Source organism: Rattus rattus, chromosome 2 (assembly GCF_011064425.1).
Source record: "Rattus rattus isolate New Zealand chromosome 2, Rrattus_CSIRO_v1, whole genome shotgun sequence".
Lineage (NCBI taxonomy): Eukaryota > Metazoa > Chordata > Mammalia > Rodentia > Muridae > Rattus > Rattus rattus.
In genome coordinates this window covers 216210589-216280104 of record NC_046155.1, presented here as the reverse complement: position 1 = coordinate 216280104, position 69516 = coordinate 216210589, and the positions used below count along the sequence as shown (strand labels likewise).

Below are 69516 nucleotides of genomic sequence, written 5' to 3'. Positions count from 1 at the left end.
AGCACTCTGTGGCCTTTCAGGGTTTCTACTTCAACAATTCAATGATGGACGTGGGAACCTAGGTTTCTTAGTTCCGAGATGAGGCTGCTGCTGGTGGCCCCAGGACCAAGGAAGAGAGTTTATTCTCTTTCTCCTGTGGGATAAAGAGGAGGGAAGCAGCTTGGTACAGCACCCTACAGCAGGAACACATTGCATTCAGAATACTGCACGGCTGAAGAGAACTCACCAGTCTCTCTGTCTTAAAATGACAGGCTCGAGGACTGCTGTTTCTAATAATGTTGGCGGGGAGAGGGGGGAGGTGGTCACCTGTCACCTGTCACAGGACAAAATACTGTGGTTAGAAGCAACAGCAGCCGCTTCTCCCGAATTCAACCATGTTCTTTTGAAGACCAAGTTTAAAAAAAAAAAAAAAATCAAAATTCCTTTAAATAGGACCAAGGAAACTGTTTACCTTTTCTGAAACAAGCAATGTATAAGAGAGATATTTCAAGGGAAGCACAGAGTACAAAAGTCACTTGAGATGACCTGGGGTTACCCAGTGAGACCCTGTCCAAAAAAAATTTGTGAAATAACGAATAATCATTGCTCTCAAATCGACAGTTTCTCGGTATAGTCTTGACAGCTAAAACTGTTTCGAGTTATAGGGAAGGGTGGCAGGTGGCCAGTGTTCAGGATGCAGGCAGTGTGGAGATGCCGTACTTCACCAGAATCTACAGCCTGGGACTCAGATGGGGCCATGATCAGGTTTGGACTCTGGCTACCTGCCCATGGACCACATCCCTGACCATGGAACTGCCAAAGACCAAAGAGGGGACATATTTTCCTACTTCCCAGAGACCTCCGAGCCACAGACAGCCTAAATGGCCTCTGTCTTGACAGCTGGAGGACTTCCTGGTGTGGATTTTTTTCTGCTACCCTTGCCTTGAAAGCTTAATGGGTGGACGTTTGCCCGTGTAAACCGGGGAGGGGAGCAAAGGATACTTAAGTGTTTCATGTGGTGCTGTGTGTAGGGGACCTTATGACATAGCTGCTGTCACTCCTCCTCCTTCCTCCCCTCCCCCACTCCGTCTTCTTCACGGAAGACTTCCTGTGGACCTTAAGGGACATCTTTACCTTGTGGATGCAAGGATGCTGGGAAGGTTTAATAAGCGACCCCTGCAGGACTCCCAGCCGATTTACCAACTAGTGCCTGACATTCCAGTTTAAACCATGTTTTTAGCCCAAGCCATGTTGACATAAAAAAAAAAAAGTAATTGTGAATTGTAGGATGATGCCATTATGCAGCAAGGGAAAAGTCTAGGAAGGGGAGGAATCAAGATGAGATGATGGAGGAAGATGATTCCAAGCCAGGAGGTCTAGGTCAATTTTATCTTGTCTAGGTGGGCGGTTCCTATCTTTATTAATTGGCAGTGAATTCATTCTGTATTGTGGATTGAGAATTTAACATGTAAGTCTAATTGCTAACTTACAAGTTTCTGGAACTTTGATTTACCGGGCTAAAGAGGACAGTGTGTGAAAGAAATGGCTGAGAGAGAGGCAGTTGGAGCATGCGGTGCGGATCTGGTTCTGTTGCCCATGTGGAGAGCAGGGCCTGCAGAACAGGGGGTGTGTGTGTGTGTGTGTGTGTGTGTGTGTGTGTGTGTGTGTGTGTGTGTGTGTGTGTGTGTTGTGTGTGTAGGAGTGGTAACTACCACCAGGGACAGTGCAGAGAGGGCGGCTAAAGGGGCAGCCTGGAGAGGGTGGTTTGTGGACCGCTTGGTAAAGTAGCAGCCGGAGTGAGTGGATCTGGCTTGTAGGAACTGATAGAAAATGCTCCTTTTTAATTTTTACCACAACAGTGGATTATTTTGCTGTTAGCATATTATTTTTTAATAACACCCTGTAATTACGTATGTCATGATAGTCTATGGGGGTGAAGAACACTATGGATTTAATTAACTAATCCATTTCTCTCATCTTGAATCTCTGGGAACATAAGTTGACTTTGTCAGTTTGGGCTGCTAGAAAAACGTCTATATGGGGGTTGGGGATTTAGCTCAGTGGTAGAGCCCTGGGTTCAGTCCCCAGCTCCGAAAAAAAGAAAAGAAAAGAAAAAAAAAAAAACCTATATGCTGCATTCCTTTCAAACAGAAGGCACTCATTGCTCAGTTCTGGAGCCCGGACGCCTGAGAATGGGGTTCCAATGTGGTTCCCTTCTGATTTGTAAACTGCTACTTTCTCGTGCCCCACATACGAAAAGAAGTCACTAGCTCTCTGGACCATCCTGCTAAAGACATGAGTTCTACTCACGAGGGTGCCTCTCTCAAGAGCAAATCACTATCCTGAAGTAGCAACTGGGAATATTACATTACCAAGGGAAATTCCACAGACCTTTGTGGGAGACACAAGTCTTTAGTCGACTGCAGTAATCTTGTCTTGTTTTTCTGCTGTCTTGTGTTCTTTAGTACCTGCAGTATGACGCCTGTTACACAGCAAACATCGTAGGACCCAGAAGTCCCGCCTATATACTCTCTGCCCAGCAATTGGTCCCTGGCCTTCTTTATTGACAAATCAAGGACCAATTGGGGAACAGCGCTTCTCCTTTCAAACCCCCAACAACAACACCTCTCGGGCCTAGCATTTATATACCCCCTCAAAAGTCCTTTGAATTCCGGATGTCGCACAATCACAGAAACTATCTGCAGCTGACAAAATCATGCCTCTGCTAGAGCTCAAGGCAATTCAGCGTTAGGTGCTGTGGACGATTGAGGCAGCCCCATATTCCACACCTGGGATTAATATGAGAACGGACTCCCACAATCTTTCTGTGTGTTTTTTAAAAATAAACCAAAATTCTTACTGCAGGATATTTTGCAGAGACTTTTTAACTCTGTCCCTGGACTCCATGAGATGAAGGATCACAAGATGGCTTAGGGGACAAATCACTATGTGAAGAAAATGTTTACCAAACTAAGACAAGCACCTTGGAATGACTGAGAGGAAAGGGTTTTATTCCCCATGGATAATATATATGTTTGTCTATTCGTTTCAGCAGACTTCCCCAATATTGTGTATATTTACCAACTGATTCGTGTCTTATTCCTATTGTCTTATCTTTGTGAGTCGTCTCCTCCCCTCGTGTCTGTGTGTACATGTATGTTGGTACAGGGTCTTGCTATGGAACTCAAGTCGGCCTTTTACCTATCCTCCTGCCTCAGCTTTCTTAGTGCTGGAATCGCAGACATGAATCACCAAACTTGGCTTTAACATATACTTTAAAGTAAAATTCCAACTTAAATGTTTTGTTAAGATCCAGTGGTTGTGTAGCTGGCATTAAGAAACATGTTATGCCACCAGTGGGTAATGAGCTGGTCTTAATTTATACCAAAGACAATGGGAACTAAATTATGTTTCTCCCAGTGACTTTTACTTTTTGCTTCCAATTTTTCAGAGTATGTTGCCAACTGGTTCCCTGTAAGTAAATCATAAATGACCAAAATTAACTATTTGTGTGGTGTTCGTTTCAGGACAAATTTTAGGCACGTAAATGGACGTTTCCAGAAACGAGCATCCCGTCTTGTGCGCAACACAGCGATGCATGTGCCACTGCCAGGATCTCTTCTTGAATGACACAGAATGTGGCACGCCGAGGGAGCTGTCAAAATGGGGGCACTTGTCAGAACAGCCACGACTCCTTCTCAGTCTTGAGGTACGGTCATGGGAGCCATCCACAGTGGCAGCCGCTCCTCTCCAGCTTCCCCAAGCAGCTTAGAGACCGAGCCTCAGCAAAGCTGCCTGCAGCCAGGAAGGTCTTTCCATTCTAACCCATGGTCACAATGCAGAGAAGAGGGGCTGGAAAAACCCCCCACCAATCACTGAACAGGAAAACCCACCAATCCCTGAGGTCTCCAAGCTCAGACGTGAAAAGTTACCAATCCTCACTCTGAAAAGTTCAGCCTCCTAAGAAATCCTACATAAGTCCCGCCCTTTGTCTGGTTCGCTGTTGTCCACTCAGAGAAGCAGGAGCAGTCACCCCGGTTCATCTCTCTCCCTCCTGGATCTGTCTCTCCAATAAATCTCTTTTATGAGCCTTGCTGCCTGGCGTGACTTTCTCATTGGAAGAAGCCAAGAAGCAAAGAAGGGGCAGGGCTGAGGCTCCTGAGCTCCCGGGCTCAGCTGGGGATTCCCTCCCTGGGAGCTGCACCGCCTCTGCTGAGGAGGCTTCTCAGAGCTGTGTGGTTCCAGAGTCCACAGGATTCTTTTCCATCGGAGCAAAGTTACACATTCTTTCGTGTATTAAGAGAACAGTGGCCCAAGGCTGGTGGAAGAATTCAGTTGTCTGGGTGTGCGCCTAACACATACAAAACCCTGGGATCAATCCCTAACACTAAAGTTTTTTTTTTTTTTAAAACAAAAAAAGTTTGAAAAATTAAAAAAAATTTCTATAATAGAATTAAAATATTGATTAGCCAGATACCAATACAACAAGTTTTATTATTGAGTTGTTTTTTTTTGAAACAGTCTCACTGTGTAGCTCTGACTGTCCTGGAGCTCACTAGGCAGACCAGGCTGGCTTCAAATTCAGAGATCACTCTGCCTCTGTCTCCTGAGTGCTGGGATTGTGGATTTACAATTAGCTGTTTAATCCCACTTTTGGTCCTGAAAATGTTTTCTCATCAACAGAACACCTAAGCATTACATTTCCCTGGTGGTCATATATGTAACAAAACGATGTTGAGAAATGGCTTGCACATTATTATGGTTTTTGGTTTGTTTGTTTGGTGTTTTGAGGTAGGATTTCTCTGGTTATCCCTGGCTGGCCTTGAACTCACAGAGCTCTGCCTGCCTCTGCCTCTTGAATACTGGGACTAAAGGCATGTGATACCACTACCCAGCTATGTTTGCCTTTTATGTTCAGTAGTTTCCACTTTTAACTGTTTCCAAGGTACAGACTGAGTTCATAATTTTCTGATCATTCTATGTTAAGATAATTTTTCCACCTTTTATATTTATTCCCATGGTTTGTGGAATTTTTCTTTGCTTGTTTTTAGTCTTTTATTTCTTCTTTAAGTAATACTTACCAAAGGGCTAGGAATTAATTGGGAAGGTCTCTACATTTTAGCTTACATTGAAAGTTTGTCTTAAATCAAGAAAAACAGAAATTGAAGCAAACTCACGATTTGTTTGTATCTCTGGCTAACCTGCTATTTGCTTTTTTTTTTTTTTCGGGCTGGGGACCAAACCCAGGGCCTTTAAGCTTCCTAGGCAAGCGCTCTAACCACTGAGCTAAATCCCCAACCCCGCTATTTGTTCTTTAGGCCAGGCTGGCCTTGAGTTCACAGGAATGCCCCTGCCTCATCCTCCTGAGAGCTGAGATTATTGGAATGTACCTCCATGCTCAGAGATGTTTGTTACATGTTTGAGACCTTACCATGCACCTTTCGCGTACACCCTTCTGCAAACGTGTGTTTCCCACCACTGAGACCTAGATCTGGGAGCTGGTTCTCTCTTCTCAGCATAAGATACTGTAATGAGCGGTTTGTGTAAACTTTATACTTCCTTCTACTTGCCTCCTTACCCAGTGCTGCTTGCTCAGGCATTGCTGCCTTTCTCCTGCCCTTGGTTCTGGGACTTAACTCATCCTTGCAAGCTAAATTTTAAGTTTCAAAAGCAGAAGTGCTTTGCTCTGTTTCTAACCCTCTTGTGGTCGATATTCTTGGTTGTCAACTTGATTACATCTGGACTCTAATTAAAAAATGGAGGGCACACCACTGAGGGACTTTTGCTTAGTTTGAAGTAGGAAGGTCCACCTCTAACCCAAACCTTGAGGTGGGACTACACATGCTTTTAAACTGGGCCAGACCTTCTGTAGGAAGCCTTGATAAGGACTTGAAGAGGGAAGCTTTTGCTCTGTGCCTGCTTTCTTTTGCCTTGCTGGCAAGCCCACTCCTTTCCTGGCATTAGAGCCTACTTCTTCTGGATTCTAGCATCTGCCAAAGACCAGCTGGGACATCAAGCCTCGTGGACTGGATTCTGGATTTTGGGACTTTCTGTTCATAGCCAGCCATTGCTGAACTAGGTAGACCACAGCCTGTAAGCCTAATAAATTCTAATAAATCCCCTTAATATATATATTAATTATATATTAGTTAATATATAACTTATATATTAATAAAGTAATATATAATAAAAGTACTGTTGCTGTAGAGAACCCTAATACACTTCTAACACCCAGATTACAGGTTTCAGTAAATCACTGGTTCTTATTTATGCTAACCCCTACAGATTTTGTCTCTAAGTGTGTAGAGACTGACACATGTCCATCTCTGTGCTGGAGAGTGAATCTAGGGCCTTGAACATGTTAGGCATGTGCTCTACCACTGAGTCCTATTCATAGCCTGGTGACCTTCTAAAATAATAGGGTTATTCTTATAAGGTCAATCTTGAGGTGTATCATATTCTAAGAAAAATCATTAGGGTTTGTTAACATCCATGGTCTCTTCATGGACTAGGTTGAAATTTTTTTCTGAGACAGGGTCTCATGAACTCTGGTTATTTACAAACTTGTTGTGTAGCTGATGAGCAGACACTATAAACAATAATTCACTAACTTATTAGTCATAAAACATTACTGCAGCATTCTTTTGTAATTAGTAAGGTTGGCAACTTTATGATCAATATATTTTTCAAGAAATATAGTTCTTCTTGAAAAATTTTCTATTTTTAGGAAATGCCCAAATTTCTATTTGGACCTTTCTACCTATGATGGCTTTTCAAGTTTTGAAAAATCAACCAACAAAATGAATGTCTGTTAAACAAGAACCTTAAAGCTTGGTTTAAAAAAATGTTTATCAAACAAATCTAGTTCAATTTTTATTTCTTTAAGAAGTTATTCACTTATTGTTTACATAAGTGTTATGAAGTGGTTCAATGCTCCAACTCCCTGTTGAGTTCAGAGGACATCCTTTCAGAATCTGTTCTCTTTCTGCTGTGGAGTTTTTGCCAGAGAAGACTGCTTGGACCCCAGTTTAGGATAATGGAAATCTTTACAAGCTGGTTGGGAGTTTCAGATCCCAGTGTGTAGTCCTCGGCCTTTCCCAGGGTGAGCTTTCAAGTACAGAAACCAGGTTCTGGGTTGACATACTTCATTTAACAAAAGCAGTTAACTAGAACTGAACTACAGAATCCAAAACTCAAGCTTAGCACACATACACTTTCCCAGAACTATAGAGCTTGATGAATTAGTTCTTGGTTTTCATTTTGGCAGATAGTACTGCCTATGTGCTGAGTTTTACATCCTGAATGGTACTTCCATCATGAAGTCAGTAGTCTTGGGCCCTGTTACACTTCTGTAACATAATGAACTTCTGTTCATATAGGGATTGAACTCAGGTTGTATCAGGCTTAGCACCAAGTTCCTTTACTGAATGAGTTCCTTCAGAACCCCAACTTGTCTGTTAGACATCCATTTACTTAGTTGCTTGTTCCAATGTCTTCCTTCTTTGGTAGCCCATTGATTTATTTGAGGTCATAGTTAGGATTGGAAGGCGTACTTCTGTGGTTGAGCAATTATGTAGCATATACCAGGCAGGTCTGGGGTTCAATCCCCAGTCCAGGGGATTCATGCCTTAGATGAAAAGGTCACTTTTCAACACATACTAGAATTGCACATGACTTAGTAGCTGCAAAATGATTAATTTTGGTGTCTTGAATAGATTAAGAGGTATTGGCACCTGCTGTCTCATTAATGTAGAGTTGCGATGCCTTTTTGTTTCATTTAAATACAGTTCACCTACTTGACAAATATTTTCTGAGCTCCCACCTAATGCTTTAGACCTACCAGGGTCCAGTGTACTCCACAGATCGTAGCTTTTACCTTTAGAGTGGGGCTGGGTGCAGAGCAGATAGCCCAATTAAAATACAATAAAAAACTAGAATTCATTGGAAAGTCAGATACTTCCACTGTGTGGTGATCTGGATTGTGAGGGCAGACCGCCCTGAACAGGGTTAAAGATCAGAATCAAACTCTAATGCTGAACTTAACTGACAGGCTGCAAATGGCAACTCTGAAGTCCCTCAAGGAATTTAACGTTGTCCCATAACATCAAACCGTAATAACGGTTCTACTAAGTAGTCCCGCTTTGATAAAAACAGCTTGAAGGTCTGCAATTTGCTTCAAATCAATCCTGGCTTGCTTATTTATGATTCTGGTAGGTCCAGTTAGGGTGTGAGGTTTCCGGATAGGTGCCAACCTTGAGAAAGCCCCAGGGGCCAGGCTTCAGCGTCCGGGAAGCTAGGAGCTATCCCATGACGCAATCGCCCAGACGACAAGTCTCAGGACGGGCCAGGAGGCCGAGTTAACAGGAAGCGACTCGGGACTCGGCCGAATAGGTACAGGGAGTTTAGCCCTTTAACAGTCGGGCAAGGCGTCGGAGGAACGCGGCGCTTCCGGGCGGACGCAGTTGCGTCGTTGGTTTTCCGGCCGGTTTCCTCAGTGAGAGTGCTCCTGACGTGCCGCCGTCTCTGAATGACCCCGGCTCGTTAAGTGCAGTTCACAAGAAGGGCGACACTTTAAATTCCTTGGGACAAGAGTCTCTTTAGGACAAGGCCGAGAAGTCAGCACCTAAGAGCGGCCCTTCGAGGCCCTTCGGCTCCCGGCCGGGCCCTGGCCCCTACCCCTGCCGGCTACATCTTCTCGCGAGATCAGCCACGCGACTTCCCAGAAAGCCTTGGGCTACAGCTCAACAGCGGTTCTAGAGCCGCGCCTGGGCGGGACGGTGGGAGGGGCCTGCCTAGATATTTAGCGGCACTGAAGGCCACGCCCCAAGTCGGAAGTGACGGAGCCGAGCTAGCGCGACGAGGCCACCTCTATGGTCTTCCTCTCCTTCTGGAGTCGGGAAATGGCCGCTGTGTAGTTACAGCGGAGGTAAATCCCGAGAATCGTGCTTCGGCGTGTCAGGTAGGCCTTGCGCTGCATTCCAGTCACTCAAAAGAAAAAAAAAGTCGAGGAGACAGGACCGTTGGGTGTTGAGAACTCTCGTGCGTGGTGACGGGTCGGCGGCGAGAAAGGAGACTCGCCCCCCCCACCCCCCCACCTCCGAGCCGTTACTTGTGCGTTTTCCTCGTCACCTCCTCGGGTTTGGAAGGCGCCGCGGGCCGCAGGGGTGGGGGATGGGGAGCTGGCGCGAAGAGCGGGCCTGGCTGCGAATCTGGCTCGGGTTCCGGAGACCGTGAGGCCTTCGCGTGCGCTTGTGCATGCGCGAACCTCTCTCCAACCCTTCCCCCCACCGCTTCAGACGGGACTCCTGCGCGCGCCCGCTGTTGGGCTCTGCGCACGCGTGCTTTTTTCCTTTCTTTCCCTGCCCATGGCAACGCCGCCGCGTGTGTTGGCTTCGGAGCCGGCTTGTCGTTGGCCTTGGGGGAGGTGTCTTCCTTCCTGGCCTAACCTTGGGGGCTTGGACCTGCGGCAGTGTTAAGCGAGAGGATCAACCACGTAGTGCGTGGGAGTTACGCTGCCTTCCTCGCCTCTGTCGGTTTAGGCCCGGTTTAATCAGATGGAGGCTTTTGATCTGTTGCTTATAGCCGACCTGCCAGCACCTGGGTGTTGGCGCCAAAGTTTTTCGTTTTGGCTCCCTATCAGCTCACTCTGTCCTAGACGATCAGTCGGTGCGTAGTTACTGTTTCTAGCGGGCTTTTGGTCTTAACGAGTGCGTCTGAGAAGGGCCCTTTCTCAGTAATCCGAGCGCTGACATACCATTTTTAGTAAGAGTTGGCACTCCTTAGAAATTCAGGATATTGGCAGCGGTGACTGGTGGGATCGGAAGAAAAGTTGAGGTTATAGTTCTGTCACCCAGCGCTGGCCTCGAGTAGTGGGATAATAGTTTTTCGTCACTACTTCGGACCCCTCTGCGTTTTAAGGATTTGTTTTCTTGGTCTGGGGAGTGACCAGAATATTGGACTTCTGTATCCCAGACGAGCTTCTTGGGCCCTAGTGGCTTCGGGTTCTCCATTTATTTACGTGTTTGGGTTATAGATGTGCAAATTCATGCCTAACAATTTTTAGGTTTAATAGTCAAAGTCGAGGAGTAGTACTTTCTACGTTTTTTTATTTTAGTTTTTCAACTAGAATTGAAAAGGAAAAAAGACAGAAACTGAAAGTGAATATACCTAAAACTGATGAAAACTGTTAGTCACTTCACAGATATCCTGTTGCTACAGCACATATATATTTTTCTTACATTAAAAGGGAAACGTAGAACAAAATGTCTTGTCCTCACTGTGAGCTTGCATTCTAGATTAGCCCTAACTGGAATAGTTGGTAGTTAGGCAATAAAGGACTTTTAAAGATTTACCAGTTTATCTGCATTTTTGAGTGTGATTCTAACCAAATTCAGGGTAGTATGATGGGAAGTGCCTCTCTAAAGCAGGTCTTGGTAAAGAACAGGTTTCCAGGGTTGAAGTAACAGGCTCCAGCCACCACCCCAGTTTATGTGGTGCTGAGAATCAAACCTGGGGCTCTGTGCTTGGTGGAAAGCTGGCAGCCGAGCTCTGCTCTGGTGTTGACTTTTGTCCTAGAAGACAAGTTAGTTTTAGTACTTGAAAGCCGATCTGGAAAAAGCACTGCTCAGTGACTAGGCTAGTTAGTATCTAGTTGAATTGGTTTAAAAACTTAATGTGGGGAGCAAACTAAGCTGCATAAAATTATCTTTGATGTAAAAGAAGTGGAGAAAGCATTGTTTTCCAGTTGTTTATACATCTTTGATTGGTAATTCTCAGGAACTGTGTTTGAAATCATTGATGGAACACTATCCACTATCTGAAATCTGCTGTGTAGTTTTCATGATTGGTTAATGAGAAAATCTAGAAGACCAGTGTATCTATCTCTGGGTAATAATTGTAATGGTTAATAAGAGATTCTAGAAGATCAGTGTATCTCTGGGTAGTAATTTTAAGTAATTGTGGTTTGAAGCATTATTGGTATCTAGCATCTTAATATTAAAAGTAACTGAGTATTTCGGTTATAGGCATTTAATATTTTTGACTTAAGATTGAAATTCAGTCAGACCATGAACTTCATAAGTAATAGTACTAACCTGAACTTGTTTAATGTTTTAGGGCTTTTTTTTTTTTTTTTAAGATTTATTTTATTTATGTGAGTACACCGGTGCTGTCTTCAGACACACCAAAAGAGGGCATGGGATCCCATAACAGATGGTTGTGAGCCACCGTGTGGTTGCTGGGAGTTGAGTTCAGGTTCTCTGGAAGAGCACCCAGTGTCCTTAACTGCAGAGCCATCTCTCCAGCTCATTTTAGGGCTTTCTAACACCAATTTTGCTTAATTTATCATTTCTCTATTTTTGTAGGGGGAGCCCTAAAAGGTGAAAAATTTAAGGCTGCGTAAGCCAGGGAGTGGCACAGCTTGGTTTAGAATGTGCTGTGGTTCTTAGTTCATTTTTAAAAAGAAGAAAGAAAGAAGAGAAAAACAGGGTGATAAGTAGATGGAGCAAACTAAATGTGTCACTAATCTGTTTTGCTTTTAACTAAGGAAGGTTTTTGGTACAAAAGTAAAGTAGCCAGGTATATTGGCTGAACCTCTAATCTCAGCACTCAGAGGCAGACAGGAGGGTCTCTGTGAGTTTGAAGCCAGCCTGTCTGTCCACAGAGTGAGTTCCAGGATAGCCAGGGGTACTAAATAGAGAATCCCTGTTTCAAAAAAACCAAATAAACAGGCAGCTAAGTAATTGATTCCCATATTCTGCTCATTTATTTACAGAATTTTGTGTTTTGTATTTTGTTTTTTGTTCCTCCTGCAATACATTTTAAATCAAACTTGTGGAACATTTTATTCAACATTACTGGAATGATTTTTTTTTTCTTTTTCTTTTTTTCGGAGCTGGGGACCGAACCCAGGGCCTTGCGTTTGCTAGGCAAGCGCTCTACCACTGAGCTAAATCCCCAACCCCTACTGGAATGATTTTTATAGAAAACTTGTTAATGTTGTAGTGAAAACGTAGGTGTAAGCTTAAATAGACAAGTTTTTGAAACAAATTTATAGATAGCCTTTAGAAAACCTGTAACAAACAAGGCTAAACAAATTATAACTAATGTCAGAGCACTTACCATGTTCCAGCTTAGCCTTTTCTATTTATTATCTACCATAAACTTGTAAATACCTTATTTTAGACCTTTAGAAATTAAAGACTGAAAGAGATTAACATACCTAAAGTTGAGTTGTCATTTAATGATTGAGCCTAATTGAGTATTAGCAGTCTACTTTTCTATTTTAAAAGATGTGATGGTAGTAATTTGCTTTAAATTTCGGTCCTAATGTTGCTGAATAAAGACTTGGCTTAATTATGTTAGAAATCTACTTTGAACAACTTCATGTTAGAGGGGTGTTTGTTTTTAATTTTGTTGTTTTGAGACAGGTCTAATTGATTAGCCCTAACTAACTTAGAACCCACTATATATAGACTGAGGTGGCCTTGAACTTGTTGAAATGCTCTAGTCTTTGCCTTCTGAGTCCTGGGACAAGAGACTGGATTTATAGATGTGATGCAATGTCTTTAAAATTTGTTTTCTTTTTAATTTTTTGAGGTACTCCAGGCTGGTCCTTTCTCCTGCCTCCCAAATGCCTGTGTCACCAAGCTTGAAGGACATTTTCTTTAATCACTTGTTTTCTAGCTACTCTTACACATTACTCCAAAAAAAAGTTTCTAAGATATTTCTGGATTCGTTGGTTCATTTATTTGGCTTTTTGAGACAGGGTTTCTCTATGTAGCCCTGGTTGTCCTGGACTCACTCTGTACACCTGGCTGGCTTCCAACTCAGAGATCTGCCTGCCTCTGCCGCCCAAGTGGCGGGATTAAAAAAAAAAGGCGTGCACCAACACCACCCAGCCCAGCCTGGATTTTAATTTTAAAGACAAAACATGGCTTATTTTGTTCTGAGTTCCGTACTGTGATGAATCAGATAAAGATTCTCTCTTTACAGCTGGAGTCTTTTGTTTGTTTTGATTTTTCTAGACTGGGTTTCTCTGTGTAGCGCCTGCTGTCCTGGAACTCACTCTCTAGACCAGGCTGGCCTTTAACCCAGAGGTCCTCCTGCCAATGCCTTCCGTGTGCTGGGATTAAAAGTGGGAGCCCCCACTGCCTGGCTTTAATTAGAGTTTTCTAGTGGGTTGAAATAGAGGGAAAGTTTGGCATTTTATACTTTAATATTTGAGTTCTAGCCATGTCAGGCACGTGTGAGTGTAGTGCACAAAGCACTGACGTTTGTCTGGAGAGTTCAGTCAATTCTGGATCACACTTTATAGTCTGTGACTGTGTGCCCCAGAAATCACAAACATCTTTCTGTTTGCCCCCAACAAGTCCATCTCCCAGATGCTGTTAGAGTTTGGGGTTTCCACTTCCATATTCCTTATTTTTGCACCAAATCCCACTTGAGGTTTTGGTTTCATAACTATAAATTCCCAGATGAAGGGCAGTAACTATTTAAGGAATATTGACATATTTAGTTTTAACTATTTCTTCTTTGTATTTCCAAAATAGCATTTTAAAATTTGATCATTACACAGATTCGGGTATTTTTAGTTTATGAATACTTTGAGTGCTAGCCTCTTAATGTCAGCTATGTATTTTTAAGTTTAATTTCTGTTCTGATGGTTTTTGATCTTTGCATATAACTGATAATCTCTATTATTTGCAACTTTGTAACCTTTTCAATGTTGATAACTGCATAACATTAATTTATTTAATAGTAATGGCCAGTTAACTTAGGAGTATTAATCCCCTATAGACTTGTGTCATTGCTGCCTGTTTCTTAGATGGTTAACCAGATACCTTTGTAAGACTTTTTGTTACTGTGGTTGCAGTTGAAGGAATTCTTAAAAATTGGTTTTAGATAAAAGGACGTTGTTAAAAAATGAGCAGAATATTAAGCTGTTGTAAATGTTACAAAATATAGCATTATGAATATTGACTACAGGTTAGATTGACATTTGTTCTGTAAAGGTCAGGTGACTGCAGGTATCAGTTACATGGTACTCTGCTGTGTTGTGACTAGAATGTTTTTGTTTTGTTTTTTCTATGTTGACATTTGCATGGAATCTCTTGTAGCCTAGGAATTCCGAACTCACTGTATAACTGAGGATGAACTTAAACTGATTGTCTGCCTTCTTGACCCAATTAGTGGATTATAGGTGTTATCGTTGGCTTAATTATTTTATTTTATGTTTGTCTGTATGTAGGTCTGTACAGGTCCTGCTTGTTGCTTTTGGAGGTCAGAAGAGGGTGTCAGAGACCTTAGAGCTGGAGATAGAGCCAGGGGACGTGATTGACCATTGGGTTCTGGGAATTGAGCAGTCCTGGGGAGAATAGACTACCCAGTGAGCCATATTTCTGGCCTCTTTTATCACATAGGCTGTCACTACATCATTGCTTAGGCTAAACTCAAAACCACCAACCTCCTGTTTGGCTAGGATTGTTTGCCACTGTGCTCACCTTGTTAAATTGTTACGATCAAATGTTTCTGATTTCCCAAGGCAGGCAAGGTACATGCTTATAATTTCAGTACTGGAGAGGTCAAAGTGGAAGAAGTCAGTTTGGGCCACATAATTTATTGGTACACCCAATATTTGTATTATAACCAGTGCATACTGGTTTACCATAAACTCAAAACTCTTTTTATTTAATTTTTGCTAGGAATTTGAATTTAGAGTTTAATTTCCTATAACATTCTCTACAAGAAGAATCTTGGCAGTATCTTAAAGACATCACTGACTTCTGGATCCTGTATAAAGCCCAAGGTAAAAGCCATTTATGTTCTCTAGGTTTTACTTTTGACTAAATTGAGAAGATTGACTTCAACCTAAATCAGATGAAGTAAGTAAGAGTGTTGTTGTAAACTGACCTTGAAGGTGTAGCCCAAGAAGTAGGGTGCATGCCTAATATGCAGGAGGCCCTAGGTTTCAACCTCTAGTGCTAATAAAGTTGCCTAGAACATTTCTCCTTTTTCTTTTTCTTTTTCTTTTTCTTTTGGTGGGGAGTGTGTTGGTTATCTTCTGTAAACTCAGATTTTGAGTTTTAAGAAAAAAATTTTTTTTCATTTCTCCATTGTATATTACCTTTTTTTTCCCCACTTGTATAAATAAGATTCAGGACACAAAATGCCATTTAGAAACAAAACAACCACAGCTGCCATCCTTTGAGACAAGGTCTTGCTGTGTAGCCCTAATGGATACCTGGTACTGGGATCACTCTCCTCCTCATTGTGCCCAGGTCAATCACTTACTTAACTTACTGTGTTCTAGAACTTACAATGTAGACCAGGCTAGTCTTGAACTCACGGGGATCCACCTGCTTCTGTGTTCCAAGTATTGGGTTAAAGGCCCGTGCCTTCATTCTTGGCTTAACTTTTTATCTTCCTAGTACTACTTTATAATAACCTCAAACTCTAAATAAATATCTTCAAAATTATTTAATGAGATTAAAATTTAAATATGTGAGAAACACAGGCCTTTACAAAATTAATAAATTGAGTCTTAGAGACATGATTATTTATTTTGACTAATAGGTTAGAAATTTGGAAAGTTAAACAGTTGGCACTTGACTAACATTGAACTGAGGCTGGCCAAATGGTTTAGCATTAAAACACTTGCTGTGCAAGTCTTAGAACCTCATTCACTTTCCTGAGCTGGAGGAGGAGAGCCAACTGGAGAGCTTTATAAAGTCTGATTTTTTTTTTCTTTCACATGTAGACTGCCACTAAACACACATATAACATTAAAAAATAAATTGGGCTGGAGAAATGGCTCAGCAGTTAAAAGTAATTACTGCTCTTCCAGACAGAGGACATGGGGTTGGAGTTCCAGCATCCACACTGCAGCTCACAACTCCCTATCCAGGCATGCATGTGGCCACATATGCAGGCAGATCATCCATTACATAAAATAAAAATTTCAATAAATGAACTGAATTTTCAGTTTTCCCTATACATGCTAAGCAATTCGGTGCTTAGTTCTTGTTTCCTGTTAGCAATGAGCCTCCTACCTAATGCTTGCTGAGCAAGTGTCCTACTGCAGAGCTGCCGTGTCACTAACCTCTATCTCCTTCTCTCTCTTCTACATACTAGGTTTTAAGTGGCCCAGGCTGCTCTTGAGCTCATGTTAGCCTGTATAGGTTTTGAACCTGAGATACTTCTGAGTAAGAGTGCTGGTCACCATCTGGGATAGCTATGTGGATGACTTAAAAAAATTTTAGCAGTTTGAAAAAATTTGTAGACCATAAGAAATAATAATTCTAGTTAAAATTTATGAATGTAGCACACTGGTTCATTTGCTATAGAAAAATAAAAGCATACAGAGATGATGCATTAAATAGTGGCTTCACTAACTTTGGTACATACTATAATTCACAATTACTTTCTGTTATTATAAGCGCATATGTAGTGAGTGGCCACTTAACAGTTAATGCTGATATCTTCATGTGAGCAGTTTTCATTAATAATTTTTGTACTGTATTTTTTTTTCAGCATACAACATAGCTATAATGTGCCAGTTTTGTTATCAGTAAGGCTTTGGTCAGCACTAAGCTATAGTATTTAAGTTTTGGAACAATCAGAGGTTGGTTGTACATAAATTTGTACATGTGTTGGTTATTGTTCATGCTACCTATTGTTAATGGTAACTTACATGGTGAAATAAGATTTTTTTATTTTGTGCCTTCCCCCTGCCCCCTATTATTTTTCTTCTGGATCTCTGAAAAATTAAAAGTGACATTTGGTATGTACATGCAGTGATTTACCATATTTAGATTTTTTCAGGAGAAGCACATTTTATAAATCAGTACCGTTATTACTATCAGCATGTAGTGAGGTCTAATTAGATAAGCATTTAGAAAAGTTAAGTTAGAATTTTCTTGTAATTCTGATATTTCTTCTGATCTCTTTAATCCCTTTATCTTTTCTTGCTCTTTTTTACCAACAAGATACAGGGTGAACTTGGCATTGCCCTGCAAGTTCCTGCTGCTAAGAGGCTTTTAATCACTTTTATTCTATAGGAGACTATATAGTGCACATCGAGAATTTTGTACATGAAAAACAGTTTAGTGCCTTAAGTCTATAAAGCACTGTGATGACAGCTTGGTGAGGTTTCTTTTTAAATTTATTTTTAAGTATTGTGCCAGTTTTTTTTTTTTTTTAAATGGTACGTGTGTAGGTGTTTGGTGGTGCATGTTTGTTGGATCCTGTTACAGGACTTCTAAATTGTTGTTAGCTGCCAGGTGGGTGTTGGAAATGAACCCCAGCCCACTAGAAGAACAACTAGTGCCTTTTGCTCTTTTTTTTTTTTTTTAATTGAAAATTTTCTTATAGTATATTTTGTATATTTTTATACAGCATATTATGCTTTTCTTTCTTAATTTCTTTCAGTTCCTTTCCACTTTTCTAACTTACATATTTTCTTGCTTTTTAAAGCAAACAAAACCAAACAAGAAACACAAAACACTCCCACAAAAACACAAATCAAAATAAGTAAGCAAAAGACTATTAAAACAAAAAAGTAGTCAAACAATGCAAAATGTGACAAAAAGTCTACACTGTATCTACAGAAATACCACTGCGTTCATACTGTGTTGACTAAGTACTCTTGGTATGGGGCATGCACTGAATGGAGTGTGCCTAACACACCTATTGCGACTCTATTGGAGAAAATTGACTTTTGCTTTGCTAGGTGGTATCATTTGTAGATAGCTTCTTGGCTAAGGGTGGGACCCTGTGCACTCTTCCTTCTTAGTGTTGGGACCCCATCTTAAACAGTACTCTTGAACCACTAAACCATCTCTCTAGTCTGTATTGTGCCACTTTTTAGTGTTCTTTTCTTCGGGTTTCTGTAGTACTCATATAATTTTATCTTTTTACAGGTGAGGTAAGTAGGCTTTTATATTGGGCAAAGAAAGACATTTAACATAACTGTTGTCTATCATTGCTCTTTCAGACTTCTGTAGTTGATTGGTGCCTTTGGTGTTAACATAAGTATTAAGTCCATAGAAATGTTTTATCTTGAGTATTTAGTATCTGTAAGGGAAAGTGGTTTTTAGTGATAATAGGTCTGTTTTATAAGTAAATATTCTTTTGAAAGAAATGACTTGTAAAAATTCAGTTGTTTATATCTGGAAATAAGTAAATATCAAAATATCTTTTTGTATTAATTTAACCGATTTTGCTTTCATTTGATTAGGAGAAAAGAAATGGGCCGCTCCAATTCTAGATCACATTCTTCAAGATCCAAGTCTAGATCACAGTCTAGTTCTAGATCAAGATCAAGATCACATTCTAGAAAGAAGAGATACAGGTGAATGAATGTGTTTCTGGTGCTTTTAGTAGTGACATAGTTATCTTAGTGTCTGCTGTAAACAGAGTGTATAGGGTATTGTTCTCTCCGTCAGTCTACCATTCTCAGTGAAGCTCCGTGACTTGGATTTGTTGTCTTCATTTAGAATTGAAATTGAGAACTGACTCACGGTCTGAGATTGACTGTACTGTGTTAAAACATGATGAATTTCTTTGTTTTCTCCATCTTCAGTGATAAACTGGATATTTTAAGAATTTTTTTGGTACCGAATCATATTGTTTTCTGGTTTTTACTGAGTCTGGTTTTTCAAGGATAATCCCCTCCCCTTTTTGTTTAAAAAAATGATTTTTTTTCTTTCAAATAATATCTATAGCACGAGGATAGGAGCCTATTAAGGATTAAAATTTGTAATTTTTCTGTATTTTATATAATCAGCCTTGCCTAATATCTGTCATTTTGCTCTGTGCAATTCCATGTAACCCTTTACCCTATTAGCAGTACATGGTGCCATTTAAATTTCTCTTATTATGAGTTTTAGTGCCATCCTAGATGGAATACAGTCTTGTGTTGGATATATTGATAGCCTCCCCCATTTCCTGTGCCTACTTTCCCATGGCTTCTCTTATCCATTGCTCGTCTTGGACAAAAGCTTTAAATATACCAGAAACTGTAAACTTTTTCAAACAAATGTTTTAAAGTATATATAATTTTACCCTGTATATATGTTTTATTCAGCCAGATGTATCTAAAATGTTAAAATGACGTACTTCATTTTTAAAAAATTGATACTTATTTCATTTTTAGTTCTAGGTCTCGTTCCAGAACATATTCAAGGTCTCGTAGTAGAGATCGTATTTATTCTAGAGATTATCGTCGGGATTACAGGAATAATAGAGGAATGAGACGACCTTATGGGTACAGAGGAAGGGGTAGAGGGTATTATCAAGGAGGAGGAGGTAGATATCATCGAGGTGGCTATAGACCTGTTTGGAATAGAAGGCACTCTAGGAGTCCTAGGCGAGGTCGGTCACGGTCCAGGAGCCCGAAAAGAAGATCTGTGTCTTCTCAAAGATCCCGAAGCAGATCTCGCCGGTCATACAGATCCTCTAGGTCTCCAAGATCATCATCATCTCGTTCTTCATCCCCTTATAGCAAATCTCCTGTCTCTAAAAGACGAGGGTCTCAGGAAAAACAGACCAAAAAAGCTGAAGGGGAACCCCAAGAAGAGAGTCCTTTGAAAAGCAAATCACAGGAGGAACCAAAGGATACTTTTGAACATGATCCATCTGAATCTATTGATGAGTTTAATAAATCTGCTACATCTGGTGATATTTGGCCTGGCCTTTCAGCTTATGATAATAGTCCAAGGTCACCTCATAGTCCTTCACCTATTGCTACCCCACCCAGTCAGAGTTCATCATGCTCAGATGCCCCCATGCTTAGTACAGTCCACTCTGCCAAAAATACCCCCTCTCAGCACTCACATTCCATTCAGCACAGTCCTGAGAGGTCTGGCTCTGGTTCTGTTGGGAACGAGTCTAGTCGATATAGTCCTTCTCAGAATAGTCCGATTCATCACATCCCATCACGAAGAAGCCCTGCAAAGACAATCACACCACAGAATGCTCCAAGAGAGGACTCTAGGGGGCGGTCCTCTTTTTATCCTGACGGAGGAGGAGATCAGGAAACAGCAAAGACAGGAAAGTTTTTGAAAAGGTAAGAATCCTAAGTAGTGCATTTATATTGTAGTATTTATTTTAAAATAATGTTGTGCTATGTATTTACATGTTTTTACTTGTTCCTGCTTGATAATTGTAAATTGTTTTAATTATGTAAGGGTTTTGATAGTTCTATTTTTGTTTTATTAGCCATTTCAAACAGTTCACAACTAGCAGTTATAAACAAGGAAAAACTAAAGGCCTAAGATAACCAATATTATATATTAAACACATAAACAGTTTTGTGTTAGAGACTTTTCCCTTTTTGCTTTAGAATGTGACCTTATATAAACAGTATAGTCATGTGACATATTGTGTGGTAATACAGTCCAGCTGTCAGTACTTTGTGAATTCTTCCTGACTGGGGAAAAAACCCTTTGTTTCTCAGTCTAATGACATTCTAAATACTTGGTTTAAATTCTAGTTTCAAGCATTACAGAAAGAAATGCTAGCAAACTAACGAGAATTAGGTTGTTAGTAAGTGGGACAGGTATGCTGTTTATGATTTTTTTCCCCTACTGTGAAGCCTGGAATATTTTCCACTGAACTGATGATTAGTTTCTATTAGTACCAGAAGTCCTTATCTTCTAGAGCAGATTTTATATGATTTATATTTTGTGATTGAGGCAGAGTATTAAATACCTCATACTTTGTCATTAAAGTATATTTCTGTGAGGTCTTGTTTATATTGACAGAAAAGGTAAATACGGTAGCATATAGTTCTATTCCCAGTGTTAGGGAGGTGGAGGCAGAAGGCTCAAGAATGTCTACTTTAGAGAGGTTGAGGCTAGCCTGGAATACCTGAAGCTTTACTGCAAAATGAAATTGAAAATTTGAGCATAAATACAAATTGAAATTTTAGTAGGTATTTGTATTGTCTATTAGTGGTTCCTAGCCTCAAGGTTAAATTTAGGCTGTATTGTATATTAGGATCTCTTAAAATTTGCATGTGTTACTATAAAATTGTGGCAGGTAACTATATAGGTTTTTGAGCGTGACTTACTTTAGGAAGTTTGAAAGTATAAATTCGGTGTGAGTGCTTTTAATGGTTTTAAAAGTAAGATTAGGTTTCAGTAGAGTAACTTCCTTTGGTTGGGCCATACATTGAAATGTGCAGGTTGTCTACGATGAATGCAGTCCAGAGTTACCCTCTCTTCTTTGTTATTCACAGGTTCACAGATGAAGAGTCTAGAGTATTCCTGCTTGATAGGGGTAATACCAGGGATAAAGAGGCCCCAAAGGAGAAAGGGTCCGAGAAAGGCAGGACAGACGGAGATTGGGACAATCAGGAGGTTCTAGATTACTTTAGTGATAAAGAGTCTGCAAAACAAAAGTTCCATGATTCTGAAGGGGATGACACAGAGGAGACAGAGGATTATAGACAGTTTAGGAAGTCAGTCCTGGCAGATCAGGGGAAGAGCTTTGCTACTTCATCTCACCGGAATACTGAGGAGGAAGGACCCAAGTACAAGTCCAAAGTTTCACTAAAAGGCAGTAGAGAAAGTGATGGATTTAGAGAAGAAAAAAATTATAAACTGAAAGAGACTGCATACATAGTGGAAAGGCCTAGCACTACAAAGGGCAAGCACAAGGACGAAGACAAAGGCTCTGACAGAATAACAGTGAAGAAAGAAGTGCAGTCACCGGAGCAGGTAAAGTCTGAAAAGCTCAAAGAGCTCTTTGATTACAGTGCCCCTCTACACAAGAGTCTGGATGCACGAGAAAAGTCCATCTTCAGAGAGGAGAGCCCGCTGAGGATCAAAATGATAGCCAGTGATTCTCACCGTCCTGAAGTCAAACTCAAAATGGCCCCTGTTCCTCTGGATGACTCCAACAGGTAATTCCACAGTGGTGCCTAGTAAGTAAAGTAGAGGTACTTAGTGATGACATTACTCTTCTCAGCGTGGAGTTCACACATTCAAACCAATGGTGTATTCTGTTTGTGTGTGTGTGTGTTTATTTTTGATGTATTCTAGACCTGCCTCCTTGACTAAAGACAGGCTACTTGCTAGCACGCTTGTCCATTCTGTCAAGAAAGAACAAGAATTCCGATCCATCTTTGACCACATTAAGTTGCCTCAGGCCAGCAAAAGCACTTCAGAGTCATTTATACAACACATTGTATCCTTGGTTCATCACGTGAAAGGTATGCTTGGTAAATGTAGTATCATGAATTAAGCTTTTCTTGCATGCATAAAAAGTAGAGTTGAATAATAGCTGTACTAACTGAGCCAGCAGGTAGGTACATCAGTGCTGTTTAAATGTTACACATTTGGAAAACATGCTGTGGAAAAGCTAGAGTTAGCATTGTGACTCACTAGTAAAAGATAGGATGATCAGATGACGGGAGTTAAAATGTAAAAATGAGTGTCACAGAGAAGTACGATCCAGATTTACTTTGAAAATTTAAATATCCTATTGCATGTGAAAATTAACTGTCATTGTATGCTGATGACTTGGTGACTCATAGTGGGTAAGTTTGTAGTAACTCTAGGCAGTATAGTTGCTGTTGTTTACTGAGAGTTTATAATAATAGGTTCCAGAAATAAATGGCTTCATTTTAGCTAAAGCCAATTCATATTTTCATCAGTATATTGTTGTAGTTTAAAAACTACTAATAATTTTCAAATACTTGGGGTATGTATGATTTGGTTTGGGGCAGGTAGGTAGGTTCTGCGTTGGTTATTTCTGTGATTAGCAGGTTCTTTCCCAGAAAACTCGATGGCTGTTGGTCTTTTTTTTTTTTTTTTAAAGTTAGTCCTGCAAACGACTCATAATGGCTGCAATTTGTCACAGTTCCTTATGCACTGAGTGACTTTTTTGGCTATAGTCAGCATGGTAGCAACAGCATTTTGCTGTTGGCTCTAGATAAGCTTATGAACCATATCACGACTTTCATGGCTATAGTATTGTGCACATACAATTAGGAAGCATTAACATTTTTTCTTTTTTTTTTTCAAACTTTTTTTTGACCTGTCACCACACTTTACAGTTTATTGTTGAATTTTGAGATGAGATTTTGATACATTTTTTCCTTTTTCCTTTTCTTTTTTCCTTTTTTAGAGGATCTGTAGTTATGTTTCATAATTGGTGTTGTGCAACCGATCTGAACAGCTCTTACTTTATATAGAGCTGAAAATGCCCAGTGATGTTTTCTTTTTCATTGTAACTAGGTCCTGGAATATGTTTTGAAATGCCAAAATCCATGTTTCAAAGTAAAATAGCTGTTGAAAGATACAGGCAAAGTTGAATCTTCTGTCTTCCTGGCAAAAAATGGCATAAAAACTGAGTTGCTAGCTCAAATTCCTGGGTTTCATGGAATTATGATTGAGGCACTACCCTGGTAGTGGCCGTTTCAAGTTTTAATGATTGGTTATGAGACATGTGCTGGATACTGGGCGGTAAGTTGACACAGATGTATGTTGACCTGTTAAGCAGATAGCTTGCTTCATAATGTAACATTTCATAGTTGATGACTTTATACGTCTATTTTACATTTACAGCATATCTTAAACTGGTTTAGACACTAATCAATATTGTTATTACTAATTTAAAAACTGCTTAAAGAAAGATACAGTATCATATGTGCTGTCAGGTTTGCCAAGATGCCAGAATTTTTGGACGAATTAGTGAATGTAAATGAATTTCAGAGTGCCCCCCTCCCTAATTAAGTGGCAGTACTCACTTTTTTAGTAAAACCGTTTCTGTTGATATGTCATCATAGTTAACATAATTTTATTACTTATTCAAACTATCTGTAATTTTCTTTATTTTTCCTGCAATGATCAGTTGAAACTTTGTTTAGTTGGCAGGGTTTAAGGACATACCACCTATCGTTCCTTTTTGAGGAAGTTTATTAGCGTGGAGTTAGTCTTATTAATTGTGCTGAGGTTGTAGTTAGTATAGACAGGGTCCTGTGACGACCTTTGCAGTCAGTGTTGAGGTAAGAGGAAGTAATAGAGTAGGAGTTTCTATTTTAACACTTGATTCTCTTCTGCTAGGTTTCTTGAGTATTTTTATTTTCTCTCACCTGCTACATGCCCTTCTATCACAAATGAAAATCCCCTCTTAAAATTAAGATTCCTAATTCGACAGTATTTCTCCTAAATCAACAGAGCAATACTTCAAATCACCTGCAGTGACCCTAAACGAGCGGTTCACTTCATACCAGAAAGCTACTGAAGAGCATAGTACCCGGCAAAAGAGCCCTGAGATACACAGGTATGTGAAGTACTGAATTCGCATATAAAATGTTAGGAGAAGTATGCTGTCGTCATGTCATAAGTAAACTTTGAACTCTTTCTCCTAGACTGAAGCACTGTACCTGGACGTTAGGAAAAGTTTAATTTTTTCCCCCTGATTTTTACTTTACTTAGTTTAAAATGGTTAGAACTTTTATATACTACCTTTATTCATTGTGGAATTTAATAGCTGTAAGTTTTGGGGGCCTGGGTTGGGGAGTGACTGTCTCAAGGAACTTTGAATTCCTGAGATAAAAATGCTTGGTGTGGACCAGAAGAGTTATCGTGAAAGTGGGTGGATGTGAAGCCAGCAGCTGTGTAGCATGCAGTCTGTGTTCTGGCTTCCATTCCTTGGGGACCAATTATCGAATGCCTGACATTACTATTTCATCTGCCGATTGTGTCACAGTGGAAACTCAGAATCTAGCTTGGTGCTTAGTTCGTGTATGCTGGTCGTTGATGACTGCTCAGAATGCAGTGAGAAGTTCTAACTACTCAAAGCCTGAAATGGAAAGGTGCAGAATCAAACACAGGATGAACTAAAGATGAAATGATAAGACTCTTGGAAGGCAGTAATTTGTTATTAGGTCAATACTGACATTGAATAAGTTAATTCATTTTAGTTGCATGGTGATTTAATATTTAAAATAATAATGTATTACTTTTCATGGTTAAAGTTTAATGTGTAAAGGTCTGCTTTCATTTGTATATAAAGATCTACCCCAAGTATTTTAGTTGGTTTGAGGCAGGATTTTGTTATGTAATTCTGTCAAGCGTCCTACTCATTGTGTAGCCTATGTGGACATCAAACTCAAAGCAGTCCTTCCTCTTTCTTATTTGTCTCAACATGGGGAGTACTGGGATTAGAGGCATTTGCCACCATATCCAGTTTTTCATTAGTTCGTAATGCATATAATTTTTATTTCTTAGTTTAGGAATTAAATCAGTAGACTTAACTGTGCCAGATTGGTTTCTCAGGAGAGATATAACTAATATTTCTCACCAATGGGTAGTAGTACTATTTTTCTTTTGAATCAGAAGGTAAATAATATAGCTACAAATACACTTTATTTTATATTAAGGAGGATTGACATCTCCCCAAGCGCTCTGAGGAAGCATACCCGTTTAGCAGGAGACGAGAGAGTTTTTAAAGAAGAAATTCAAAAGGTAGTTTTTATTTTATCAATGTTTTTGCTTTTTATGTGAAAATGAGCTTAATGATACTAAACTAAACGTTTACTTAGGCAAAATGATTACATCTTTTTCTTTTAATTTGTAAGTACATAATGTTTATAGTTGTGTATCTTAATTTAAACCAAGAAAACTTTTCTGAAAATGCTTGTCAGTGAATGGTAAATGTCAGTCCTAAGGATAGGTAGACAAAAGATTAATGACTAGGATATAAATTATACCATGATTTTTATGAGGTTTTGAGATGAGATCTATAAGTCAGAGTTTGAATGTCTTTTAAAGTTAATTGTATTTCTGCTTCTTCAAAGAAGTTAGCCTAGTGCTGTCCTTTTGAGAGTAGCAAGTTTTGACAACCTAGGCTGTCTTTGAACTCATGCCAACACTCCTTCATAAGCTTCCGGAGTGCCTAGCTTACAGATGTGCACTGTCATACCTGCCCATTGCACATTTTTGTTTGGTTTACTTAAGAAATAGGCAGTTTTACTTGGGATCTTTACCTTCTGTTTGGTCCTATTCCAGTTTGTTTTATATCTTAATATTATCCCTTAGATGTCTGTTTTCTAACAAGAGACAGAAAGGGGATGTATCCTGATGGGAGGGGAGGTGGGGAAGAACCGGGAGTAGAGGGAGGGGAAACTGTAATCAGAATATATTTAATGAAAAAAAAATCTTATGTTCAATTTAGAAGAAAAAGAAAGAAAGAAGCATTTTAGGCTGGGTATAGCTTTATTCCCTGCACCCAGGAGGCAGAGGCCAGCCTGAGCTATGTATAAAAGTTCCAGGCTTGCTGTGGCTACATCATGAGAGGGAAAAGAATAGGAATTCTAAAAACTGATGAGCAAAGTCAACTTTGGAACGAAACATGTTTCATTTCTATTGGACTACTTAGGGATTTGGCTTTGCAACTGTTTAGATAATACAGGTAAGGTGAGGAAGCCTTGGCTTGGCGAGACTGTAGTGCAGCCATAAGGTACTTAATGGTGATTCAAGCTGACATTTATTGAGTACACTAGTTCATATGACTTTATATATGCAGTTCAGGTCCAGTTTAGTAAGATAGGCAGTAGAGGTGGCAAGGGATCAGTTCTATTTTGAAAATCTGGGTTCTGGAAAGTAATTAACTCTTAAACCTTGACTTTTCTAATTAAAATAATAAGGATGTATCTGTTCTGTAGAGTTGTGGAAGATTTGGGCTGTTTTGGATTTTACTTATATTAAGAGGAATTACTTGACAGTGCCAGTGTACAAGTTTTTCAGTAGGGTGTGCTGCTAACTGAATTGGTTTTGAAATCTAGAGCTTAGAGGTAAGGCGATGCCTCTGCGCAGGAGATAACAGGATTAGAAAAACAGACTGGGGAAGGAACAGTTCAATACTTAAAAACCAAAAAACCAAAAGCTTTGACCTTATTAATACCTTAGGCTTATTGTGTTTCATTTCTTCAACAATTCACTTTGTCTTTGGTCTGAGAGAGAAGTAATAACTGATAGATGACCAGGAAGACTGATAGTTGGGCTTGGTTATCTTTTTGTCTTTAATGAATAATTAACGTGTTGTTGATTTGAAATTACCTGCTTAGCAAGATTTACAGAGTAGTTTCACTTAGATACATTGTTTCTTATGGAGTCAGTAATACCTAGGTGATTAGACTCCTTACTCTAGGGACAAATTGGTGAGTCGTACTTAACATTGAGAGAGATTTCAGTTTCGTTGATGTTTATGAATATTACAGTTAGACGTCCCAGAATAAATAGTTCTCGTTGTTGAATAATATCAAGGATGGCCACATTGTATAGCATCTTACTGATGTATAATTTCTCTTCATTCCTAGATGCCTCTTTTCAACTCCTAAGTTATATAGTATTTGAAAAAAGCAATGGAACAAGGAGGAGGTGAACTGTGACCCAGTTAAACTAATGTCTGTTGCAATACCTGAATTGAGAAAGGGCAATATATAGCCCAAATACTGAGCACAGGATTGCGAATAATATCTTTTTGACTTTGTTTGACATTTGTTCAACCTCAGTTTTATTAATCTTATTCCACTTGCATGTCATGAAAATTGCAGACTCCCTAATTTTGAAGTATCTTCTGTCGGGTTTATCAGTTTATCTGGGAAGAGCTTGTTGTTCTGAGGCTTAGTTAATGAGACCATAACTCCAGGATCTCGATTACATGCTGAAACCACATTGCATCTACAGATGATAGCTTTAACACTGTCCAACTACTTCATAAAGGCTATTTGCAAGAATGAGGGGTAATAATGATTCACTGAGTAAAAAGATGTACCACTTTGCTGAATGAAAGTTTCTTATGGATTGCTTTGAACAATTACCATAAACCTAAAAATGCCTTGACGTTTTAGTATATCTCCGTAAATGCTCAGTAAAATGCAGTTTTAAAAGAAATTCCAAGGACGATGGCAGTACATGATGCAGTAGTTTTTGATATTAAAGTACCAATTTAGAATCTGTTGTGATACAACTGCATGTCTGTACACATTTCTGTTTCTTCCATGAAATCTGTATTTTACATGTCTTTTCTACAGGGAGATAAAAAATTAAGGTGTGATTCGGCTGATCTTCGGCATGACATTGACCGTCGCCGCAAAGAAAGAAGTAAAGAGCGGGGAGATTCCAAGGGTTCGAGGGAATCTAGTGGATCAAGAAAGCAAGAGAAAACACCAAAGGATTACAAGGAGTACAAACCTTACAGAGATGACAGGTGACTGTTAAAGTTGTCTTGACTTAGGCTCTAGCTTCTAATTAGCCTTTAATAATTGTCAGCTTAATTGCTTTCAATTTTGACTGTAATCAAATGTTTAAATTTAAACAATTAAAATTATTTGTTTTACAGCAAAAATGTATTTGTCTTTTACACGGCTTATGGTGGATGAGGACAAAAACTTTGGAATAGCAAGCTAACACTGAAAAAAAAAATGACAAATTAATGTGTCCTATTATCCAGGCTACATCAGGAGGTTGGACTTCAATGCAGTGCATTTCTAGAAACAGTTTGTGTAAGAACTTTGGTTCGTTATGCTTGATTCCGCACTTTTTCAACTCATAACACCCAGAGTACAAGACTGTTAAAGTGTTATCTAGTGGTTTAACATGGGAAGATGGGGGGAGGAAAGCCCAGGAAGTAGGATTTTGTACATTAGTCTTTGAGAATTGTATCTCCCTGGATACTGTTAGCAGTGGTAAGAGTTACTGCAGGTGCGACCTTTTCGGGTGTTCGTTAGAGTCATGTAAAATTATCTTTACCGAGTCAATAAGTAGAATAAAATGTATTATAGAGAAGTTTTTTCTTGATGTTCATTAGGTAAATGGTGGATTTTACTTGTGCTTTTAAATTTATGACTTATTTATAATGTTACATGTCTTTTTATTTCTATCATAATATTGTGGCCCAAACCAAGCAGACTGTTCTCCCTCAGGGCGTATGTAATAAGCTGCAGTCTTTTTAAAACTTGGACTCGAGTTCCGACTGGGGCTGTAGCTCAGTTGTACCTGCTCACCTAGCGTGTGGCGGGCCCTGGAGTCAATCCCCAGCTACCACAACAGAACCAAACCACTCTTGCCTTTCCTGTTATTAAAATAACAAAAAGTTAGAAGTTAAAATCATAATGGACTGAACATTATTGAAGTTTGCAAACTACCAGTTTGTAGCTGGTAGGCTGTAGTATTAATTATGTAAAACAATCAATGAAGACAATTGGAAACAGACTGTCAGAATTTATACCTAATTTTACTTATAATAATTTTAAGCGGGTACTTTTTTTTTGAACTTAAAAACATTCCTCGTAAGATTTTAAATAATTCTTTATCTTAAAAAAAATAGCACATGTCTTTTATTTTTCAGCAAACATAAAGGAGAGAGCAAGATCATTCTCGGTCATCGTCCTCTTCAGCATCGCCTTCCTCACCCAGCTCCCGAGAAGAGAAAGAGAGTAAGAAAGAAAGAGAAGACGAGTTTAAATCTCACCATGAGATGAAAGACTACTCAGGATTTGCAGGAGTTAGCAGACCACGAGGAACCTTTGTAAGTGACAGTTACCTTTGATCACCCCAGAGTGTTTATCTTGGAGAAGTGTGCAGAGGGGAATCAGATATTCCTTATAGGTTATTTGTCCTCTTTCCCAAAGTCAGAAGCAGTCTCAAGTGATAAAGCGGTATTTGAAGTGCTGTCTTGTCAGTGAAATGAAGTGCCAGTCAGTGTGAGAGTTTGAAGCATCTATATAAACTGGATACCATTTTTTTTTTTTTATTACTTTCAGATCAATGTTTCAGGAGTAAAAGTTCAATTCTTTTTTTTTTTTTTTTTTTTTTTTTTCGGAGGAGCTAGGACCTAACTCAGGCCTTTGCTTTGCTAGGCAAGCTTTCCACCACTGAGCTGAATCCCAACCCCAAAAGTTCAATTCTTAAATCACTTAATTTTGGAAAACCTGTTTTAAAAATACTAAAACCGATTTATTTCTCTGTATTATTGCTGTTTTCATTTGCCTATTTAGCTCCTTGCTTATATGTGTACCAGTCACACAACCTTCCTAAGTCTACATAGAATGTAGTATTATGCTTTTATAAAGTTCCTGAACTGTTAGAGGCTTACATGTGCAGTACATCTCTCAGGTCCATACTGTAACCTTTAGCTGTAGCCAGTTGGGTCTTAAATTCATTTGGGGGAAGCAGAAAGGCTTTCCTTTCAGGGTAATAGACATGGGTTGACACTTGAGACTCTGTCGGTGTAATTCACAGAAACTATACAGCTTTTGTCTAGTGGAAAGGGGGACCTGCCTATGTTACTGTTTGAGATACTAGTTCCAGCACATGGAAGTACATATTCTACTACTTCAGAATATTTTCTTCATTCAACTTTCAGTAGGCTTGGATATAAAATGGCCACCAGTTCCATCCTGAGTGGCTGTGTAGACAGACAGACAGACAGACACACACACACACACACCCAAACACACACAGTCTTGTTACTGCAGTACAGTCTAGCGTTTGCATGTAACTGAGTGCCTGTGACCGCATTACTAAACACGTGTGTTACTGTTAACCAGTTTCGGATCAGAGGCAGAGGAAGAGCCCGAGGCGTTTTTGCTGGGACAAACCCTGGTCCAAACAACTCAAACTCCACTTTCCAAAAGAGACCGAAGGAAGAGGAGTGGGATCCAGAGTATACCCCAAAGAGCAAGAAGTACTTCTTGGTGGGTGTTAGAACTCTGTTTTATTTGGTTTGTGTTGATTTTCCAAACATCCTAGGTGAATACATTTCAGTGCAGATGGTCACCATTATGAGATTTTCATTGTAACTTGGGCGAACATTTTTTTTTTTTTTAATATCATTACTTAAGATGTTTGAAACTTTAAATTCATTTGGGTCCCTTTAGTTTCTATGCCTGACTTAACATCACACAGTGGGCTGCTCAAGGTAAATTAAAAATTGCCTGATTTAACTGCCACATTCAGAGTTGAGTTTAACATCTTTTGTATCTGTGTAGAAGACACGTCTAAGTATGGAAGCCTCTTCATTACCTTGTACTTTATTCCCTCGCTATTTATTTAAAGACAGCATTCTTCATGGTTCTTGTAATGAAGGGTCTCCAGGTTTTCACAATTCATTGGAATAATAGGCAAACTAGGTATTGAAAAATGAAATTGCTAGCAAGATCTGTTGGTTTTGGTTCTTGGTTGTGATGGATATGCTTTTCCTGTTCAAATTGCTTTCTAAGGGTTAAAATGGGAGTTTGTGTGGGTCTGGAAGGCTTTCTGGATAGATGGTAATTTTGTTTAGTTGGACATGGGAGGGGAACAGGTTGTATGTTTTTATTATAGGAGCAGATTATTAAGTTACCCAAATGTACCAGAATATTAGTTTTTAATCATATCTTCTCAGGAAGTCATGTTTCTGAGGCTAGTTTTGAAAATTGTAAGCAAGGCAGTAAATAGTTAATGGTAGAGGATGATCAGATTTGAACATCTCTAGCAGGTTTGCTTAACTAAAGGATAAAGCTATATCCTGGAATGAATCTATTTGGAAAGGATCAGTAACTTATTGAAAAATGAATCTTCTCCCTATCTAGGTTGGGTCTAAAGTAATTAGGAGAAAGCAAGAGTGAATCCAGTGGATCCAGTGGATCCGAGATATAATTTAGATCAGAATTTATTAGTTGTCAGCATCTGTTTTCATGAATCTTTATTAAATTGGGACATAAACATTATACGTCTCACATTAATTTTATTAATGTGTTATTTTAAGAATTTAGTTATTTGCTGAGTGTTGCGGTGGACACTTTTAATACCAGCACTCTTGAGAGTCCAGTTCCAAGCCTACATAGAGAAATCCTGTCTCCTTCTTCCCCTTACCCCCCAAAAGAATTTAGATATTTAACAAGTAATGATAATAATTTGTTATTATGACATTTTCTTTTCTTTTTCTTTCTCTTTTTTGGTTTGAGACAGAGTATCTGTGTTTAGTCCTAGCTGTTCTGGAATTTGCTCTGTAGACTAGGCTGGCTTCAAACTCAAGAGGTCTGCCTGCCTCTGCCTCTCAGAGTGATGGGATTAAAGCTATACACCACTGGCTGTGGGCTGTAATTTAACATCTTTGGTCTGTGTAATATATGTTTACAGGTACTGACAGACTGATGGTTGATTTATTTCTGTACTTAAGAGCAATTGAAGTAGCTACTTGGATTCACCAGAAATAGCATTCGCTTTACATACAGACTGACTATAGACAGCATTGAGAACAGAGATAGGAACCAAAGTATCAGTCAGAGGAAAGGAGCTCATACTCTAGTGTCAGGAATTAATGTTTAGGAACATTTAAGCTGGCATGTTAGTGAATATCTAAAATCCCAGCAGTCAGGCATAAGGATAGACCTAAGTTACACAATGACTCACATTCAGACATGAAATAAAGTTTAAAAAAAAAAAAACAAAACAACAAAACCCTTTGAGTTGAAGCTATTCTATTTTCACAGATGACCAGTGATTCAGTTACTGAGCAGTTTGACTATTTGAGGTAGCAAGAATGGGATTTGTATTTAATACCATGTACCGCATTCCAAGCCAAATTTCTGATTTGTGATATTCATTCTCCCTTGGTTAAGTTGGTGTGAGTCTTGAGTTTCTCATCATAAGTCTTGGCTTTGTGGAAGGGTGTGATAATCAGTAATAAGAGTTCTGTGAAGATACCAGTGTCAGTAGATCCTGAGAGACAAACATAGGGAGTTGGAACAAGTGAGGAGTACTGAGTGGGCAAGGTCTCGGGACAGTAAAGGAATGTAGAGTCAGAGGAACTTGAAATTTCAGTTTTTAAAATAATACCTCATACATTTATTAATTAACTGGAGGAGATTGAGACAGGATCTTGTTCTATAGACCAGGCTGACTTTGAAATGGTTGCTGAATGTTAGCATTATAGGTTTGTACTCCTAGAAAAACTTGACTTAATTGTGTTAAGCGGAGAGATAATGGGTACTGGAGGTCTTGAGTCCATTATAAATTCCTTTTTAAAATTAAAAAAAGGCATTCTGACTGTTAGGTAAATATTTAACTGCTGTCTGTGAAAAAATTCCTAAAACTAGGAGACTCAAATTTTGAATGTAAGAATTTGAAAATTAAGACTGTTTCCAGTGACTGAGGACACCTCAGTGGTTAGAACATTGGAATTCCCAAGAAACCCTATAAAGATGTTGGGTTTGTGATCTGAGGGCCTATGTGTAATTTCAGCCTCTAAAGTAGAGATAAGGGATTCCCCTAGCCACAGTTTTCATGTTGAACAAGGTGGAAGAGCAGTCAAGAGTTGTCTCCTTCTTTTTTTTTTTTTGTTCTTTTTTTTTTTTCGGAGCTGGGGACCGAACCCAGGGCCTTGCGCTTCCTAGGTAAGCGCTCTACCGCTGAGCTAAATCCCCAGCCCCTGAGTTGTCTCCTTCTTAAGTCCTGCCCTCCACTGGCATTCACATAGACCTGCACAAGCACCCATACATATGCCACACACATGAAAATGGGAAAAGACGGAAAAATACTGTTGTTGGTGTCCACCCACCCACTGTTTCACATAGCTGCTGTAAGAATGAATGTGCTCTGAAAGAAACAGCTTAATCTCCTGGGTTCTAGTTTGTTTTATTTCAGATGAGTGTGTATCTAAAAATAATGACTAACCCGACTGGCTTTGCTACTGGCCTTTTCTATTTCTATTCTGAGTTGCCTGATACGGTAACTCATTTACTGCCACTGGTTTTCTTTCTTTGGTGTTTCTCCGTGTTTAAGGATAGGAACAGAGAGCCACTGGTTCTAAAGACGGGATGAGTAATTGCATGTGTATTCAGAGCAACGTCTCACCCAAGCAAGCAGGCACACTGAGTCCTTGCTTGGCAGACACTGGGCCAAGGACATTTTACTGCGTCTTTACTGTTCTTTCTAGACTGCCTCCCTCTATTACAATGAGGTAGATTCAGAGAAGTTTGTTTCTGTTGAAGGTGTAATGGGAGGTCCTTTGTTCAGAACTTGTTTGCCTCTTCCTACAAATTCAAAAAATATTAAAAGCAACACCAAACAAAGCTCTAGAAGTGGGTGTTAGTGCCATAAGGGAGCATGAAACTGTAACTGAGTAGACATTTTGAGTGGCTCTCTTCGGAAGTCTGTACTTCTGTGTAGTGTGGGAAGTCATTCTTTATAGAGTCACACACATCCCCACCTGCAGTCTTCATTCTTTGGTAAAAGTGTCAAAAGATACAAGGTATTAACAGCTAAGAACTGTTCTTTCAAATAGCCTAGTACCTGCCTGTATAATTCTAATTTTTAAGTTATGTAAGTTAATATGCACAAATGCTTATGATGAAAGGCATATTCTGTTTTGAAAACAGTCCTTGTGACACATTTTAAAACATTTTAGTAAGTGAGTCCTTGCTCAGTACAAGCACTTAAAAGGCTGTGCAGCATTCCCGAGCTCACACTTGCATTGTGTTTGTTTCCTTGTAAAGGCCCATTGTTTTGCCTCACTTGTTATCTCATAGTGGGCTTAATTAGTGAGTTAGTGCAAGGGAGACCTTTAGCCTTTTGTGCTGCACTTTGGAATGGGAATACTTTACAGACTTTTCAGCTTTGGAGATTGTTTTACTTAATAGAATAGTTTGTAAGTTGGGGAGTAACTGTGTTTAAGTATATTAAAAACTTAAGTTTGGAACATAATAGTTTCAGTACTTATATGAAAAACAAAGTAACTTCAGGCTGTGCTGTTAAAATTTACCATTGAAACTCCTAGTCTATAGACTGATGCGTATTTACATCTAGATTTAAATCTCAGTGTAGGATTTTAAAATCTCTTATGCTTGGCATAGTTTACATGATGCAATAAATATTTATAGTATTATAATGACAGTTTGTATCTTTTGCAGTATCCTTATATTTCTTGGGGAGGGGGAGTTTTTTTGAAGTTCATTACTAGCTGTATGATTAAAGAATGAATACTAAGGAATTTCTTTACAAGAACACTGTTTTATTGATGTTTCTTTTTAAACCTTTCTATAGCACGATGACAGAGATGACGGTGTGGATTATTGGGCCAAAAGAGGAAGAGGTCGTGGTACTTTTCAACGCGGCAGAGGGCGCTTTAATTTCAAAAAATCAGGTAGCAGTCCAAAATGGACTCATGACAAATACCAAGGAGATGGGATTGTTGAGGATGAAGAGGAGACCATGGAAAATAATGAAGAGAAGAAGGACAGGCGCAAAGAAGAAAAGGTAGACATTTTTCTGACTTTTGACAGTTTATTTTGTATGAACTTGGCAGGCAAATGAGTTGATCAACTTAGAAATATTATTGATATTAACTACTCACAGATTTACTGACCTCTAATTTCTTTTTCCCTTTTTAGGAATAGTCTCAAGATTGCATCAGGGAGCAGAACTTGACACTTAATTTTTTTAAACCTGATTTTTGTTTTCAAATAAGAATGTAAGCATTTTACTTAAAATGTACTGTTTGCAAGTAGTCTATAGAAATTTTGTTTTAAGTCTTCAAATATCTTGAAAATAGTAGACTGTATGTTGAAAATTGTACTGAAATAAAGTAGAAGACGTTCAATATCATATTTGTAACGATCAACTTTTAAGCCCTTTGACTGTTTTTGTTACATGCCTTGTATTTCTGCTTTGTCTATTAGATGTGGTCAAGTACAGTTCTGTGACAGCTCTTAGCAGCCTCCCTGTTAATGTTTGACCCTGAAGTGAACGTTAGCTCTACACAGATCCACACAGATCCTCAGACAGGAGTTGTTCATAGTGACCACACTAATCGTTTTAACTGTACATATCAGTTCAACATCTTTGAAAATTTGAACACTACATAGTAGGGTGACTAATTTTTGAAGAATATCACAAAGTTACTATTATGGTAAACTAGTTTCACACTTCAACAAATATATAATGAGGACAGTAGCTTTGTTAATAGCTAAAAGGTACAAATTAAAAGTTAGATTTGAGAAAGTGGTATTTTTACTGAAAGCAAACAAAGGCCTGTAAAATAATTTGAAGAGACTTTCCAATATGAGTTCAAAATTGAATATTCTCTTCCATTCTCATTTGATAGTTTGAGTCATGGTCTTAGATACCAGCTACCTACAAGAGAGAGAAATTGGTTTGTAATATCAGTGTAAGTAAATTCCTAATTCCATAGACCTGATTGTATTAAAAACAAAACACAACCAAAAACCCCACAAGACCACGACAGAGTTTGGGAGTCCTTCTCCCGTGGAGGAAGGTTAGCCTGCAGCGTAACGTGATGCACGTGGTCATCCAGTCCCTGACTGGAGAGCTCACTGTTAGTGGATGCTTGAACAGCTGTAGACCAGTCCGTAATTTACAAAAGACTCGAGAAATGCAACGGGTTGTTTAGTTGTGTTTAAGTAATTTGTTTTTTCTCTATGTTGCTAATAGAAGATTTTAGCAGGAAGCTTGTATTATTGATCTAATTTCAATTTAAGTTTATAAAATGGCCTTTTTTGGGGGAGTCTATTCTTGAGGTAAATAATCTCTCCGCTATTTAACAGCTCTTGAAGGAATAAAGTAACCTTCAGGGCTAAGAACTAATTTTTAAACAAAGGTAAGATTAGCTACATTGCAGAGATTAGTCATGTATTTTGCATTTAAAAAAGACAGTGCTTATTCTGTTACTGTAAACTTTTCACGTTTTGATGATTATACAGTGTCTTTGAACTGCTAAAACCTTTTGGCAGCAAAGTTAAACTAAAACCAAAGTCACCTGTGAAGTGTTTACCCTACGGTCCTCAGGAGTAGTCAGTTTATGTGATGCTCCCACTCGTCGTCACCATGGAATCATTTAGTAAATCAGAAAATACCTGCAGAGCAACTTTATTGCTTCAACCTGGACATAAATAGTTATTTATAATAACTATTACAATAGTTTAGATTAACTTAAATGCAAAAACAATATGTGTTTAATCCCCTAATAGTTTTCCTACCATTTCTATTTTCCATGAATATACAACTTTTATTTTAGCAGTTACTTGGTTATACACTGAATTTTCACGTTTGTACCTGTTCAGGTTTACTCTTTCCACAACAAAGAAAAGTAGATTGTTGAAACTTATTTAATAGGGAGTACCAGGCTGTATTTAAGTGGTTTCTTCCATTTTGTTAGTCCCACTGCATCCTAGTAAAGGGGTTGTTAGAAGAACTGCAGTAGAACACCACTGTGAATATTCTCCTCCTTACAGCCAGACACAAAGTAGCCTGTATGTATTCTTTGAGATCACCATTTAGCTACATACTTCATGACATGTTACAAAAGCTGCACAGAGCCTCTTGGTAAAGCTGCTTGCATACAAGTGCCAGGAAAATAACTGTTAGACAATGCATACTATATGTTACACGCTGCATACTATGTGATATACACTGCATACATATACTTCCTTTACCCAGAGAAAAGAAATAAAAAGGAACCAAAGGATTTTCCCAGAAAAAAAATAAGAAAACAGTTTTAGAAGGCCATGACTCAATTCTTAGGTTTGTATGCTTCAACATCTTAGGAATTTTAATATAAAAAGCAAAGTCTTTCCCAGTTGCACTCTATTTCAAAGAATTGTTATTGTTCCCTTTCGTCACAGTTAAAATCAGTGTTGGGAATTAAATTATAATTTGAGGGGAAAATATCCAATGAGAATGAATGTAGATGGCTAAACGATTCTTCCTCAGTGTGGTGTATATTTCAACAGGGACCCTTGTAAATTGTCATATGCCAATAAAATGTCCTAAGTGGTAATAGCTGGTGTCTGTTTACCTGACTTTGAGGCTATTGCTGGTTGAACTCTACCCAGCTGATTTCTATGGCCTGTTTCTAGAATTTGGAATACCAACTTGTATAAATTTGATCTGTGGTTTGATAAATGATTTTAATTTTTTAAAACTGTCTTAGTTGCTTTCTTGTCTTCTTGGGAAGATGAGAGCTCATATGGTTTTTAGTGAACCATTCTGAAAAGCACAGCAGCTCCAGATTGGTAGTTCTCAAAGAAGAGGGGTCCTTGAAGAGAACAGACTTGACTTGTAGCACTTGGGTACCAGGCTGAAGTCGGTCAGAGCTGCATCTGTCTTCAAAAGAAGACTTTGCTGGACTCCTATTTTGTTTCGAGACAGAGTCTCAAAGGCTGGCCTTACGTCTATAGCCAAGTGTGTAGCCAAAGATGACTTTTACGTCTGATCTTTCTGCTTCCTCCAGTGGTTGGGATTGAGCCTGGGGCTTTGTGCATGCTGAGCAGACATTCCACTGAGTTAATGTCCCTAGCTATCTGCTCTCCAAAAAGTTACTCTTTGTTTTCCTTAAGATCCAGTACAATTGAAATATTTATCTTAAAGATTATTGAAAATACAAAAGAGTGTGTGTGTGTGTGTGGGGGGGGGTGGCGACTGGGGCCTGTGCCCACGAAGGCCAGAAGAGTGCATTAGATTCCCTACAGTTAAAGACAGACAGTTGTGCACCGCCTTATGTGGGTCCTGGGAACTGAACTTGGTCTTCTAAAAGAACTTCATATTTCTTTTAACTCATGAGCCATTTCCCTATTCTGAAAAATTGACCACTTCCCCACGTGTTTTGATTGCATGTTATTTATGTGTATAGTTACGTGTGATGTGCAAGTGTGGTGGGAGATCCAAGCACAACTTTTTGGGGCGTAGTTTTGTCCTACCCTATTTGTCTCTGGTTGTTTAAGGTTGACAGAAATCACCTTTCCCTGTTTGCCTCCTTGCTGGCCCAGGAATTGACAACTTTTAATACATTTTGTAGCCTTACATTTTGAAGCCGGTTCTGCTCTGTAGCTCAGGCTGGCTTGGAGTTTCTGGATGTATTTTGGAGTCCTGGGGTTAGAGGTGTGTACCACCAGGCCTGGCTTAGTTTGGTGCATTCTGACAAATGAGAGAATTAAAAAAAAAAAAAAAAAAATCTCAGAGAAACCGGTTGTATTTGTAAAGTGATGTGTAAAATTGTTGTTAGCTTAGAACGGAGTAGTTTTTATGTATATAAGTTTTCGATACAAGAGCATGCTCCATTTGTTCGGCTCTTCTTAGAGATGTCACACTAGCACCTGAGGTGACCGAGGCTGCCTCTGTCACCTCTGCTGACTTAGAGCTCCAGGCGGTCTTCCCTCTCGGCTTCTGAGGTTTCTGGCCAGTTCAGACGCGTTAACATCTGGCCTGTTTTCTGACTCCAAGAATTATTATACACACTTCATTGTCAGGTGTGTGTGTGTGTGTGTGTGTGTGTGTGAGACTAGATGTAGTTTCTTGAGTCATAGATAATGATACATGCTTTACAAACTTGGGAATAGTATGTTGCTACTGGATTGGCTGCTTTCCAATTGCTGTAATAAAACACCATGACCAAGGCATTATAGAACAGAAGGGCTTATTTGAGGCTTCCAATTCCAGGGGGATAGAAGTCTAACACTGTCAAGGGAGAAAGCTTGGCATGGGGGAGGCATGGAGACGCCAGAGAGCAGAGGGCTTCCAATTTGAGCTACAAACAGGAAACAGTGAACAGACATCTCAAAGCTGGCCCCTTGTGGCATGCTTTCGCCATCAAGCCACACCGCCTAAGCCTCCCCTAGCAGCCAGTTGAGAACAAAGCCCTCAGATGCCCACTTGGGGCCCACCTCTCATTTAGGCCACCATAGAATACAAGGGTGCTTTATTTTAGTAATGTTTGAATGGGAATGTAATGCTTTTACTTGGCATGAGTTGAGTTGGTTTTGATACAGTTCAATTACTACATTGGCTGGCCTGATTCATGATCTGAGTCCTTTGCGTAACTGTCTGCAGGAAGATGATCTGTTATATTATGTGTTGCTACTGTTCTCAGTACAGGAAGAGTATGGTTCCACTGTAGTACAGCATTCCGTATTTGTCATAGAAGTCAGATGTATGCTTCTGGTGAGCCTCGAGCATGGAGGTAACTGCATTTTTGGTGACAGGCAACATGGAATTGAAGATAGAGATGTGGCAGCTGCTAGTGCAGATTTGCTCCATGAGTCTAAACAGAAATCCTGAAGAAGTGTGAGCCTTGAGTATCTATGAGGAAAAAAAAAATCTCCAAAGAGGATGAAGTACTGAGTTTTCTGTGCCTGGGCCTTTGAAGGCACTCCTGTTCTACCCCTGTCATGTTTACTTTCACTGTGACCGGATGTTCATTTTCAAGGCTATGGTGGAACCTTGGTGTGCCCCAGTGGGCTTAAAGTTACTGGAGCAGGGACTGGAGAGAAACTCACGTTAACAGCTTAATGCTCTTGCATTAGACTGGGGTTTGGTTCCTGCTGTCCTTAATGGTGGCTCACGGTTATGTACCGTAATCTTGATCATGGAAATTCTATTTCTGAAGGATGTGATCTCATCCTCTGACATGGGCTGCTGCAAGTTCCTGGGACAGTACACATAAAAACAGATATTAAAAAGTATTACAGGAGCTCGGACAATTATACCAATATTCCACTGAAGAAAATCTTTTCTTTCCCCAGTAACTTTTAATTGCCTGCGTACAAATCCTCAAGGGAAGACGGCATCACGAGCTCCTTCCTCACTCAGTGACAAAATATTGTGAGGCCCAATCTTGCCCGGGTCATTAAGTGGTGTCACTGCTCCAGGCAGTGGGACTTGGGAGAATTGGGCCTGTAAATGAGGCAGACTAAAATCTCATGTGATAGCCAAATTTATTCAGAGCCCCAGACAATTTACCATGACAGTTGAATCACATGGGTAAAGTTCTTAACAGTTATGCTGTATGCTGTATATACAACCACAAGGATGAGTCACACATGGCAAAAACATTGTTCCATAGACGCACAAACATTTCATTGAATAAAAGCAGCAAGCAATAGTGAGTAATCTGAAGTAAACTCACTCCTATTCGCTACACCTGGGAGGAGCATGGAAATACATTGTAAAAACAAGTCTGTGTTTTGAAGAAACAGGTCACAGACTTGTTTTCTTGGAGTATTCTCAGGAGCACTCCTAATTCTCCTTGACTGTTCAGACAGGTAAGTACTCAGAGCTGGTAACTGTTGAGTAAAGTTCATGAGTTTGAGGCCAGCATGGACTGTACAGTGAGGCATTGTACACACATGCACACACACAAAGCAGATTCATGTAACCCAGGATGGCTCCCAGGTGTCCCAAAGGAGAGCCTTCATCTCCTTTCTGCTTCTGCGTCCAGATGCTAGGAATATATGCCTGTGTTAGTACATAGGTAATAAAACAAGCGTTTCCTTGTAATTGAAAACAGCTGGTATGATTCATTTTTTTTTTTTTTAAAAAAAAGTGAGGGCTGGAGAGAGCTCAGCACTAAACTGTTGCTCTTGCAGAGGACATTAATTCTAGTTCCCAGCACCCGCATGGCAGTTCATAACAATAAACTAAGTTCCAGGGTATCCAGTATACATGGTACATATTCATATATGCAAAACACTCGTACAGTGTCAAATCTTGAGAGATTTAAAGTAACATGGTTTATGTGCACTGTGTGTGTGTGTGAAGAGAGATCTCTTGGAACTGGAGCTAAGGATAGTTGCGAGCTGCCATGTGGTGCTGGCAATTAAATCCAAGTCCTCTGGAAGAGCATTTCTGAGCCATTTCTCCACCCACCAGAGATGGCTTTTATGCCCTTCATGGACATGTACACCTGTGTACCATGTGTATTTTGTGTCTGCAGAGTCTAGAAGAGGGGATTAGATCCCTATGGTTGGAGATAACAGCTGTCCGTGAGCTATTATATATGAACTGGAAATTCAATCCAGGTCATCTGGAAGGACAGCCAGTGTGCTTTTCTTACTGCTGAACCGTCTTTCTAACCCTGATAGCTTTTACTTTTATTGGGAGTTTGGCCGACCTCAGAGCCCTCACTTCCAAGGACCTACTAGCTGGCCCAAATGGCTCAGACACAGCTAACCTCTATTCCCTGGTTCAGCTTTTCCCAATTATGGTTGTTCCATGGATGCTTGTTTCCTTTGGAACTTATCAGATGGCAGGATAGAGGTGATCAGAAGGGAGAAATAGAAAAAGTGGATGAAAGCTGCAGTTCAGGAAGAGATGGAGGAGGGATAAATACTAAACATTCGAAAAAGCTATAAGGAATGATTTCATATTTATGAAGTTTACATATGATACATTGAGTACATACCTATATAGTTTAAATGAAATTATGCCACTTGGCGTGACAATGCTTCCTGTAAGAGCCATATATTAAGAAAAACGCAGTGCTGGCCGTGAGAAACTTCCCTTCAAGTTGGTCAGATCTAAGAGACTCCCTCAGTGGCCTCCTAGAAGACATCACACACTTAGGAGAGAGTTAGAGGAACTGCTATCTGACCCATAGATGAGGGAGGCAAAAAAAAAAAACCCAAAACAACAAAAAAAAAAACCCCAAAAAAAAAAAAAAAACCCAAAAAACAAACAAAAAGCAAAAAAACCCTACATTCCTCCAGAGAGTGTATGCAATCTCAAGTTGTCAGAAATACTGTATTTATGCTGAACTTTTTCTAGTTTGGGTTTCACTTACACATCAGATGCTTTATTTTAAACCAAGAAAATGTATTTAAGAGTTTTAAAACTATGCTCATGTCTTCATGGCATGCCGACTATTTAGATTTATTTAACTGAGGCTTGTAATCCATTACTACGATGAGACAACGATTTGTAAATTGGATTGGGGTGAGCCTCTGCTTTCCATAATCTTTTACTGTCAATGCAAAAGCAGGTCTTTTGTTTTTGATTAATTAGAACATTTTTGATTTTCACTAGCTTTCAAAAGTTAGAAAGGTAAAGGTGTAAAAAGCCTTAAGCATCCTGCTACCAAGCCTGAGGTCTCAAGTTCTATCCCTGGAGCCTACACAAATTGTCCTTTGACTTTCATGCGGGTACTATGGCATGCGCACGTGGGCGTGCACACTAAATACATGTAAACAACTAGACTGGATATTGTGGCTCAGCAGGAGTAAAGCCAGCACCAGCAAAGCACAAGTTCCAAAAGCAATCCTAACACGGCGATGAAAACTGGGCTCACGTTGTGCATGCGCTTTCCTGGTGCGGCTATTGGTTTTTGGCCTTCCAATCACAGGCGGCGTCCTCTAGCCTCGTCCAATGGGGGTAGGCTCCGAGTTCCGGCCCGCCAAGCTTGAGAGTCGAGGCTGGAGGAGGAAGCGGCGAGCGGTTCCGGTACGAAGCTGCTTGGCGGCCGTCAGCGGGCCGGCCGCCCCGCTTTGCGTCTAGAGAGTTTCCCCGGCCGCCGGCGGCGTGCAATGCAGCGGGACGGTGAGTGGCACAGGCTCCGTGAGGCCTTGGCTTCCGGTCGGCGGCGGGTGAGGGGTGGGCGGGCGGCGCTCTTCGCGGTGTGAAGAGAGCCCCGGGGCGGTTCTCTCCAGGGGCAGCAGAGCTCCGGGGCTGGTGAGCTTGGTTGTTGCACATTTGCTCAGAATCCCTTTACACATAGAGGGGAGCAACGTAACTTAACAAAAGTTTGTGGGGTTTTTTGTTTTTTTTATTTTTTTGTTTTTTTAACGTGCTCGCGGATACCTCTCCCCTCCGCGCTCACTTCCTTTTCTCTTCATCTTCAAAATAAAAGCTCCCCAAGAGCAATCACTTGGCGTAATGTGTCATGTAAGGTCTCTGTGGTTTCTTTAGTGCGGTCTACGTGGCAGTTACTTGTCAAGAGTAATAATCGATAACTTCTCTTCTAAGGTACCAACGAACAATGTTTTCTTGAACTTGCTTCACCAATGTCTTTCATTCTGAATATATTAAGAAACATGCTGGCATATTTAGGTGTTCCCGTAGATCAGGTAAATGTCTTTTATTAATTTTGCTAACTTTATTTTTGGGCCTAATTTATTGTCCTTGTTTTGAGACAGGATATCGTGTGGCTTAGGCTAAAAGTCTGGATCCTTGGGTCTCATTTTTGTTCTCTGAGCCAGGGTATAGTCTAGCGCAGGTTGTCCTTGAGCTCTTGATCCTCCTCTCTCCACCTGCCAAGGGCTGGGATTACAGATGTACAGCAGGAGGTCGGGTTTGGTGTGTCATTTTGAACGTGTTCTCTGCCCTGATTAGTTTTTATTGTCAACTTGATATTAGAGTCCTATAGGAAGAGGGAACTTCAAGACATGGCTTAGAGTTGATTGGCTTGCGACCCTGTCTCTAAGAGATTGTCCTTACTGTTCCTAGGTGTGGTAGGGCCCAGCCCTTGGGGGATACCGTTCTTGGGAAAATGAGTCCTGAGTGGTCTAAGAAAGCCAGTTGAGCCTGAGCCAGTGGTTTCTGCTTCAGTTCCTGCCTGACTTCCCTCAGTGATGGATCGAGACTGAGAAGTTGTGCTGGCTAGTTTTATTTTAACTTGACACAAACTGTAATAATCCGATAGGAGGGAACCCTGATTGATTAGCCTCCATAAAGTCAGGCTATAGGCAGGCGTGTAGAGCGTTTTCTTAGTTAGTGATTGAGGGAGAGTCCAACCCCCACCTCTGGCCAGGCTGTCCTTTTTTATAAGAAAGCAGGTGGAGCAAGCACTAGTTATCATATTCCTCCGTCAGCTCCTGCCTCCAGCTCCCTGCCCTGTTTGAGTTTCTGCCCTAACTTTATTCCACTATGAATAGTGATATTTTTCCTTCTCACATTGCTTTTGGTTCTGGTGTTTATCATAGCAGCAGATAGAACACAGCAGTCACACCAAACGTGGTAGCACAGGCTGTAGCCTCAGTTGTTGGAGAGACAGACAGACAGGGACTGAAAAGCCCAGGGTCACCTTAGGCTACAGAGTGAGTCGAAGACTCTCCTGGGCACCTTAGTGAGACTACATGTCAGTATAAAAGGTCACGAACCAGGGCTGGGAGCACTTGCCGAGCGTGAGCAGGGCTCCTAAATCCAACCCCAAATTCTGGAAAGAAAACCTCTGTGTAAACATCAAATTCTTTCTTCTCTATTTAGGTGGGAGAAAGAGGAGTTTGCAATAGTGTAACTGTGACAGTTTCGGTTTATAGATGGTGGCAAAGTGTTTAGTGATCTGTTTTACTCTTTCAGGTCAAAGCCCAATAAGATACAAAGGGATAAAATGTGGACACGATCACCACAGAATTATAGTTGGTGTATGCAGTTTTAAAAGTTCTTTTGCATTTGGGAGCGGAGGCAGGTGAACTCTGTCTCAAAAAGTTAAAAAAGTAGTTTTATTTATGATAAGTTATGACTACGTTTGTTTGGGTATCGCATGAGAACACAAGTTCAGTAAACCTAGAGTAAGTCTGAGGGAGAAAAGATGAGTCTGAGATTGACAAGTACACGTCAGGTTTGTGTGCCCGTTGAACAGGAGCATCCATGGGTCTTGGTTCCATGGGTGATACAGAGGAGCCATGCATGGCTCTTGTGCTTGTGATGCCAAAAACAGAAGCCAGGCGTGGTGGTCCATTAATCCCAGCACTGGTGGGGCTCTGTGAATTTGAGGCCAGACTGAAAATAAAATTATTTTGTTGCTTTTCCATAACTGTAGTTTTACTGCCGTCACAAATCTATCTGATGGGTGACCTCCAAAGGGGTTGAGAACCACTGGCGTAGAGTTCCAGAATAGCTGGGGCTACTGGACTGGCTGGTTTTGTGTGTCAACTTGACACAAGCTGGAGTTAGCACAGAGGAAGGAGCCTCCCTTGAGGAAATGCCTCCATGAGACCCAGCTGTAAGGCATTTTCTCAATAAGTGATCAAGGGTGGGAGGCCCCATTGTGGGTGGTACCATCCCCGGACTGGTAATTTTGGGTTCTATAAGAAAGCAAGCTGAGCAAGCCAGGGGAGCAAGCCAGTAAGTAACATCCCTCCATGGCCTCTGCATCAGCTCCTGCTTCCTGCCCTGCTTGAGTTCCAGTCCTAACTTCCTTTGGTGATGAACAGCAATGTGGAAGTGTAAGCTGAATAAACCCTTTCCTCCCCAGTTTGCTTCTTGGTCATGATGTTTGTGCGGGAATAGAAACCACGACTAAGACAGTTACATAGACCCCATCTGAAAAACACAAACACATATGAAATGTGTGTATAATAGTGGGTGGCTTACAAAATGGCAAATTATCCATAAAGTTGGTGGAACGAATTAGAAAAAGTGTCAGGGATAATGCCAAGATTTTAAACAAAAGCGAATTAAAATTTGATGTTGCCCAGATGAAAGGCAGTAGCAGGACAGATTAGTTTGACGAGAGGAAATATGTAAGCCAGAAGTATTGTTGGGATACACAACAATGTATGCCACAGACAATTGGACATAAGGGTCTAGAGGGGCCTGGGGAAGAAAAACCACCCGGCTTAGGGAGTTTGCTGTGCTCTGTTGATGCCAGAGGCCATGGAGGTAGAGTAACAATGCAACATGTCATTTGATGGAGCTGAAACAGCTTAGATGTCAGTAATAGTGAGACACACGATGACAAGGACTAGCAGTTGGAACAATTCCTGGTGTAGCTTCTGAATTCAGAAGGCTGAGGTAGGAGAGTTGCTCCTGCACAGCTTTGCGATTGACCTGACTGGGTTTATAGTGAATGGAGAAAGGACAGACGTGTGACAGAAAAAGCTGGGGTGGGGTGGGCCATGCCCCCTGTTGGAGATGCACCTGGGAAATTCAGCACATTCATGATAAACAGCCAAATGAGGACTCTGTGTATTGTATGACTGAAGAAGGGTGCAGGTTTCTTATACATAGTTGAAAGAGAAGTAGGTTAGATGACTTTGGAGTGGAATTTCTCCAGGGGAGCTGTAGCAAGCTGTAGTTACCAGAGCGGAGGAAGTTGTGGTTGATACTTTTTGTATCTGAACTCAGCTAGGGGAAGGTCTTGCCGTACTCAATTGGGTCTGAGGCACTCTTGGCCTTGACCATTCTCATGTCCACAATACACATTCACTTGTGACTTCATTTGCTTGCAGCAGAGTTGAGAGTTCAAGGCTAGCCTAGGATGTATGACAGAACAAGCCCAGTGTCAGGTAACATGCCAAGTCAGATGGGAAGTTTCACATGGTCCCACCCCTACAGGAAGTTATAGGTGGTGAGTGTCTGCTGAGAGAGGAATAGTCAGTTGAGGAACGAACTCAGGTAGCTTATGCCATCCTATGTGGTCAGTTCTGGACACGTAAGCTAAATGGACTCAGTTGGTTATGTGCACGTATGTGTATACATACATAAATATGTGTGTGTATATATGTATATACATTTATTAATACCAATTAAAGGAGATGTTGAAAATATTTAAACCCAACCTGGGGTTTCTACCCTGCCTTTTACCATTTAGTTCCTATATAAAAGACATGCACCGCCTTTATGTTTACAATAGGACTTAATCAGCACTAGAGTGGGCAGACATCTACCCTCTGCGCTATTAGAATCTATTTTCCTATCGATAACCCCAAGTTATTACTTACTGTGTTTCTTCTGGCCTGCTCTTAACTCCATTTGGTCAGCCCTCAGGGCTAACTCACGACACCTTTTCCTCTCTTTGTGCCCCCTTCTCTCTCCTGGTCTGCTGCACACTCTCTGGCAGGGAACACCAAGCTCCTCCCATCTCTCTTCTGCCCAGCTACAGGCTGTAGACGTCTTTATTCACCAATCAGAAATAACTTGGGGGCATGGTCACTTGGGTCTATGTGCTGACTTTCTAGTGGGGGGGGGCAGCCAGGTCTTGAGGGCCCACACTTAGCGTTACAATACAGAGCCAAAGACCAAACCTCAACAGGAGGGATCGGGAATCTGGGACAGGGACAGGAGAGAGGTTGGAGCAGGGAGAAGAAAAGGCGAAAGTGAGGTAGATACAGTCAGTACTCACGCAGGGCATTCCCCTGCAAACAAACAACAAGCAAACAAGAACATCCCTCAAACTATTAAAGAACCAAAACAGGAATCAAGCCAAACATGCTCCAAGGAAGAGTTTCTTTTCTCTCTCTCTCTCTCTCTCTCTCTCTCTCTCTCTCTCTCTCTCTCTCTCTCTCCCCCACCCTCTCTCTCTCTCTCGGAGTTCCTAGAGTTTCTGTCTCCCAGTGCTGGGTTTCAAGGTGTGCTTCACCACTGCCCCTAGAAAGAATTTCCGTGGGTGGAGATAGGATTGGATGTGTGGTGAGTTAGGGAAGGTGGTATCAGTAACTTTCTTTTGAAAACTTTGGAAAAGAAATTGAGAGAGGCCATCAATTGGGATTACTGGAGTGTATCACCATGCCAGCATTTTTACGTGGGTTCTGGATATTGTATTTGGGATCTCATGTGTCCATGGTAAACTTTGACTAACTTTTCTTCTAACCCCATACTTGAGGTGTTTTTTTTTTTTTTCCAAGAAATGTTAATAAGGTTTAATTCTTTAATAAAGGTACGTTTAAGTATTTGCTGTTAATGTTTTCTTTGAAGAAATAAAGGTTACTACATCTATTACACCTTTATCTTCGTAGATAGATAAACATACTTAACTGGCGTGTATTTTAAACAAAGCTTTATTTATAGGATTTGCTGATTTTTCAAAATAAAGATTATGGGTCAGCTCGGAGTATTGTCCGTGTTATTGGGAGAATGCTTCCTTTAGAGCCTTGCCGAAGACCTCGTTTTGAGGTGAGTCAGTCACCGTGCATCATTTAAGCCCTGGGGATAAAGTAATCGAGGCACTCCAGGGATATAGGACAGGAGGACAGAGGAAGACATGTGCCTGTGAGCCAAGCCTTTGGTTTGCTCCTACAGATAAGTCTTCTCACACATCATTTCTTTACTTATATTCCAAGTCAGTACAGAGAATGCCTGGAGCTTGTTCCAATCTGACTTTGTATTCTCGATGTACGGCTGTGTGATGGATGAGATTAGCCATGGGGAGAAGATGCAGTTATGCCCTCAGGTGGAGGAATAACATTTCTCCAGCTTTTTTTTAACATCTGTTTTTCCCGTTTGCGTTTTGGACTGTTAACTTATTTACTATGATGGAACACGAGTCGCGTGCTGTCCCTGATCGTCTGTGGGGTTCTGACTGTGTCCGTTCTTTTGTTGTAGTTGACCCCACCTGCGAGCTCTAAGGAGGTGGATGACTATGAACTTGAGGTTCCGTCCTTTGCTGATGTTTTGTGTGTGGCAGACGATGGAGAAGCCGGTTGTCTCGGATTTCGGTAATTTTATGTGTTTGCCTTGGACATGGGTGTAGCCTAAAACTTGAATTCTTGCAAGTGTTGAAGTTTGTTCCTAATGAGTGGACATTTTTGTTGTGTTTTTGTGATATGCTATGTCCTGATATTTTCTTAATATAGATGAGTGATGGCATCTCATTTTCTAGCCTTATATATTTTATTTTTATTTTTATTTTTTATTTTTTCCCAATGTGGAAAGGTTTAATGAGAGGAGAAGAGTAGAAGAGGAGAGGAGTAGAGGTGGGCCATGAGCATGTGGAGGGAAGCAGGGTGGGGAATGGGGAGAGAAGGGACAGGGGAAGAGGAGTAGAGGGAAAGAACAAGGAGCAAGAGTTTTAGTATATATTTTAAAGAGGTTTTTTTGCCTTTAAATTTTTGAAAATGATTTTTCCCCTTTTACATAAATGTATTTTAGTTTGATCAGATCATCATCCGTCACCCTTCCACCCAACTCTTCCCCTGTCCTCTTCACATGCTTCCAATTTCACACTGTCGTGTGTGTTGTGTGAGTATATGAGTGTGTTGAAAGTGTGTGAGTCTGTGTGTATGTGTGAGTGTGTATATATGTGTGTATGTGTGTGGGTGAAATGTACTAAGTCCATTTAATGTTGCCCGCATGTACTTGGCAAAGGCTGTCGTTTAGGACTTAGTACATTGCTTCTCTCCTGGCTCTCCCAAGTTTCCATTGAGAAGTCAGCTGGTCTTCTAATGGGTTTGCTTTTGCATGAGTTGTGACTTCTTTCTTGAGGGTTTCACATCCTTTCTGCTTTCTGAATGTTTAGTGCTTGGATCATAACACCTCATGGAAAATACCTTTTTGTCCAGTGGGGTTCTGTGTGCCTCTTGGCTCTGAGTGGGGGGTCTCCTTACTTAGTTACAGGGGAGTCTCTTCTGTTTTATTGAATGCCTGATCTGTGCCTTTGGGCTGAAATTGTTTTTGTCTCATGATTCACAGCTTTTCTCCTTTTGGGGTGTCCCAGACTTCCTGTGTATTTCTTTCTTTAATTTACCCTTTTCTTTGATCATGTGGTCTGTTCTTCTCTCTTTTCCTCGGTTCCCGATTCTCTGTTTTCTACCACATCCATGTTGTTGGCTTTCCACGGAGTCTTTTGAGTGAGTGGTTGGGGTTTTCATTTCTGTCCTTATTTGTATTTGTGTTCTCGTCAGTATTTCACTCCATTGAATTCTTCTTCGTGTCCTGCATTGTTCTTCTTATTCCACTTGTTTCTCGGACTTCAGTCAGGACTCTAGTTCTCTTTAACTGCATTCAGGCCTTTGTTTCCTTTTAAAACTCTTTGAACTCTTAAATTCTTTGTCTTGAGACTCATTTGAACTATTCTTGCTGAGGAATGTTACTGTAGGTTTGGTGATATCTTTGGGGGGGCCATGTTGTCTTGATTTTCCATATTGCTTATGTTTTTGCAGTGGGGTCTTGGCTTCTGGGGTAGGTTGTGAAACTGGTGGAAGTTTTGTCGTCCCCCTATGTCGAGTGGGTGTTCGGGGCTGTTTTCTCTCTTACCATTTTTGGACTGGTTTCAGACCAGGGAGGGAGTCCTGGAATTGCTCACCAAGGCCGAGTGCGAGGGATTGGGCAAGGTGTCAGCAGAGCCCTTGGCTGCTTTGTGCCTACTTAAACCTAGTACCCGGTCTAGGAGGCCATGGGTTATCAAATGGGTATCGTGGTCATATTGATTTTGCTTTCTGTATTATAAATAAAGCATTTAAAAATAAATATTAGATATATATATCCAGCTCTTTATCATGGTTTCCACCTGTGCTTTGTGTCCATGTTCGAAAAATATGGGTTCTACCCTGTGAAATCAAATAGATAGAAAATACTCAGGGAGAGAAGTCCCGAAATTACCCAGAAACAAAAGCACGAACTTGTATTTCAGATATTATGCCAGATCTACAAAAATGAAAGTGACAAAGGTTCTGTCCTGAATGTCTTCACTACTTTAGAGATGACTCAAAGCGAGCGAAGGATGTGCATAGGTTAAAGGTTTATAAGGAACTGGGGCAGCTTTGGCTTTTGGTGTCTGCAGGGTTTCTGAAACAATCACTTCACGAATGCTGAAGTGGACTGTGTTTCAAATTTTGGATGTATTTATACCCCTAGGAAGGTGCTGATTTATATGTTAGAATATTTAAATGGAAACTTTTAGCATCAGGAATGCCAATTAGTCAAAGATTCTAGCTAAATTTATTATGTATCAAACTGTTTTATTTTCAGACATTTAGAAGATATAAACTGATCCTAATATAGACCCAAATGCAAGGCCCTTCAGAACCTTATGTAGAATTTCTGAGTAAACTTACAGCACTAAAAGTTAGTAGGTAAACAACTAGAGGGTAGGCCTTTTTGACCTACAATTTAAGGAAAGGTTCACTTCCTCATTTCCTTGCTGCATATTGGATGTTTTCTATAGGTGAAGATAAAAGTAATGATACGAGGCTCTCCTTCTTGGTGAGGCTAGAGGCCATCCCAGAGGAAAGAGATACTTTGGTTTTATTTACCTTGGTAAATCCAGAGCCTTGTACATGCTAGACACTCTGTACTGGGCTACGTCCCTAGCCCGTGTTCACTGATTGGTCTGTTATATGTATAGTCTCTATATGTGTGTGTATATATATGTATATATGTGTGTGTACATATATATACATACATACACACACATATATATATACATATACATATACATATACACACACACACACACACACACACACACACACACACACATATAAATATATATACTCACTCTGTGGTAGGGAGGAGTGTGTGCCCCCAGTGCCGGTGCTAAGGATTTGGGAGCTGCCATTTAGCCAGCCGACTTGGATTCTGGGAGCTAACCTGAGTTTATGAGAATCAGTCAGAACAAACGGCAAACTTAGCAGCTTCGTAAGAGCAGTGTGACGGCCTGCAGACAGGCTGGCCCTCTAACTCAGAGATCTGCCTGCCTCTGCCTCGAGGGCCGGCATTAAAGCCACCACAGTGCTGTGCTGGGATTTTCTTTCTCAAGTTGAAAATTTTCCTCCCTTTGTTTTTTCTTTCCTTTTACCCACAGACACAGTCTATGGAAAAAGGCGGAAGGGAAAGTTGCTCTCTTCCATCCTTCAAAACTACCTTGGGATCTGTCGTCCCCTGCTCTAAGTCAGAACAGAACAGTGGCCGATGACCTTCCTGTAAGCGAAGCTGCCATTAAAAAGATAGCCGCCCTTGAAGATGAGCTGACTTCTCTCCGGGCTCAGATCGCGGCCATTGTGGCCATGCAGGACCTGAGAGGGGGCGGGGAGACTGGTAAGTAGTTGTGTAGTTTGTTGGGCTGGAGGGATACTGAGCTCACCCCCGGGTCAGCAGCATCCGAGTGTAATCCAGCAGAGACTGCGTCATGACAGGCTGATGTAAACCACGAGGGTAAGAAGGGATAGCCACAGTACACGGTCGCTTCGTTTGTTTGTTTTGAGAAGTCATGACTTCTCAGTGAGCTTTGCAAAGAATTAGAAGCCAGGCATGCGGCTCATGCCTGTAATTCCAGCTTTTAGGAGACTGGAGCAGGGAGGCTGCCTTGAGTTGTAAGCCAGTCTTGAGTCTAGAGTGAGACCATATCTCGGAAACGGAAACCAAGTGCTGGTGCTGTAGTGAGCTGTGGCCGGCTCTGGGGTTAAAGCCACAGCGCCCGGAAAGGCACGGTGGGCACACCTTAATTCTAGCACTGGGAGTGGATGCAGGAGTTCAAGATAATCTGTAGCAACAGAGTTTGAGGTTAGCCTAGACTTCATCAAAACCTCTCCCAGAAACACCAAAACAGGGCAAAATAAAAACCCAATACAAAACAACTCAAGCTAATGTATACCTTTTATTAAATGTTTTCGATGATACTGTCTCACCGAGTTCAGGTGAGTAATATTTTCCCGGTGTCTTTTTTCTAAGCTTTTGGAGGTGCATCTCGTTTTAAACATAAAGTTTTGGGGTCTAGAGAGGTGGCTTGGAGGTTAAGGGGTGGCTAACATGGGTTTGCTTGCTGTCTTGGCTATTGTTGGTATTTAGCAGGAACACAGGGGTGTTGCTGGCTTGATTCTCTGGCTTCGTGTTATGCTGAGGGTTGTGTGTGGTTTTGGGTTTCTGTTCTTCAGGCTTCATCAGCTTGAGCGATGGACCCAGCATGGAGCAGGTGCCACCATCATCAGCGACCTCTCAGCTGAGTGTGGAACCGGACCATGTTCCAAGTGTGGTGCTTTCTCCTCCTCCCCTTCCTCCTCCTCCTCCCCCACTTCCTCCTCCTCAGTTTTCTCTGCAGCCTCCCAGTTCTCTTCCCGTGCCACCCGGATCTGCGAATACACGTGGCATAGATAATCTGGCTGCTGAAATGAAAAAGCACCCTTCTGGTGTTAAGAAGACTGACAGCAGCCATCATTCAGAAAGTCAGAGAGTAAGTGACGTTCCGAACATGTTGGATGTTCTGAAGGACATGAATAAGGTCAAACTTCGGCCAGTGGAAAGGTATGTCACTGGGATTTGGGAGAGGAAAGGAAATTTTATCAGTTTTTCAGATAAATGGTTCATGGGAGTTGTGTATCTCTTACTCTCCCTCACCCTGTGGCCACCTTCCCAGGGCAGAACCATCCTTAGTTCTTTCTTTGAGTGTCTCTTGTCTTACCATACTTCACTGTTTGTTGGTCTGTTAATTATATGTACTCTGTGCTGTGGAGGATAAGAATACAGGACTTCCTTCTACCCAACATTTTGCTTTTCCTAAGCCTGGTTAGTATTTAATGGAAAGTTCTAGAAGCGGTGTGATTAAACATTGTAATTCAGTGACGATGGACGCAATGATCAAATTAATGAACAAAAGCCGAATGATTTTTTCTTCATGAATCTGGTCTTTTGTACATTCTTAAAAGGTTTCTTTAAATCCTCCTGTTCAGTGTGCTGGACGTCACGGTAGACTCCCATATTCCCTGTAGTTGGATAGCAGAAGCAGGATCAGAAGTTCAAGACCAGCCAGCTTGGTTTACCTAGAGCATGCTACAGTGGAAATTAGAAGGATAAACATTGAGGTTTGGAGCGATGAAAATGAGGAACTCAGGCCACACAGGCTGTGGGAGGCCCCAACCCGTGGCTCCTGGTTTTCTGATGTGAATTCTTAGTTTGCTCGTTCTTTCTTTCTTCCTTTATTTAATTTATTTATGTATTTATTTAAATGTAGGAGTGCTCTGTCTGCACATACACCTATATCCCAGGAGATCAGATTCCTTTATAGATGGTCTTGAGCCACCATGTGGTTGCTGGGAATTGAACTCAGGACCTCTGGAAGAGCAGCCAGAGTTCTTAACTGCTAAGCCATCTCACCAGCCCCTCTTTAGATTTCTTAATTCATGGCAGAAATCTCTTAAAAACTAATTAGATTATAATGTATTATGCTTACATTCCTGCTGTGTTTAGGAACTAAGAGCTAAAAGAAAATTGCATCAGAGTTTTAATGCTTTTGATTTTCTTGATTTACATATAGGTCACCGGGTGGTAGACCCATTCAGAAGAGGAGACGACAGAGTTCACAATGGGATCCAGTGTCTCTAATTTCTAATGCACTGAAACAGAAGTTTGCCTTTCAAGATGATTCCTTTGATAGTGAAAATAGATCTTGGCAAGGTTCTCCATTTTCTAGTCCAGAAACTTCCAGAAATGGTTCCAGGGTGAGTTTGTGATAGTGACGCATTAGCTTTCTCAAGTGTGTTCTTCCTGACTGAGCTTTGCCTACAGATTCTCTACACATCCCCACACGCACGCATGCACACACATGTATACACTCCACACCACACACACACACACACGCATGCGAACACACACACACGTGCACACGCACACAGACACAGACAAACACATGTGCATACTCATGCACACACATGCACACATACTCAAGCACACACACACACACACACTCACCACCCCCCCACCCCCCCAGAATCTGCTTTGGCCTCTCAAGTTCTGGGAGTAAAGCTGTGAGTTTCCATGACAGTTTGATCCATTAGTTTTGTTTTTGTTTTATTGGTAATACTTTTTTCTTGCTAATTTTGCACTATTATTTTTGATATTAGCTTACCATGAAACAAAAACATGATTTGAAAAACACAGATGCAGCCCAATGGTGGTGTTGGTGGTGCACACTTTTTATTGCAACATTTGAGATGAGGCAGAGGCCAGCCTGGGCTACAAATGGAGTTCAGGATAGCCCAGGGCTACACAGAGAAACCAAAGAAGAGGTCTTGAAAACCAAAAAAGAAAACAGGGAAGAAAACCACGATGTGTGATGGTTTATTGTAGGTAGGATGTTGCTACTGCTATCTGTAGTGTGAAGGAGACATTTATAGTTTTAAGGAGTCTAGAGAAGAGCTGTGTAATAGGTCCGGCCTTCCATTATTTTTGCTGTCAAATATGAAGGGTTTGGCTTATTTAATTGAATGGAATGTTAGCCCTGTTTGTTAGGAAAGCAAAAGGATCATAGTTATGTCCCCCGAGACCGGCCCAGAGCTTCTTTTGTAGAGCAGGCCTGCCTCTTGTACCCCGAGCGCTGAGGTCGAAGGCCTGGCCAGAATCAGAGTGATCCCTAAAGCGGTGTGCATGGGTGCATGGAATGGTATTACACTTAAGGGGGTGATTCTCATACTCAGATGAGGTCAGACCTAAGAATGAGCCTTGTGATCAGCAGGGCTGTAGGAGGGGCAGCATCTAAAGCCAGCACTCAGTGCCCTGAAGCAGAGAGGCTGGGGAACCGAAATGCCTGCTGCTGCTGGGATCGCATAATACTGAGGGAGATGCATTCTTCAGGAAGGCCCTGGTCCAGGAGCTGCGGCCCATCGCATTGCCACTGTGTGCACATAACCAGGTGTTGACTCATAATGGCCTTTTATACACGTGACAGTGCCGGGCTGGGGATCTGGTTAAGTGGTAGCATGTCTAGTTAGCATGCAGGAAATGGTAGGTCTGATGTCCAGTACTTAAAACAAACTGGCAAAACACTGGCCCTCCGAGCGAAACGGAGAAAGCGACCAGTTCTCGTTGGGACTGCTGGTTGCCTCTGCAGTGTGCAGCTGTGTCTGAAGTGAGCGTTCGCTTCTAACGTTGGTGCAGCACTTTGTACTCGCAAGATCATGATGCCTCTGTAGCTGTGTGTTCTGCCTATGTGAGTCAACCAAATGTTAGATGGAAAACAAGCAAGCGATAACTAAAATGCTTGCTGCATCTGTAGTGAGCACACAGACATCTTTTTGTTATTTCTGAAGCTATTTATAGAGCGCTTATGGTGTACCTAGGAAGACTGTTTCCCGGTGGTAGTGCACCAGTGAAAGCGTCCCTGGGTTGTAATGTGATGTTTGATGCTTGCTTGTTGTTTCTTGGTACGTTCTTTAAGAGCAAAATTAAAAGTGCGTGTGTGCGTGTGTGTGTGTGTGTGTGTGTGTGTGTGTCTCAGTTTGAGGAAGTTCGTTCTCTGTGGGCCCTGGTGACCCAGCTTGCCCTTGTGCCTGGAGGCCGGTGTCTGTACCCACCCAGCCGCCGCATTTCAGAGGCATTCTTACTTACTTTAGTAGCACGCAGTTTCAGGCTGGATGTAGGGACAGTACGGTGCTAACGTGGGGAGAAGTGGGGAGTGTTGTGGGTACTACAAAGGTTTCAAGTCATAGGGGACATGCTTGTAAAAGGAATTGTGGGAACCTGAACCCTTTTGGGGTGTCTTCTGATTGCTTGCTCAAAAGGCGAGTGTTTGTGCCTCTTTGCAGTCCTGCTGTGGGATCTTAGACTGCAGCGGTGAGCTAAGATGCACCTTCCGCTCACTAGGGAGTCCTCAGCTCCTGACTTCCTTGCTCTTGCACCTCCGGGTCATCCGGTCCTCGCCAGCCTTCCTGCTTCCTGCTTTGTCTCTCATTCACACCACCGCTCCTTCCCTCCTCCCGCCTCCCCCTTCTTGGTTTTACATTTTAGTAATTTTGTGTTAACCTTTGCTTTGTTTCAGTTTTGACGTCACATTACTCCACCAGAGAGTCAGCGAGTGACCTGAGGGAAGGACTGATGATATAAAAGCCGTAATCCAGGGTATCAGAAGCAAAAGCTGGGACTACACTTGGAAGGACAGATCAGGCGTGCCCTGTGGTATCCTCACTGCCTGTCAGGGAATACCACCTCTGTTAGGGTCATCGAGCCGTACTCGGGGACCAGTATCCGCCCAGCCCGAGGAAGACATCTATGAACGCTGTCCCTGCTTTTGGAAGATGTGGCAATTGACTGACTACTGAAGAGAGTTGGGTGTAGATTCCCCACCATGTGAGTGCTACTGAAATACGTGGTTCCGCGATGTTCCTAAAACTATGGCTTCCTACGGAGGCTCCTTTCAGTCTTGTGAGTTGCTGTGATACAGTTTACGTGGCCTTCAGTAACTTGTAGATTTCTTAGTGAGCAGAAGATGATGATTTTCATTAAGATAGTCAGAGTTTTAGTCACATAGGGCTGAACTTCCTAGAACTTCCTGCAGTAGTAAATTATTTGATCGTAAAGTACTACATGTAGAAGTAGACCCTTGATAGATTTCCTGCACACTGGCTTTGCACACGCAGATGGCTGGCATGTTCCCTTGATAGATTTCCTGCACACTGGCTTTGCACACGCAGATGGCTTTGGTGTGTTCCCTTTGTTCTCTGTTATGTTTATAACCTGTATATATGTATATTTTTTTGTAAGTAGATTTTATAATAAATGGATCTTTTGAACTTGGTTGAGTTTTTAACATTCCAAATTATATTCTTGCTGTTTTATGACGTCTGGTTTCTTTGTGAGAGATGGTTATGTGGGTAAGATTTCTTGGGGGTACAAATGAAACACCCAGTTTATTTGCAGTAACTGTCTCTCCTCATCTGTATGCTAATGTGATAAATAGATTTGCAGGCTTCCCTGCTAGGCTTGCCCCTGCTGCAGCCAGGGACCGGGTGGAGTCTGTGTCAGTGGGTTAGCGCCCGCCCACTCTGCCAGGCTCTGCTTCAGAGGAGCCTAACTTGTCTATCACTCATTATCAAAATTGTAAAGAACTCAGAAATAAAACCCACTGTGTACCAGGGTCTCCATCTTGGATGCACTTATGGCTAACTTTAGCGTTCTCCGTGTGTCGGCTCAGCCCTCACGTCAGGAACATGGGTGTAGGCTTTTGGTAGCCTCTCAGCAGATGGGAAACTGGGCAGAGGAGTTACTAGTCCAGCTACTCTCCCAGGACCTCGAAGCTTAAGTGGTGAGATAGGGTGTGAAGCCAGGCAGGTGGATTTTCCAGCATGTTCTAACCATAGGAAACACTGTGAACACTTACAAAATTTTAAACTATTTAAGCTGTGCATTATTACTGAAGGCATTTCAGACAGTTTTCAGATAAAGTGGATAAGAAAGCAGTGTAGCAATAAATTGAAAGTCAAAACACCTCAGGGTTGTAATTTTCTGTATTAACCACCAGAGGGAAGTCCAGTACCGGGCACGCCGAGGTTCTCAGCAGCTGTTAACCACAGCCAAATGACAACCTTTTAGATGTCACGGGTAAAACAAGGTTAGATTGAGTATTAACTGCACAAGCAGCTTGCATAAAGGCAGTCATAAGCTATAAGTTGGCATATCTTCGACGTACCTTAGAGCACTCATCAGTACGCTAACTCAGCTTTCCCCAGCAAATAGATACACAGCTTTAATTAAAGTCTACTATTTATCTATTTAGTGTTTCAGTCATGGGACAGTTGTCAGAAATTATTTGTTGGGCTCTAGAAGGTCACTCTCAAGTTGTCAGACAGTGGCAAGGTCTTTTACCCACTGAGCCATCTCGCTGGCCCACAGTGTTCGTTAAAATAAGTAAAGTTTAATTGTTAACGCTCAAGATTGCAGTAGGATTATCTCCACTGTGAAGTTACAGAATGGCTGTTGGTTTTATTGCTAGGGTGCAGCACAGGGACTATGGTGAGCAGCACGGGTACAGTCTTCCCAGCCTGACAGTGCACACATGTATTGCAACTGTGTGAAAGGTCACCTTCACGCTCCTTGGTGTTAGCATCTGGGTCAACCTCTAACCCTCACCACGGACGGCATCAGCCATTTTTGAACCCCCAGCAGGGCACGGCGTTGAGTGACGATGGAGTCAAGCGTGCTGGAGTTATCCTCTGGGTGGGTTTCATCCCGCGGTACCTGCCTGGCTGTCCTTCCCAAGGACCCTTTAGTTTAGCTCTGCTTTAAGCAGCGGGCAGCTAGGGGGCTGTGCCAAGCCCGCCGTTGCCAGCGTTCTCTGGAAGCCCATACCTTGCTTTCTGCCTCCATAATCCTGTTTGAAGTCAGATGATGACTAATCTTAACAGCTGATTAACAATTTAATTTAAACAGTGAACACTTCATCTATATTAGCCACAATTCTGTGTACTCTAACAGTCTTTCATTTGTTAAATCCTCTCTTACCTTCCTCAAAGGGACCATCGCATCTCCCCACTAGACCCAAGATTATACCATTGCAAGCAACGTATGATGTAAGTCTGTCTGCAAGCTGAGCTTCTCAGAGGCTCCCTACCCTGTGACATCTACCATTCCCTGTGGCTTTTGTCCATCAGTCGTGCTCAAGAGCAGCCTGCAGCTTCCGGTCCACCCAAGGGCACACTGGTGCAACCCCATGTCTCTTTGTGAGGATCCCCACTCCCGCCTCAAGACATTTTCCTTAAAGCCCTTCGGTATGTGTGACCACTGCCGGCTCTTCCCTGGGACCATGAGCTGCTCTCTGCCACTGCATCTGATGCCATAGCAGCTTCCTGGACTGGCTCTCCCCAGTCTCAACAGGTTCTTCTAAGGATAGGAACTGGGTCTTACTCTTACTTCCGTCCACGCCCAACATTCACTAGGTATATAACTTCATTTAGCGCAGCTTTTCAAAAGTTATCCCCATTCTGTAGATGAAGACAGTGGGGTATACATCACTTAGGCAGCTTACCAAGGTCAGTTTCTACCAAGTAGTACCGTGGGGATTAAACCCAGAGCGCCTGACTGATAATCAGAGCATGTCACTCTTAGACTATGAGACCTCTTTTGTCACATGGCGTCCCATTCGTTAAAATAGACTTCACGTGAATTTAAAACTATCGGGGCCTAAGACGGGTGAGGATGTGAATTCGAGAGATGGCGACAGGAGGGATCAGGCATTTAAGGTCAACTCAGCCTACAGGAGATTGTCTCAAAAACAAACCCCCAAACCAGCTTGATCTGGTGACCCAGAACTGTAGTCGTAGCTACCAGGAAAGCTGAGGCAGGAAGATCGCAGGCTCAAGATCTGCTTGGGTCGCAGCGTGAGGCCAGGGTCGGTCTGGGCACTTTGACGCTGTCCCAAGTGAACAGAAGGCTGAGGGTATAGCTCAGTGCTTGCCCAGAATGCTCAAGACTCTATCTAGGTCCAACCCATTATTGGGGGAAAACAGTCACCACCACCGAATGCACAACCAGCCCAACCTCTGCCTGGCCCACACCATAGCTACCTCGTGCTGCTATTATTCCTGGTGGCGTGTACTCCCTCAGTGTGGGTGTGGTACTTCTGTGAAGTAGCTGCCAAAGAGAATCCATGGCCAGCTATGGGCAACAAGAAACCCAGGGGAAGACTGGAGACTGAGAACAGTCAGAAGGAAGCAGGGCAGATGGATCTGTGGTTAGATTAAGAGGCAGACACCACTTAGCTAACAGAAGCCTCTTGTGAACCACGGGGTCTGTCAGTGAGGCAGATCAGATTTCAGTTCGATGGCAGTCAATCACTGAAACACACCTGCACAGTCAGAAGAGGAGGACGAAGGTATGGATGTGTTGGAGCAGCAGACAGGAGCTGTTACCGAAGAGAAAGCTTCATGTGAGGATGTCGTGACAGACCCAGGACATTCTCCATTAGGAAGACGCAGTTTGGTTCTGACGCATCCTGGCAACTGTGGGACATCTGTGGGACATCTGTGGGACATCTGTGGGACATCTGTGGGACATGTTCCTTCTGTATCCTTGTCTGCTCTCACTGTTGCACACAAACTTTGCATATGTGTGCAAGCATTTGGAGGCAAGTGCTGGTTCCGTGACACAGCCCCTGTCTCTCTCAGTGATGCTCACTCTGCTCTTTATAGTCCACTGAGCCACTCTGTTCTCACACTGTTTTAACCACAACAGACCCCAAAACAAAACAAATTCTTTGTGTACCTTGTTTAATTGGAGAATTTTAATGTTTTCATCTTTGTGAAACCAAGATTTCGATTATTATTAACATTTTTACTTATAGCTGTTACATGTAAGGAAGTGTCTTTTAAGCAGGGGTACAACACGAATCCTAGCTTTCTCTGTCAAGTGTCTTGTTGCTTAAATAAGCTTAAAAAAAAAAACCCCACTACACTTATGATTTCTAGCAAACTTTAAAGAAGTAAGTTAATTGCTCAAATCTGTGAGAGTTTCACAGCTAGGATTTAAACCAGGTTTACCTAAGGTCTCCTTGGCTTAGGTCTTCTTGCACAAGGAACCATTCACTTGTAGACCATGGGATGGCCCTTTGGGGTTGGCCCTAGGGGTTGGGGGTCATGGTTAACACTGCTGACCACACTGTGGATCTCCTGCTGAGGGAGTCCAGGGCTTTTTCTTTCTGCTCACGTGTCATGGAAGTGTCTACCCGACAACTGCCTCTGCGCGTTCTGGAAAACAACTTGAAGAGAGTAATTCATTGTCTTCTGAGAATGGGTTTGAGTTTTGAAAGTAGCCAAGCAAGAAACAAGCCCAAGGAATGAGTGAATGGGATGATGGATAGTGTATATGGCTGCCATGGTTACCATGGGCATGATTTTTGAGTGGTTTATTTTTAGTTAATTTTAAGCAGGTGTTATACTCAGATACTGAGGCATTTATAGCTCCCTCATTGTGCTGGGGAAGGAATCCAAGACCGTATGTTTGCTGGGTAAGTATTCTAGTACTGAGCTAACTCCCTAGTCTCCACTCTTTGCCTCTGAAGGCATTTCTAATTCTAGAGACTAATCCCCTAAATACTTTTATCACTATGCTTTATTCTAAAAATGCTTTAACGATATTATGCTGTTACCTGGGTACAGTGGTCATTTTAGAGGTCATTAGAGGTCAAACTCTGGGCCGTGCTACCTCAGAGTAGTGTGTATATATATATATATATATATATATAGTGTGTGTGTGTGTGTGTGTGTGTGTGTGTGTAGGCATACAAACTTTTCCACAGTGCACCCATGGAAGCCAGAGAACAAGTTGGCTCTCTCCCTCCACCATGAGGATCCCAGGAATTGAATTCAGTTCATCAGGCTTGGTGGCCAGTGCTTTTACCAACCAAGCTGTCCTTACAGGCTCTCCTACTGCTCTTTAGGATGCACATAAGACTTTTATACCTATCTCTTGTTTTCTACTCAAATTGGACATCACAGCCACATTTGGTCACCAAAGAAGCAGCTGGAAGGTACGGAACCATAGATGTTATTTCTCTGCCATTGACGGACTATGTCTGCCACCAGGAATCTCTGTTCTTGTAAGTTATTCATACTACTACTAGTTAGTGAGGAGTGAATGAAACGTTTTATGGAATTTATCAGTCTTCGAGCATTTCACCCACTAGATGCTGTGTTGTGTATTAGAACGGTTCTTGTCGTTCTTTTGCTTTCAGTGCAACCGTATTTTGACCTGATGGGTAGTACATAATCTGGATCCCAGTGCTTGAGAGACCAAGGCAGGAGAACTGAAAGTTGGAGGGTAGCCCGAAGTGTTCAGCAAGACCCTCTATAAAAAATAAAATACTAAAAATAAATAAATAAATAAATAAAATAAAATAAAATAAAAAAAGTTCACTTCTATCTCTTGGTTTGATTTCTGATCTAGACAGCAAACAATAAGTGAGCTCAAGTGCTTTTATTTGGCTGTTTCTTTCCTTCTTTTTTTTTTTTTGGTTCTTTTTTTCGGAGCTGGGGACCGAACCCAGGGCCTTGCGCTTCCTAGGCAAGCGCTCTACCACTGAGCTAAATCCCCAACCCCTTGTTTCTTTCCTTCTGTTCAAGGAGTCCCAGGGAGAGGCTAGTTGGCAGGAGTACGGATGGCCGCGAGGTCCGAGAGCCAGTCTAACTCTCCTGCGCTGGGCCAGATCGCCAAGGCGTTCCTTTTTCCTTGTTCCGTGTCTTCATTTCTGTCTGTAGCAAGTGATGACTTTGTAAAAAACTGTAGGACTGAGCCACACAGGTATATGTGTAAAACAGTACATGGACTGAGTAGGTTGGTGTGGGTGTGCGTGCGTGTGTGTACAGGAATTTTCCTCAGGAATGCTCTGCTCATTATATGGCCGCTATCTCCAGGAAAATTAAGCCACTTACAGCCTCCGGCTCTGGGACACCTAGCCAGTTGTCTGTTCTTATCACTTTTACAGCCTGTCTCCAGCCGTCTGTTCTTTTTTTCTTTTTTTTTTTTGGTTCTTTTTTTTTCCAGAGCTGGGGACCGAACCCAGGGCCTTGCGCTTCCTAGGTAAACGCTCTACCGCTGAGCTAAATCCCCAGCCCCCAGCTGTCTGTTCTTATCGGTCTATATCTGCAATGTACGGTTTAGGGCTACAGGGAGGGTGGTGGCAGTGATGGATCGGTCCTGGGCCCTGCGTGGCCTTCCCGCCTGCCTGTCTTTATAAGCCACTGTTTTAAAATAAATTTTGAGAGCTTGATCAGACCATACACTTGCTCTCCTTCTTCGTGCCTCCTGTCCCCCATTCTTTCACCCCCTCCCAGGTCTCCACTGAACCTTGGCAGGCTGGGGCAGTGTGGGTCTCAGGGACCAAACTTGGGTTTTCAGGCTTGCTGGCCAGCATCTTGACCCTCTGAAACGTCTCATCAGCCCCTCTTCTCTATGTAGACACATAAATGATTCAGTGTGCTGACCCTCTTTTATTAAGTAGACAAATCCAAGAAGATACTTCTGTGTTTTTCCCTTTTATTTAGAAATATTTTCTCTTGCCTTTCATAGGGTATTAATGATCCCCCATGGACAGCGAACCATCAAACGGTTACGCTTCACACCAATGCCCACAGTGTCTGTTTCTTCTCTACCCGAGACAAATACGAGGACCTTGTACATGCTATGTAAATGCTGCACCCTGGAACTATCTCCTCAGTCATGTAGAAACACTTTATAGTAATTTTTCTTATTTTTTGAAATTGTAATTGCATCATTGTTCCTCTTAATTTTCCTCCCTCCAACCCCTCCCATGAACTACACAGGCACACTCACACACACACATACACACACACTTACATACACACACACACTCACAAACACAAACACACACACACAGACACACACACAAACACATTCAGACACACACACATACACACAAACACACAGACACACACACAAACAGACACACTCACACACACTCACACCACACACACTCACACACACACCCACACACACAAACACACAGACACACTCACACACAAACACACACACACTCACACACACACACACACACACTCACACACAAACACACACACAGACACACACACACACACACACACACACAAACACACACTCACACACACACACACACACACCACACACACACTCACACACACACACACACAGTACACACACACCACACACACACGTAAACACACAGACACACAAACACACACACCACACACACACACACACACACACATACACACACACACACACACACCACACACACACCACACACACCACACACACACCACACACACCACACACACCACACACACCACACACACCACACACAGACACACACACACAGACTCACACACACACACACACCACACACACACTCACACACACACTCACACATACACAGTCAAATAAATACGACCTGCTCAGTTCATATAATATTGCTTACATGCACACAAGCTGAAGATTTTTAATATTGAGACAAGATCTTGTTTAGCTTGGCCTCAAACTTGTGCTCCTCCTGCCCAAGTCTCCTGCGTAGGTGAGATGGTAGCCAGGTACCTGCCTGGCCCAGGCTATTTGATGGAAAATAGGGAAAAATGAGAATATTTGTATTTTTGCACTTATGAATGCATTGGTGCCCCACCGCCGTGCACATACTTCAGATGCACACATAGACGTCAGCTGTATGCATGTAGGGGACTGTCTTACCTTTACTTAGAGCTTTGATTCTGGCATAACAGATTCTAAAATGGCTGCCGTCTTCCAGGTACCTAGGTCTTAGTCACACAATGAAACACCCTGATGAGTGTTTAGTACAAATCCCCAAGTTAAAATATACTTAGTTGGGTTGTACCTGGATCCTTCTGTTCCCTTATGGTGTTCTCATCTCAGACACCTTGCTAGTATACGTGTTATAGGTCATTTGAGGAAGCCACCTTACAGCCGCAATTATAATCCTGAGGAGCATCTGTTGGTTCTCCTGTATCTCTGTCAGTGTTGGTTAATTTGAGATGCATCTTTAAGGTAAGGCGTTTTGAGAAAAACTGACACAGTATGCAGTTCCATTCCTGGCCGGTTCTTTGCCAGCCCTGCTCCCTAACCTCCGCCTCTGTCCTCAGCCACTTACCCCCTAGTGCCTTTACCTGGTTCTGGGTGTAAGAGACTAGGGTGCCATGGCAGAGAACCCAAGAACCCAAGGGTCCGAGAAATGAGCTCACTTGTGCGCTCCTGTATCCTCCTTTACCTCTTCCTCCGTTTCTTTCGTTTCCTTTTTATTTGTTTGGTTTGGTTTTGGTGAGACAGGGTCTCACTATGTAGTCTGGTTGCCCTGGAACTTACTATGGCCTTGAACTCAGTAAGATCCCTGTGATGCCCAGATGCTGAGATTAAAGGAGTGTTCCATGAGTGCTTGGCTTCCCTCCCTCTCTTTAGAATAACTGTGTATCCCCAACCCGGCCTTGAACTCATTCTGTAGATGCACTAGGATTATTTTATGTATGATAATATGTGGTGTGAGTGTGTGTGTGTGTGAGAGAGAGAGAGAGAGAGAGAGAGAGAGGAGAGAGAGGAGAGAGAGAGGAGAGAGAGAGAGAGAGAGAGAGAGAGAGAGAGAGAGAGAGAGAGAGAGAGAGAGAGAGAGAGAGAGAGAGAGAGAGAGCGCATGTACCTGGCAACATTGAATTTTTAAAAGTACATTGTTAATAAAAAGACATCATCGAAGTTTAAGGAAAAAATTGTAGAACTTCAGCTCTGCGACTACTTAGTGACTTGTCTGTTCGTTTTTCTACTGTGTATTATGGGCTAGCCCAGGGCCAGCTGTTCATTTTTGTATTGTGTATTATGGGCTAGCCCAGGGCCAGCTGTTCATTTTTCTACTGTGTATTATGGGCTAGCCCAGGGCCAGCAGCCTGAGTGGACAGAATCCAGTTCTCTAAAGCAGTGCTTCTCAGCTTTCTTAACGCACCGGCCCTTCAGTACAGTTCCTCATGCTGTGCTGACTCCCATCCATGAAATTGCTTCACTGCCACTTCATAATGGTAATTTTGCTACTGTGGTGAATTGTAAATACCTGATATGCAGGATTATCTGATATGTGACCCCCCAAAGGGGTTGCGTCCCACAGGTTGAGAACTACTGCTCTCAAACTCCACCAGAGGACAAAGTAGAAGTTTTGGTTGCCCCACAGGGCTCAGTAGGCCATCTTTCCAAGAGAAACAGGAACGGTTCCCACTCTGGGAGAAGTATTCCTCTTGGCAGCTAAGAGAGTTTGTTCAGATTGTTGTGAGCTCCACTGTCCCAAACACCAGTTGCCCATGTTCCTCTCATTGCTTTTAGGGTCTCTAAGCATTTTGCTTACTTACCACATCCTTACTCAAGATTTTTCCTTGTGTGTTCCTCTAACCCCTAACTTTGCAGGAGTGCTTTATGTGGTTGGTCATGGATGAGTATTTTTGTTTTATTGGTTTATTTATGAAAATCATTTGAAGGTCTGGGGAGATGCCTCACTGATAAAGCCCCTGTGGTATAACTTGTTTGGCCCAGGAAAGGGAAGGCGTGGGTCGATAACTGTGGAGAACAGGAGGGCTAGATCTGATCTGGGGGTAGGGAAGGTGGCAGGACCCCGTCTCAGGCTGGGAGGTGCATAGGGAGAGAGAGCCCTGCCTACCATGGCCTGGAAGTTGACTGAGAATTATTCTGGGCTGCGGCAGTTCCAAGCCAGAGGCAGCAGGTGGATTAGCGTCTGCAGCGAGCTGCCTGTCTGTCAGTCACTCTTAGAGAGGCTGAGAATTCTGAAGTGCCAGGGGTGCGCGAGCTGCAGCCGCAGGAAATGAGACACACTCAGGACACAACCCTCAGTTAAAACATTAGCTCCACTGGGATTTTCCATCTGGGGTCTCGCAAAGGTGAAGGGACCTGCTCAGCCCACAGACGGCAAAGCTAAGTGTGGCAGGGAAGGCCCCTGCAACGCGAAGAAAAGACAGCCGGTGAGCACCAGGCCTCTCCCAGGATTGACCTAGCAACAGCATGAGTCGTAGGGAAGGGAAGCGAAGAGCACACAGCTCCTCTGACCCTCCCTCCATTACAGCCCAGCAGTCTCAGTGTCCAAAGAACCAGAAAGAAGCTGCTAGAACGCTTCATTTCCTGCCCCCAACACTTGCTTGTGGCACGTCCCACTTTTAAAAGACTAAACATTTAGCGGATTATGTTGTTGTTGTTTTGAGACAAAGTCTGTCTGTATAGTCCTGGCTGTCCTGGCGCTTGCTATGTGTAGCAGGCTGGCATTGAATTTACAGAGATCTACCTGCCTCTGCCTCCTCAATGCTGGCATTAAAGGTATGCGCCACCATGCCCGGCATGTATTAGAAGGATTTAAAAGTGATTTATGTATACGAATGTTTTGCTTAGACATATGTCTGTGTACCACAGTTGTGTCTGGTGTGTAAGAAGGTCAGAAGAGGGTGGCACATTCCCCAGAACTGTAGTCATGGTGGACTGTGAACTGCCATCTGGGACTTGAACCTGGTTCCTCTGCAAGAACAAGTGCTCTTAATTCTGGAGCCATCTCTCTGGTTCCTTAAATTTTCCCTTTAAATTAAAACAAATTGTTATTCCCCTTCATTCATGCATGAAATTTTGTTAATATGTATTTTTAGGTTTGTTGTGTGTATGCCATATGCACATATTTTCGTGTGTGCACATGTGTATCCATGTGTGCATGCATGTGTTATGTCTGTGATGTGTTTGTATGTGTGTGCACATGTGCTTGTGTATGTGTGCATATGTACAAGCATGTGCATGTGTAGGCATGTGTACACGTGTATTTGCATGTGTGTATGTGTGCACATGTACATGTGTATGTTTGTGTTTGCACATGCACATGTGTATGTGCATGTGTGTGCATGTGTACTGTGTGTATATGTACTGTGTGTATATGTGTATGTGCATGTGTGAGTGTGTGTACACATGTGCAAGCTTAATAAATGAATAGCTTCTCTCCCCTTTCCTTCATCTGTTTCACTGTTTCTTCATCACCTTGCATAACTTCCAACCATCCTGTAGTACTTATACTACCTTAACTATCATGGCCATTTGTGCAGTATTAGAGGGTTTCATATGATTTTTAAAAATTTTTATTTTTAATTATATCTGTCTGTGTCTACGTGTCAGTATTTGCACATGAGTGAAGTTACTCACAGAGACCACAAAAAGGGTGTTGGATCCCCAGGAGCTAGAGTGCAAGGTGCCTGAAATGGAAACTTGGGACTTGTGCAAGAGCAGTGTGTGCTCTTTAACTGCCAGCTCATTTCTGCTTCCTTTCATCGGGTTTATGTGCGTTTCTATACGTGTTATGGTTCGATGATGCCATTAGCAGTTGGTTTGTCAGTTACTGAGTGGTACTGGGGATTGAGCCATCAAGAGTAGGCTGCCAATAAAAAGATCTATTCCTCCAAACCAGAAGAGACAGCTAAAGCAGGAAGCAGCAACACAGACGCGCGTGAAGCAGGGGAAATCAGGTCATGTGACTCCTTCAGAGTATCATCGCTGTACTGCTGAACTCAGACACCGAAGTGGGTGAGAAGCCTTACAAGGGTTTCACAAGTTCTTGGGTAAAGGTGATCAGTTACCTGAAAGATGATGCACTCTGTGACGTGAGTGACAAGGCAGCAACACACAAGAAACAGCAAAATAGCAGAGGAAAGTAAAGAGATGTTGGAAGGGAGAGACCACTGAAAATGAAAAACGTTAGTGAAATAAAACGAGACCATGGAAGCCTCACTGTAGACTCAAAAAGGCACAGGACATATTGGGGTGAAGAACAAGATGGGCAAGCTCCATTCAAACACTAATAAGGGAAAAATGTCAATGAGAGAGA

At 41.7% G+C, this 69516-nt stretch overlaps 2 protein-coding genes across 2 annotated transcripts; both read left to right on the top strand.

Annotated features, from left to right (window-relative positions):
• The first annotated feature begins 8805 nt into the window (after nucleotides 1-8805).
• Bclaf1 (BCL2 associated transcription factor 1) lies at nucleotides 8806-37770 on the top strand. Its single transcript, XM_032894933.1, is given in 15 exon segments — nucleotides 8806-8938; nucleotides 14228-14365; nucleotides 14682-14785; nucleotides 18215-18328; nucleotides 19133-20044; nucleotides 21218-21883; nucleotides 22023-22192; nucleotides 24162-24267; nucleotides 25370-25454; nucleotides 28025-28200; nucleotides 29341-29351; nucleotides 29354-29520; nucleotides 30542-30688; nucleotides 35019-35231; nucleotides 35366-37770. Coding segments are annotated over 12 exon segments (2763 nt in total). The 5' UTR covers nucleotides 8806-8938; nucleotides 14228-14365; nucleotides 14682-14785; nucleotides 18215-18224; the 3' UTR covers nucleotides 35372-37770.
• Nucleotides 37771-42691: 4921 nt separating this feature from the next.
• Mtfr2 (mitochondrial fission regulator 2) lies at nucleotides 42692-57776 on the top strand. Its single transcript, XM_032894931.1, has 8 exons — nucleotides 42692-43298; nucleotides 43725-43825; nucleotides 48489-48593; nucleotides 49023-49135; nucleotides 52222-52454; nucleotides 53291-53657; nucleotides 54667-54850; nucleotides 57166-57776. Exons 1-8 carry the CDS (start codon nucleotides 43286-43288, stop codon nucleotides 57169-57171), a joined length of 1122 nt encoding a protein of 373 aa, XP_032750822.1. The 5' UTR covers nucleotides 42692-43285; the 3' UTR covers nucleotides 57172-57776.
• The last annotated feature ends 11740 nt before the right edge of the window (nucleotides 57777-69516 follow it).

Bases quoted from the DNA above. Each gene is read 5' to 3' on its own strand.
- Mtfr2 (XM_032894931.1), top strand. The intron at 52,455-53,290 runs GTAAGTAGTTGT...TCTGTTCTTCAG, and splicing joins GAGAGGGGGCGGGGAGACTG to GCTTCATCAGCTTGAGCGAT. The intron at 53,658-54,666 runs GTATGTCACTGG...ATTTACATATAG, and splicing joins AAACTTCGGCCAGTGGAAAG to GTCACCGGGTGGTAGACCCA.